Here is a 72089-nt window from a genome sequence, read left to right on the forward strand (position 1 = left end):
ACTTGCCTTGAAGGTTTTTTGTGTGAAGAACGGATTGGAAGGAAAAAAGATATATGGACACTAGTTAGGACCTAATCGCAACACACAGGCAAGTTCAGTATTAGGGTGTTGAGGGAGAGCTGACAGATTCCAAAGAAATTCAGGAGATGAACTGAAGCGGGCTTAATGGGGTATGAGATGGAGGAAAGGAAGGTCTTAGGGAATTAAAGGGTTTACTGCACACATGAGCAAAGTCTCAAAATTAATCATTTGAACGTACAGAGGTAGATCTCTCAAATGACTCCGGTTAGGAAGCAACGGTACGCCCTTTAGAATTCCTAGAGACAACACAAATCAACTGTTTCGATGGAAAATTCGGCGGGACCGGTGCGTTTTTTCACTCCAACTTAGCTCCAGTTCCTATTACTCACATCTTCTGTGCCAAAACAACACAGCTGGAGGAACTGAAGGGGATTCCGTTTTGGTAATTAAGGAGTGTCCCCAACACTGACAGTCCCATCTTAAAAAGCACTCCCTCTGCATTTTACCCGAGGAGCAATGGCCAGAGCCTCCCTTTGAAAACGATGGGCAGAAATGAGAACATCACACACAGTCCCTTTCAGCTACTGTGAACTGAGCCGCGAGACGACCAATACCCCCTGGCACAGCGCGGACGGGCCAGCGCGCGGGGGCAACAGGGACAGGAGACAGCACAAGAGACGAAGCCCAGGCCCAGGGGCCAAGGCCTATTACCTTTCCGGCATGTGCAAAACATAAAACAGAAGCAATATTGTAACAAATTCATTAAAGACTTAAGAAAAAAACAAAAATCAGATGCTAAAGTGCCTACTCTAACCACTATACTATACTATATTGCTTCTATAAAACAAGCACTAAACCTCAGATACAGAAAAAAACCCTTTTCGTGTCCTCACACCTAGGTCAAAATTACAAAGCGTTAATTCAGGAGACAGAAAGGGAAGGAATAAATCTGAATGAATCTGAGTCAGAACACAGTGCTATAACCTTAGGCAAATTCCACAATACCCATGCCTCAACATGGCAAATTCCACAACACCCATGCCTCAACCTCCCTATCTATAAAGGAGTTAACCACACCAGCGCTAACCATTACTTGCCTCCTGGTAGCTTGTGAGTGTTAATTAATATTTGTAATAAATACACAGATCATCAGTTGAAAGAAACAAGGAAAACTACAGCGTTATTATTATTGCCTTGTTGCTAGAGCTAAACACCACAAATCAACATAAATAACTTATGTACACCAAGAATGTAGGGTTTGAATATGTACTTTGAAAGGCAATCGTATAATTAGTTGTTTCACCTCTAATTGCTTTTCCTTTTTTTTTTTTTTTTTAATTTAAAAAAGCAATACAGGGACTTCCCTGGTGGTTCAGTGGTAAAGAATCCGTCCTGCAATGCAGGGGACGCGGGTTCGATTCCCGGTCGGGGAACTAAGATCCCACATGCCGCGGGGCAACTAAGCCCTCGCACCAAACTACTGAGCTCGCACACCTCAATGAGGTAGCCCACGTGCAGCAAACTACAGAGCCCACGCGCTCTGGAGCCTGCACGCCACAACTACAGAGCCCACGTGCCACAACTAGAGAGAGAAAACCCGCACGCCACAACTAGAGAGAAGCTCTCATGCTGCAACGAAGAGCCCGTGCGCCGCAACGACAATAAAGATCCCACATGCCTTAACGAAGGTCCCACATGCCGCAACTAAGACCCAATACAGCCAATCAACCAATCAATCAATCAAGTGGGGCGGGGGGAGCAATACAGGAATTTCCCTGGCAGTCCAGCGGTTAAGACTCCAAGCTCCCAATGCAGGGGGCACGGGCTCGATCCCTGATTGGGGAACCAAGATCCCACATGTGGCACAGCGTAGCCGAAAAAAAAACAAAAAAAGCAACACATACCCTACGGCATTTATCCCAGAGAACGCATGTTCGCACAAAAAAAGGTACACAAATGTCCACAGCATCTCTATCAGTAATAGTCAGGAAATGGGAAAAAAACTCAGATGTTCTTCAATGGGCAAGTGATTAAACAAACTGAAGTACAGCCAAACCATGGAATACTACTCAGCAATTAAAAAGAAAGCGGCACTGGGACCTCTCTGGTGTTCCAGCGGTTAAGACTCTGCACTCTCAATGCAGGGGGCCCAGGTTCCATCCCTGGTCAGGGAACTAGATCCCGCATGCTGCAACTAAAGACCCGCACAGCCAAATAAATAAATAAATATTTTTTTAAAAAAAAAAGGAGCACTGTTGATTCATGCAATTTGGATGACTCTCCAGGGAATTACACTGATTGAAAAAGGCCGATCCAAAAGGTTGCATACTGGGAATTCCCTGGCGGTCCAGTGTTTAGCACTCAGCACTTTCACTACCTGGGCTGGGTTCAATCCTTGGTCGGGGAACTAAGATCGCACAACCGGCAGCGCAGCCAAAAAAAAATTTTTTTTACTTAAAAAAAAAAAAAAGGTTACACACTATATGATTTTATTCACATAACATTCTTTTTTTTTAATTAATTAGTTAATTTATTTTATTTTTGGCTGCGTTGGGTCTTCGTTGCTGCGTGTGGGCTTTCTCTAGTTGCGGCGAGCGGGGGCTACTCTTTGTTGCAGTGTGCGGGCTTCTCGCTGCGGTGGCTTCTCTTGTTGCAGAGCACGGGCTCTAGGCACGCGGGCTTCAGTAGTTGTGGCACGTGGGCTCAGTAGTTGTGGCTCCCGGGCTCTAAAGCGCAGGCTCAGTCGTTGTGGCGCATGGGCTTAGTTGCTCCGCGGCATGTGGGATCTTCCCGGACAAGGGATCAAACCCATGTCCCCTGCAATGGCAGGCAGATTCTTAACCGCTGCGCCACCAGGGAAGTCCCACATAACATTCTTGAAATGACAGGTTGCCAGGGACAGATAGGGCCGGGGGAGTGGGAGACGGGCCATCTTCCCCAGGGGGTATTTTCCCTTGATCATCTGCACAAAAACTTTATTGCAACTTTATCCACTGCACTATCAGATCATTATGATTTGGTGGGGAGTGGGGGAGCAGCAGTGGCTATAAAATGGCATCAGGAGAGATCCTGTGGGATGGAAATGTTCTCTATCTTGACTGTGTCAATGGCAATACCCAGGTTGTGACAGTATACTATGATTCTGTAAGATGTTACCATTGGGGAAAACTGGGTAAAGGACACACAGGAGCTATCGCACTATTATTTCTTACAATTGCATGTAAACCTACAATAATCTGTAAACAAAAAGTTTAATCAGAAATGAAGGCAACACATGCCTCTTGTAACAAGTAAAACAATAGTCTGTGGTCAGTCTCTTTCTCTACCCGTCCCATTCCCTCCCTCTTGAGATAACCATGCAAACTCACTGCTCATACAAACAGGCATGCATTTAATACTTTCTGTTTACTGTATCAAAATGGGATCATACATACTACATATTACCCTGCAGCCTACCTTCTTCACCCATCATCCCTATATCATAGAGAGCTTAAAAAAAAAAAATTTTTTTTTAAGTGCCAAGCAGGATGGCAGGTATAGAAAATTTTCTGACTAGGGCAAATCTGACAAATGTTTACCGTGCTAATGTGCCATAGCTCAGCCAGGTGCATTCAGTGAGAGCACAATATGCAAGTAGCATTCTAAAGAGATCTGCAAAAAATGCAAGGTCTTCAGCAGCTCTTCGAGGATCCCATCCCCCTCTCTGCCTCCTCCATGGAACCATCCCATGGAGGTTTAACAGTTTAACTCCATTTGCCCCCTCCTGCTGTTTGTGCTTTTGTTGTATACTTCTGTTCTACATCTCCACAAGACATTATTATTGTCATTTATTTACAAAATAACGTATAAATATAAAGGTGTATGTACCTGGGTATATGTACATGTATATATTAGACACACACACACACTTTAAGTGCTCTTTGTTCTTTCCTGCAGTTGTGTTCTTTTTTTTGGGGGGGGGGGCAAGTTTTTATATTGGTAAAGTTCTGTACTACTAGAAATATAAGATTTGAAAAGAAAAGTGAGACTTGAGGATTATCTGTGGAGCTTATCCTCATTCTCCTGCTGACGCATTATGTGTTTATAATTTGAGAACTGCAGATAAATACAAACTGGTCTTCTCCATACTTGCTCACTAAGGAATTCCTCATTTCTAGGAAACGTCTATTTCAAGGAAAGGAAACAAACAAAAACACCTAGTGCACTAGATGATTAAAAGGTACACGTTTTATAGCCTGAGTTCGAGAAAAAAATTACCCAAGAAACGGCCTTTTTCCCTAGGAGCCAGCTTCTACTAGGGGAGTCTAGGGTTCTCTAGGCAAAGAAAAAAAACTTGCCAGTTTAAACAGAGTAACAGAAACGTTCAGCCAATCAAATATACAGAACTCATCACTTGCAGTGAGGAATGAAAGGCCTGTATCAACAGAAAAAATAAATGGCACCGGCAACGTCTGCAACAGAAAACAAACAGGAAATCCTTTAAAAAGCCAAAATTGCAAAGACAGATGAACAGGGTATGAAATTACACGCCGGGCAATGCACCTGTTAAAGGAAAAGAGGCGCACACCAAGTCTGAAGTCTTAAGAATTCGGTGTTCAACACTACTTCTGCATGCTGCCCAGCAGAAAACTCGGGTCCTGGCTTAATCCACAACGCACACTTCATTTAAGGAGGTGAACTGCTTGGTCTGACTCAGTTTCTTATTCTGTAAAATGAATGCAACACAGCTGTCGTGAGTCCCCAAAGAATTCTGCACAAACGCTTTGTAACTCCAAAGTGCTGTGCAAATCAGAGCAGCCCTTCTCTCCTTCACATTCGTTGGACTTAGAATTTCAGAAGTTTAGCTGAAAATATAGACGACTCGGAAGCAAGGGACTGAGAGTGGCCCACACAGGTGGAAAGAAATGCAGAAACTGGAGCACCTCATACAAACCGCAAGAGACCACGTTCACGTGCACACGTTATCAGTAACAGAAAACGCCACCGGTAGCAACTGTAAACCACTGAGAGGACCAGCAACGACATGTGTCCAAATCCAGCCGGCAGCACAGCCTCGTCGGCGGCAATGCCTTAAACACAGCTCCCCGCACTCCGCGGCCTAACGAGATCCACTTTTTCCAAAAAGTTTAGCAACTTGCCAAGTACACTGGCGTAGTTCACCTTTTTTAATTGCTAAACAAACATGCAGGGGAGTTGAGACAATCAAGGGAATGTTCAGCCTTCCTCAAAAATAAGATCCAGGAAATTCACGTTTTGCTTGAACAGTTTCATGTCTAAAACTGATCACAAACCTCTGTTTGATGTTGTTTTCTCGCTGCTGGCCAATGAGCCCGGGAAAGAGAACCAATTCTTTCAAACAGGGAGGGCTCTCTGCACTCTTCAGCTAAACCAGCGAGGCTTTACCACCGTCACGTTTAAAATAATGAGGAAGATGCCTCCATAGAGTTTACCGGGCTGCGCTAATCACGAGGGGCCTCGGGCGCCCAGGGCGGATCCCAGCGCCGGTGGCCGCGGGACCGGACGCCCTCCCCGGGACCCCCCCAGGACCCCCTCCCCGGGACGCGGCCGCGGGACAGGACGCCCCCCAGAACCCCTGCCCGGGACGCAGCTGCGGGACAGGACGCCCCCCAGACCCCTGCCCGGGACGCAGCTGCGGGACAGGACGCCCCCCAGAACCCCTGCCCGGGACGCGGCCGCGGGACACGAAGCTCCCCCCTCCCCAGGAACCCCTCCCCAGAGCGCGGGCCTCGCCGCCGTCTCGCAGCACCCGCCGCGCTCACCGCGGGCCGGGAGCCCCCTCAGGCCGACTGGCCCCCGCCCGCCGCCCGGCCTCCCTCCGGCCCGCGCCGCCCGCCGCGCTCACCGCGTTTTTCTTCTGCACCATCTTGTCCATCTTCTTGGCAATGCGGACCACCTCGTCCTCCATGGCCCTGGCAGGCCTGCCCCGCGCCGGGCCGCGGGGGACGGGAAACGAGAGGAGCTGGCCGGGCGGCAGGTAAGCCCAGGCGTCGGCGAGGGCCCTCACCAGGCGTGACCGAGGCGCTTCTTCACTCACGACGACTGCGACGGCGGGGGCGGCGGCGGCGGCGGCGCTCCTCCCACGCAGGCAGCGCCAATCGAGCTCCCAGCTCGCGGCGGCGACGGCGGCGGCGCTCCTCCCACGCAGGCAGCGCCAATCGAGCTCCCAGCTCGCGGCGGCGACGGCGGCGGCGCTCCTCCCACGCAGGCAGCGCCAATCGAGCTCCCAGCTCGCGGCGGCGACGGCGGCGGCGCTCCTCCCCCGCAGGCAGCGCCAATCGAGCTCCCAGCTCGCGGCGGCGGCGGCGGCGGCGCTCCTCCCCCGCAGGCAGCGCCAATCGAGCTCCCAGCTCGCGGCGGCGGCGGCGGCGGCGCTCCTCCCCCGCAGGCAGCGCCAAACGAGCTCCCAGCTCGCGGCGGCGGCGGCGGCGGCGCTCCTCCCCCGCAGGCAGCGCCAATCCAGCTCGCGGCGGCGGCGGCGCTCCTCCCCCGCAGGCAGTGCCAAGCGAGCTCCCAGCTCGCGGCGGCGACGGCGGCGGCGCTCCTCCCCCGCAGGCAGTGCCAAGCGAGCTCCCAGCTCGCGGCGGCGGCGCCCCTCCCCCGCAGGCAGCGCCAATCGAGCTCCCAGCTCGCGGCGGCGGCGGCGGCGCTCCTCCCCCGCAGGCAGCGCCAATCGAGCTCCCAGCTCGCGGCGGCGGCGGCGCTCCCCCCCCGCAGGCAGCGCCAAACGAGCTCCCAGCTCGCGGCGGCGGCGGCGGCGCTCCTCCCCCGCAGGCAGCGCCAATCCAGCTCGCGGCGGCGGCGGCGGCGCTCCTCCCCCGCAGGCAGTGCCAAGCGAGCTCCCAGCTCGCGGCGGCGACGGCGGCGGCGCTCCTCCCCCGCAGGCAGTGCCAAGCGAGCTCCCAGCTCGCGGCGGCGGCGCCCCTCCCCCGCAGGCAGCGCCAATCGAGCTCCCAGCTCGCGGCGGCGGCGGCGGCGCTCCTCCCCCGCAGGCAGCGCCAATCGAGCTCCCAGCTCGCGGCGGCGGCGGCGCTCCTCCCCCGCAGGCAGCGCCAAACGAGCTCCCAGCTCGCGGCGGCGGCGGCGGCGCTCCTCCCCCGCAGGCAGCGCCAATCGAGCTCCCAGCTCGCGGCGGCGGCGGCGGCGGCGCTCCTACCCCGCAGGCAGCGACAATCGAGCTCCCGGCTCGCGGCGGCGACGGCGGCGCTCCTCCCCCGCAGGGAGCGCCAGTCGAGCTCCCAGCTCGCGGCGGCGGCGGCGGCGCTCCTCCCCCGCAGGGAGCGCCAATCGAGCTCCCAGCTCGCGGCGGCGACGGCGGCGGCGCTCCTCCCCCGCAGGCAGCGACAATCGAGCTCCCAGCTCGCGGCGGCGGCGGCGGCGGCGGCGGCGCTCCTCCCCCGCAGGCAGCGCCAATCGCGCTCCCAGCTCTGTTCTTTTGTTTTTTTTTTTTTTGAATTCTGAGATTTTTCATTTGAAGTACATCTTAAAGCTATTAAATTCACAAATATGCTAATTTAAATACCCAATTCTATTATCTAAAACACACATTGCAAACATACAAATATCTATTCTCTCCACATGTCAGAGCCCATTCATTTCATGGTTTGGAAATGGGGAGAATAGATCCCCTTAAACTGCAAGTCAGCAGGTGTTTCTTTACAGTTAACTTTAGCAAAATTCATACAAAATATTAATGAACAATGAATGATCTTCTTTACTTGTTAACTCACAAGGAAACACCTTCAAAACTGCATTTTGTTAAAGTTTCTGTACTAAAATGTAGAAAAACTGAACTACACAAATATTGAAAAGTTTAAAATTCCTTAATTTTTTATTCCTGGTACCACTACCACAATTTACAGGGCAATATACCTGATGTAATGAAAAGAAAAAGACAAAGCTACAACAGATAAAAGACCTCAGGAATGTACATCTAATTGACCCTCCGTTGCATGAATCAATAGCTGCACTTTTTGCAAACTGTGGCTAGGACAGTCCTGAACAAGAAGGGTTTCCTGTTTAAGCTGCAGTAACTTTTCTGACTATGGATCATCGTTCCTTCTGCGGCAGGTTTTTACAGTTCCTCTAATGCATTTGGGACGACTGTCTCAAAGTAACCTGCAGCTTTCCTGACAACTCCTCGCTCTCTCTCCTGCTAAGAACTGTAGCCCTTTTCTTCTGAGTTTTGAGAACCTTCTGCTACCATATCCACCACTTCCACCACCAGATCCATAACCACCACCATAGGGACTTCCCGAGCTTCTTCCACCAAAACTGCCCCCCTTCATGGGTCCATAATTTGATTGCTGTTGTCCACTATAATTTCCAAAATCATTATAGCTCCCACCACCACCACCGTAGTTACCTCCAAAATTTCCTCCTTCATTGTAAGCATCATATCCTCCACCACCGCCACCATATCCACCATCTTGGTTTCCATATCCTGGTCCACCACCACCATAGCCTCCTCTACTACTGTAACCAGGACCACCACCATCGTTACCACCGTCGCCTCCAAATCCGTTTTATCCACCATCACCTCCTCCATAACTACCTCTGCTGCCACCACCTCCACCACCATAGCCTCCTCTTCCACCAAAGTTTCCACCACGGCCAAAGTTACCTCCACCACCTCCAAAGTTTCCTCCACGACCCATAAAGTTGCCAGATCCACCTCCACGACCTCTCTGTGATCCAGCAGATTGCATTTCTTGTTTAGAAAGGGCCTTTTTCACTTACAATTATGCCCATTAATAGTGTGGTATTTCTGAACAACAATTTTATCAACTGTATCATGATCATCAAAAGTTACAAAAGCAAATCCTCTCTTTTTTCCACTCTGCCTGTCTTCCATAACTCCTATGGTTTCAATCTTGCCATACTTTTCAAAGTAGTCTCTCGAATTACATTCTTCTGTATCTTCTTTAATACCACCAACAAAAATTTTCTTCACTGTTAGATGGGCACCAGGCTTTACAGAATCCTCTCTAGAAACAGCTCTCTTTGGTTCCACTACACGCCCATCAACCTTGTGTGGTCGAGCACACATTGCTGCATCCACCTCTTCAACCCAAGAGTAAGTCACAAAACCAAAGCCCCTGGAACGGTTTGTCTGGGGGTCTCTCATCACCACACAATCTGTAAGTGTGCCCCATTTCTCAAAATGTTCTCTTAAGCTATCGTCTGTAGTTTCAAAGCTCAGACCGCCAATAAACAGTTTTCTCAACTGTTCTGGTTCCTTTGGATCATGGCCCTCCTCCCCCCGGCGGCGGCGGCGGCCGGAGTCGGGCTGGGGGCGACCGGGCGGCGGTTTTACCTCCGTTTTGAGACCGGACTCGCCTCTTCCAACTCGAGTTCAATATGGGACCGAGAGCCCAGCTCTGTTCTATGTTGGGCCATTTTACTTCAGCCCAAAAAAATTTCTTCTAGTATTCCCTAAGGTCTGCTGGGGATCAGTTTTCTTATTTTTCATTTATCTGTATTTGATTTTTTAAAATTGATTCCAATTTTCTGTTGAGATTCTCCATATTTTAATCTATTAATCCCCATCTTTTACTCTCAATATAGTCATTTTAAAGTTCTGTGCTAACTCCAGAATCTGAATTCCCTCTAAATCAATTTTTCTTGGTTTTTTTTTTTTTTTTTTTTTTTTTGTCTTAAGTTTTAGTCACTTTTTCCTGCTTCAGGAATTTCATAATTTTTGATTGTGTGCTGGACGTGGTGAATAAAAAATTCATAGAGACTGAAGATGCTATTACTTTGCACCAGAGAAGATTTACCCTTTTCTCTGTTAATCAGAGTGGCTGATCATTTCAGTCATTTCAGGAATTTTACTAGGTCAGAACTGGGTTGGAGCTTTAGTTGTCTCATCCTACCTATGATTTTTCCTAATTTGTGGCCTCCCTGGATTTTTGCTGTGAGCCTGACAGGTCTTTGATTCTTCAATAAATACAGTCAGTTATTGACTTCAGTCTTTCAGATGTTTGAATTCAGCTCTTTAGGCTCTCAGTTCTCACAGCTTCAGAGTATGGCAAATGTAAGGAGAGACCAGCTATGTATTTGTTGCCGTTACACTTTCTCAGTGAAAATTTGTCTCATAAACACTGAAACATTGCAGATGATTTCACTTTTTCTGACTCAGCCCCCTTCTTGGGGATGGCACTTCTGGGTTTTTACTGTGAGTCTGGTAGGTCTCTAATTCCTCACTTTGGAAAGTTCTCTCCCTCAGGCATTAGGTATTTAGCTTCCTGCTTTATATAGGTTCAAAAACTGGCAAATGTCTTGAAGAGGAGACCTAATGATTGTCACAGGCCCCTTTATCTAGCGGGATTTGGTTTGTTAGTGCCATGACTGTGCAGGAAATTTCACTCTGCTTTCTTGGCTCAGTCCCCCATCATCCTATACCACCCTGACACTAAGGAAATGTCCTGTGGGGGAAATCGGCTTGACATTCTGCTAGATTTCACTCCATCATGCCAGCAAATGAGTTCATCAAAAGGTATGGTGATTTCTCTTTTCCAGTGGAGTATGTCTCCCTACACCAAACCCCTGCTCCAAATCTCTAAATGTCCCTCTCTAGCATATTAGTTGATATTGTTTCTTGATTGCTTCCTTAGCTCGATGATCTTTTATTCAAGTTTGTTTGCTCGTTGCAGCAGGAGTGATGGCCTGTGCCTACCTAGTGCAGGCATATTATTATGGAGATATGGCTTTGGTCCCAGACACCACAATAAGGAGAATATCATAAGAAAGCAAGTCACACGAGTTGTTTGGTTTCCCAGTGCATGTAAAAGTTATGTTTATGCTATACTGTAGTCTATTAAGTGTGCAATAGCATTATGTCTAAAAAAAGTACATATCTTAATTTGAAAGTAGACTTTAAGAATGCTACCCATAGGGGGCTTCCCTGGTGGCGCAGTGGTTGAGAATCTGCCTGCTGATGCAGGGGACATGGGTTCGAGCCCTGGTCTGGGAGGATCCCACATGCCGCGGAGCAGCTGGGCCTGTGAGCCACAATTACTGAGCCTGCGCGTCTGGAGCCTGTGCTCCGCAACAAGAGAGGCCGCGATAGTGAGAGGCCCGCGCACCGCGATGAAGAGTGGCCCTCACTTGCCACAACTAGAGAAAGCCCTTGCACAGAAACGAAGACCCAACACAGCCATAAAATAAAAATAAATTAATTAAAAAAAAAAAAAAAATTGAAAAAAAAAAAAAAAAAAAGAATGCTACCCATCATCTGAGCCTTCAGCAAGCTGTAATCTTTTTGCAATAGTAACATCAAAGATCACTGATCACAGATCATGTAACAAGTATAATAGTGAAAAAGTTTGAAATATTGTGAGACTTACCAAAACATGACATAGAGACACGAAGTGAGCAAATGCTGTTGGAAAAATGGCACCACCAGTAGAGCTGCTTGACACAGGGTTGCCACAAACCTTCAATTTGTAAAAAAAAAAAAAAAAAAAAAAGCATTATCTGCAAGGTACAATAAAGTGAAGTGCAATAAAGTGAGGTATGCCTATACATCCTGCCTCAAAGCAGAAATCCTATTTAGATCACCTTTAATTTCTCTCTATGATATATCAATAGTTTTCTATTCTAATAGGGTTCTTACATTTTTTATTACACTTATTATTAGGTATATGATGTTTTGATGATAATGTAGATGGCATATTTTTTAGTTTTTAATTTTATAACTTTTCAGACACAGAAAAATGTTAGTGGAATTTTTTAATGTTTGGTCTCTTATCTGGCAACTCTTCTAAAAACTAACTGATATTCTAATAAGTTATCTGTAGATGGTTTTGGATTTTCTGTATCCTTAATTATATCAACTATGGAAAGTGACAGTATGATTTCTTCCTTTCTTAGCCTTATATTTCTGATTTCTTTTTCCTGCCTTACTGCTAATGCCATTTAATACTTTTACTAATAGGTTGAATAGAAAAGGTAAGAGTTGGCATTCTTATTTTGTTCCTAATCTTACAGTGGACATTCTCCACATTTCACTATAAACAGGATGGTGGCTCTAAAGTTTTTTGTAGTTTCCCTTTGCTATGAGTTTTTAATCATACATAATTATTGAATTTTATCAAATGCTTTATCTGACTATACTGATATGATCATATACATTTTCTCCTTTATTTTATGGATGTGGTGCATGACATCTATTGATATTTGAATGTTAACTCACCTTGCATTTCTGGAGTAAAACAACTTGGTAGGAATTCACACACACACACACACACACACACACATTCACTCACTCACACACTCTACATTTGATTGTCTAACATTTTGTGTATGATTTTTGCTTCTGTATACATAAGGGAGATGGGCCTATTTTCTTTTCTCATAATTGTCCTTTTAATTAGTGAATAGTATATAGAGGGTAGAGATTTAAAAGACCTTTTAAAAGGTCTTCTTCTTCTGTGATATAATACAATACAGTATTACTCCATTTTTTAAAAATGACCTTTTTCATTTTCAAATAATTTCAAATCTGCAGAAAAGATACAAACAGAGTTCCCTTTACCTCTCTCCCAGTTTTTCCTATTGCTAACATCTTATACTACCATAGTATATTTTTCAAAATTAAAAAGCCAACATTTATACATTACTATTAACTAAACTTAAGACTTTTTTTGGATTTCACCAGTTTTCCTGTTAATGACCTTTTTCTGTTCTAGGACCCAATCCAGTATATCACATTCCACTTAGTTAGTTGTCATGTCTCCTTAGTCTTCTCTGGTCTATGACAGTTCCTCATTCCTTCCTTGTTTTTCATGATTTTGACAGTCTTGAGGAATATTTGTCTGATATTTTGTAGAATTGTTCTCAGTCTGGGTTTGGCTGATGTTTTTCTCATGATTCGACTGGAGTTATAGGTTTTGACAAAGAATACCGCAGAAGCGAAGTAACCGTCTCATCACATCATAACAGAGAGTATGTAGTGTCTCCGTGACATCACTGGTGATGTGAAACATCATCACTTGCATAACATGGTGTTTGCTTGGTTTCTCCACTGTAAAGTTACTTTTTCTCCCATTTTATACTGTCTTTGGAATTCAATCATTAAGGCCAGCCCAGGACTGGACTTAAGGGGAAGATTAAGCTTCACCTCCACCTCCTTGGGGAGGAGATGGATGCCGGGGAGGGGGGGGGGGCGGGGGGGGCGGGGGGGAGGTTACCTACATATGGAATTCTTCTGTTGGCAAGATTTGTCTTCTCCCTCCCTCCTATTATTTATTTATTTATACACTCATTTATTTACTCCATTATGTTTTAATATGGATTCTTTATAATCTATATACATAATTACAACCTTAAAAACCTCTGGTTCCCCCACTGACATATAAACTTTTTGAGGAAAGGCTCTGTTTCTTTTTTATTTTTGTACACTCTATGCGTTTAGCATAGTCCCCTAATTTATAGTGGACTTCCAGTAATTATTTTTTAATGGATATCTTTCCACTTCAACTGAAAAGTACCCTTTCCTTATATAATAGCATTCTAAATCCAAAATAAAAGTAGATTTTAAAATAAGTAAAAGTAAACTCATGCATGATCACCCTGTAATAAGTATGTAAAAAAGCAAAGGGTACTGCAGAAATAACTTAACCATTTGAGTTGGATGTGTCTCCAAAAAATATTGAAGCCACATTTGGAAAGAAATTACAGTATTTGATAAGCCAAGGATATGACCTGCTGTGTGCTTTCTCTTTTTTGTTCAGATCACCAAAGGAGATTAAGACCCCGTTTTCTCCCTTCTCTGGAAAATTATCATCTGATGCAGTCACTCAGATAACAACAGAGAGTCCAGGAAAAACCATGTTTTCATCTGAGATTTTTGTTAATGCTGAAGATCGTGGACATGATATTCCAGACCTCAGGTACACAGAAGTTGGGCAAAGTTCCTGTCAAGTTTGCTTCATCATCTTCAGTCCAACAGATTACTGTTCTTCATGGCACAGATGGTAAGAGAATTTTAGGTCACATTACCAACTTTTGTGTGTCATTAACTAAGAAATTTCTTGATTGGGTCTTTCTAGTTAGAAAACCTAATTTTAATTTTAAGCATTAGGTTGTACATGATTAAAACATCTTTTATTTACATAGCTATGAAGAGAATATAATTTATTATGTTTTTACTTCAATTTCTAGTGAAGTTAACAACCTATGTGAAACTCATGCTACTTGTGGCTGACGTATTTTCAACTCATAATACTTGTCATAAGAATGCAAGTAGTTCATGAAAACATAAAAACTATAGAGGTTCAATTTTAGGGAGGTAGATAACTATTTGGCATTGTTTCTTTTACTATTGTTTTGCATGATACAGTGAACAGATAGCAAACACAATACCAGTCTATTTCTTGCTCAAGAAACGTTGAGCAGGGACCCAGGTTGACTGTGACTCTGCTTTCTTTAAAACATGGAACCCTGGATTCATCATCATAGTCAACTGGAAGGGACGAAAAGCATGGAGGAGCACATGTTGGGAGGCTTTTATGGGCTAGGCCTAGGTGTGGCCCACATCACTTTCCACTGACTAGGAATAGTTTAGCTGTGCTTTCCAGGATGAAGAAGAAAAGAGTTTTGGTGAACAGCTAGCAATTTCTACCATAAGGTCTACATTTAGAGTGTTCCTATGCTATCATGACAGTGATATTTTTATAGTGCTTATACTATATAACATTCAAAATTATAGCAAGTTATTTTCTTTTTCAGACCAGTAACTGGAAAGTTAAGTTCCCATTCTGCCTCCAAATGAGGGTGGGAACTTTCAATTACTAATTTTAAAGTATTCAACAGTTTGTACAAATCTATTCAAAATATATTTTAAGTTTTCCTACTTGTGCAAAAAGTTTATCTGTCTGTAGGTATAAATGGAATATGCCTAAATGTATAAAGAAAATTGCTTAGTTCCACATGTAAATTGCACTGAATTTAATTTGAATAAATACATTTATATGTTGAAATGGTTATATTTCTTTTCTTTTTTTTTTTTTTTTTTTACTTTTATTTATTTTATTTTTGGCTGTGTTGGGTCTTCATCGCTGCGTGCAGCCTTTCTCTAGTTGCGGCGAGCGGGGGCTACTCTTCGTTGCGGTGCACGGGCTTCTCATTGCGGTGGCTTCTCTTGTGGTGGAGCACGGGCTCTAGGCGCGTGGGCTTCGGTGCATGGGCTCAGTAGTTGTGGCTCGCGGGCTCTAGAGCGCAGGCTCAGTAGTTGTGGCACATGGGCTTAGTTGCTCCGCGGCATGGGGGATCTTCCCGGACCAGGGCTGGCACCCGTGTCCCCTGCATTGGCAGGCGGATTCTTAACCACTGCGCTATCAGGGAAACCCGAGATGGTTATATTTCTTATACATTTTTATTGTGATATAAAATTATGCCCCCCAAATGTATAGTCTAATCAATATCACACAGAACACCTTTAATGTGTCAGTTACCTATTGCCACCGTGATACTGTATAAGAACCTCGAAAATCTCAGTGCTTTATAACAACAGACATTTGCTTTCCTCACTCATGGGCTTATGAGTCAGTTGGAGTTTGGCATCAGGATGCAAAAACGGTTTGGGTCTGTTCCACATGCCTTGTACTGAAACCCAGGCTACTCTGGGTATGCTGTTTTCATGTTGGTGGCAGAGCACAGGAGAGGAAATCCAACTGTGAAAGTGTATTTTATACCTCTTCTGACATCAAATGGATCGGTCTACATAGAGCCCACAGTTCACGGTCTTACCTTTACATACAGGTACTTGGTAGAAAGGACTCCTTTAAAAGAGAAATATTATTTGGTTTAATAATAAAAGATTTTTAACTCTGTGGATTCAGAAGTAAAATTTTAAAAATATTTTAAAAGTATACAGAATAGCATGTTGAATTTATGACTATGTGTCCACTGCTCTGAATTAACAAATTAAGAGTAATATGCTATATGTTTATATTTAGTTCCATTTGCAAGTTTTTTGAAGGAATAAAGTTTATGGTTGGACTTTCTTCTTTACCCTTCTGCAGTCCTTTCTTTCTCTCCCAGGAACAACCATTATTTGCTGAATAGTCGCTTCTTCCCCCAGAGATAGGCAGTCCAGAGTAACTTTAAGACTTCTGCATCCAAACAGAAAGTTGTTGAGAATTTCAAAAAGCCACTTATCTTGCCTCTGAATTCTCCATCTCCACATGGTAGCCATTCTTGCTCTGGGTCCATTGTAATTCTGCCCAATTGTTGTTGTCCATTTTCTGCAAACTTTGAACTAAATGGTAAATTTAACCATCACCACCAAGCTTTATATACACTGGTGGAGGAAGAAAACTACTAAGTCAATATTCTAACAATAATGACTACAGCAACGTCCAAAGAGAAGTAGAGGCTACAGCCTATTTTTCCTGTTATTTAAATTCTTCCAGCCTCTATACATTTCTTCATTCTCCTTGAATTCAGCCAGGTTCTCATTGGCTGGGGCTTTGCCTGATAGGTTGGTACAAGTATTCCTAAGTAGTCTAAGGCTTTGCTAGCCCTGCATAGGTTTAAGGTCATTTTTTGTTAATTTCTATGACCAGGCTTGGTAAAGTGGTCCCCTAGGTGTAAGCCATACTCCTACTGACTTTCTTCTTTTAAGGTAACCTTATTTCTCCCTGATAGTTAAGGTCAATTGTAGTTTTAGTCAACACTATGGCATCCTATTCCCTGTATTGTTTCAGTGACATAAAGAATGTAAAATGACTAGATGGCTCCTGTCTCCCGGTAGAAGTGCCCCTCCCTTATTTCTAAGATCTTCCATCAAACAAAGCAGAGTCACAGAGATAGAAAGCAAAAGATTTTAAAGGCTTCTGCCTTTGTTCCTAAATATATGCATTCTGTCTGTAGGATAGGCAAGTGCCATATGTGGTTCTGAGCACATGCCGTATTTGGCAAGCTAGCATTCCAGCCTCAGAAAGTGATGCCTCCCAGCTTGTGCCATGACAGTTATCAGTAAATTGTTCACTCGCTTTTTTGTTTTTGAGTTTACCATAGCTGTGGGTGATCAGGCTTGTGAGGAGAACAGTGACTCCCTTTAGGCATCAGCCTGTTGTCTCATTTCCTTCACTATGAAGTCAGTTCCTTGGTTGGAAGCAGGGTACTAGTAATATGGATTCCATGTCAAATCATCAGAATGATGGAGTGGTCAAGGATGGTAACACAATTCTAAGTAATATAAAAGTTGTTATTGCGTCCAGAATGAAGGAGATCTCATTCTACTCTGGGACTATCAGACTCTGTCTAGAGTATTTTGATTTTTATAAACTAGACATGGGCAACTAGGAGTCCATCTAGAGGTGATTACAGGATGCAAGAGAAGACCATGGTCCATAAGGATAAACTGAAGAAGCTGTTGTGTTTAATCAGGAGAAGTGGTAGCTATCTACAAAATTCTATTTGAATGAGCAGTACAACCCCATGAATACTGAGGAGTAACCTAAACAAGAATTTTATAGGACTCATGTGATGGCAATACTAATCCTTTGTGTAGGCATAGAAAAGGAGAGTAGACTAAAAGGAGGGATGGGATATTTCTGAATGGGAAAATTGAATATTTAAAGATGTCATTTATTCCCAAATGAATTTAAACTCTAATGTAATTCTACTCAAAATTCTAATGGAATTGTTCTTTTGAACTTGTTTAATTGATCTTAAGTTTTTTCCGGAAGACTAATAAAGAAAATACTGGAAAAGAAGAGTAATGGGGAGGATAAATTTTAGCAGCAGCCAGTGGAGTGTTTTAATGGGATGCCTGGAAGTTGCAGACATTATTCTCACCCTTGACCTATGGGCCCAGACTTAGTCATATGTCCATACATGTCTGCAAGGGAGATTGGGAAATACAGTGTACAGATGAGCAGTATGTACCCAGCTAAATATCAAAATGCTGTTACAGAGAGAGAGAGAGAGTTTCTACCACATCATGAAAGAAAAACAAGTGTATAGAAAAAGATTTCAGGGACTTCCCTGGTGGCGCAGTGGTTAAGAATCCACCTGCCAGTGCAGGGGACACGGGTTCGAGCCCTGGTCCGGGAAGATCCCACATGCCGCAGAGCAACTAAGCCCGTGTGCCACAACTACTGAGCCTGTGCTCTAGAGCCTGCGAGCCACAACTACTGAGCCCATGCTCCACAACTACTGAAGCCTGCGTGCCTAGAGCCTGTGCTCCACAACAAGAGAAGCCACTGCAGTGAGAAGAGTGAGAAGCTCGCGCACCACAACGAACAGTAGCCCCCCCACACCGCAACTAGAGAAAGCCCGCGTGCAGCAATGAAGACCCAATGAAGTAAAAAAATAAGAAGAAGAAGAAAAAGATTTCATCTTCTATAATAATCAAATTACTACCATGTCACAGACATTTTAGAAAGAATTTTAGCAGTTAGTATTTAAAAAAAAGAAACTTTATAAATGACATAATTTTTCACTCTGAAATCAGAAAACTTATGTGAAATGGGGCAGCAGGGGAGAATGGGTATGCTATAAACAGGAAGTCTTTATTACAGAATTCTTTATTATTGAAAATTTAATCCAGCCTAAATTTTTAACATTATGAGAAGGGTTAAATACACTTAATGTGTAGTAGAATGATAAAAAATGTGAAGATAGGAAATAAAATGAATATTTTATTATCAATGTAAAGTAGAAAAACTGAATTCCACATTATACATACTATACACAACTATGTAAACAAATAAGAAATACAGAGGAAAGACCTGTAGAAATACATTAAAATATTAATAATAGTTATCTTTGAGTGGTAAGACTTTGTCTTTTTTATTTCTGTGTATTTTTTTAATATTGAGAAGTTATACTTTTTTAATGGGAAACTTATTTTGAAAATCTGCCACATAGAAGAGAATTAGATTTACTTTCTATGACTCTGGAGGGAGAACCTTCAAAGATCAGTAGTAGGGGTTAACAACGACCAGGTTTGGGTTCAATATAAGATAAAGTGTTTCTTAGTTAGAGCCATCTAAATATGGAATAGATTGCTAAGAAGTCGTCTTCTCAATGAATCCTACCCTTACCACTCTATTTAAACTGCATCCTGCTGCAATTTCCCAAATACTTCTAATCTTCCTCAGCATTTTCTAATTTTTGGGGGGGGAGTGGCTGTTTTGGGTCTTTGTTGCTGCACACGGGCTTTCCCTAGCTGTGGTGAGTAGGGGCTACTCTTCGTTGTGGTGCATGGGTTTCTTATTGTGGTGGCTTCTCCTGTTGCAGAGCGTGGGCTCTAGGCGCACAGGTTTCAGTAGTTGCAGCACGAGGGCTCAGTACTCGCAGCACAAGGGCCCTAGAGCACGTGGGCTTCAGTAGTTGCGGCACATGGGCTCAGTAGTTGTGGCGCTCGGGCTCTAGGGCGGGCGGGCTTTGGTAGTTGTGGCACGCAGGCTCAGTAGTTGTGGTGCACAGGCTTAGTTGCTCCACAGCATGTGAGATCTTCCCAGACCAGGTATCGAACCCCTGTCCCCTGCATTGGCAGGCAGATTCTTAACCCACTGCACCACCAGGGAAGTCCCAGTATTTTCTAATTTTTTATGTCACTAATAATTTATAAAAATACTAGATGATTTACTTATTTAGTATGCTAATTGTTTACTGTCTATCTCCCTCTTCTAGAATGCTAGTTTACTGATACATTCCAAGAATCTTGACCACTGCTTGGCACATTAAAGGTGCTTAATATTTGTTCAGTTAATTAATAAATGTTTTCTTATTAATTATTCTGATCTTTATGTCCTTAGGCCAGCCTTTACTGTTGCCATATAAGCCTTCTGGTAGTACAAAGATGTACTATGTTCCCCAATTAAGACAAATTCCTTCATCTCTGGATTCCAAGTCAGACACCACCATTGAGAGCTCACACTCAGGTATTATGCAGAAATTATTCAAAATTTTATTTTTTGAAATTTTATTTGTGGATTGGCTGTTTAATTCTGGATGACATATGAAAGCTCAGTGCTCTTTAATCTTTAAGTGAAACATGGAGATTTTCATGACACAGGCTCTGGTTCAGATAGGTGAGTTATTTGGTCAGATGTATTGTGTACACTCAAACATTTGATAAATATTTGAAGAAAATTGTATGAACAGTTACTTGTTTGGGTTAGTGGACTCCATCTAGGACAAAGGTTTCCAAGTTTTCTCTGTTCACAGTCACCTTAGTGTTTGGGTGATTTCTTTTCTCATCATCGTGGGGATATAAATCATCAGCAGCATATAAATACATGAAGTATTTTTTCAGACACTAAGCTATTATGTTATTAGGGTATAAAAATACTTAGCGTTTTGATCTTACAGCTTAATAAGCAAAAATATTTTTCGTTTTGTGTTTGAAAGAAAACATTTTACTTTGTTCAGAAATATGCATAATTACTTGCTAACGAGATATGTGTGGCTATTAGGGCACAGTTTCTCAAACCTTGAGATGAGATTGGACACAACCACCCTCATTTATTGCTTTTGTTACAGAAACCGTCAAAAATCCAACTCTGCAGAGATACAGACAGCAGCATTGAAAGGAATGTAGCAGTATCTAATGTTGAAACTTTAAACTATCTTTAGCGATTAGTTTTTGTCCTGTACACCAGATATTACATATCACTCTTTCTCTAGAATTTTAAAATATCCCACAACATCCCTGTGAGATCACCACAATAGAACTGCAGATTTAGAAAATGAATAGCATCCTGTGGAGGAACTGAATAAATATTTTCTGTGGAAAATTATAAGGATACGGAGTTGGTATGGTGCGGGGTTTTGATTGTTGGGATAACATATTGATTGGTCCACAGGAGTTGACTTGGTTCAGTTTAGATATAAATTGTTCATGATTTGTCAATAGACATCTTTATAGGTGTAGAAATTAAAAAGAAAGTAGTTGTCCCTGGTCTTACGCAGATTTTCTGTTAATTTTAAGAGGACCCAACTAGTATCTAATGGTAACTGAGTTAAAGCCCCGATATAATTGCTCCTGATTTCCCACTGTGATGCCACTGAAAAAAAGAACCACAAAATGCTCATATGTTAGGATTGATTATGAAGCCTATAACCAGGAACTGGAAGAAATTTTCACTACCTGCATGGCTATGATTTTAAAAACTCACTTAGTGGCTACGAGACATAAAACAAGCTTACTTAATTGATTGTAGGTAGGAAAATCTTTTATCTCAGTCTCACTTTCAGCCCCCTAGTTCAGAAGACAGAATGTACCAATAGAAGTCTAATCAGGTGTTCCAGTATTTTTTGAGGCCTCCTGTGTACTTCTATTCATTTACATCCTAACTCTTCCCTTTGGAGACATTAACTTTGAGAAAAATTGGACAGTAGTGGGAAGAGGAAATGACTCAGGGATGGTACACTGTATCCTGAGAAATACTGTCCGTATAAATAAAGTACTGAATGCATCAGTTAGACAAGAAGAGATCTGTTGGCTATATATACTTGAGGTTGTCATTTATCATGTTCTGCATCTATTCTGAGAGTGAGGGAGTTGACAGTAGAAAATAATAGTTTCTTAGACCAGTAGAGCTGATCTAGATGAAAGCCTAGGAATTGTTCTGATAGATAGTGTCTATTAGTATGTTGTGATTCTATAGATACTAGAAAGATCCAACTAGAGTTTGGGGCCAAGGGCAAGTCATAAACCATTGCAGATATTTGGACCAAATAATTTCTCCTCAGTTGAGAATGAGTAAACAATTGAACTCATAAAATTCTTTTAGAGACAAAAACAAAGGGACTTCCCTGGTGGCGCAGTGGTTAAGAATCCGCCTGCCAATACAGAGGACACGGGTTCCAGCCCTGGTCCGGGAAGATCCCACATGCCACAGAGCAACTAAGCCTGTGCGCCACAACTACTGAGCCTGCGCTTTAGAGCCTGCGAGCCACGACTACTGAAGCCCGCATGCCTAGAGCCCGTGCTCCACAACAAGAGAAGCCACTGCAATGAGAAGCCCGCGCACTGCAACGAAATGTAGCCCCCGCTCGCCGCAACTAGAGGAAGCCCGTGCACAGCACCGAAGACCCTACACAGCCAAAAATAAAAATAAATAAATTAAAAACAAAACAAAAACAAAAAAACAAGGCAAAGGTAACCTCGCAAAGAAAGAGATAGATGTTAGAGATTTACTCATTAGGTCAAGTAACACTCTGAAGTAGTAACAGGATTTCATTTATATCTGACAGTAAGTTCTGTGAAGATAGGTACTATGTCTTTTTTTTTGTAAGCCATTTTATACCTCATACCAATATATAATATAGATGTTATTTTTATATTCATTTAAAGACATTTAAATATTTTGTGTACTAGTACTGTCAATAGGAGCAAAAAGCCATGGGGAGAGAACTGGTTGGGATTTTTAAAACAAAGTGAGGAGTTAATAGCAGAAAAAAATGGTGGAGTAAAGACCTCCAACATTTTGCCCTGTGATAAAAGCAACAGAATTTTGGCAAAACTTTATGGAAAACTTTTCCAAAACTCGAAATTAACCAAAGGCTTGTAGCTTTTGTAGTAAGCATTTATTCAAGAAAAATGGCTGAACCTTGATAAGAATAGTAAGCTTGTGGCATTTTACCTTGCCCTATTCTCATTGCCACACTCAGCTCAGTGATAACCTTGAAAAATATCAGCCTGCATTCCCAGGACTGGAGGGAGCAGAACAGAGCTGGACCTCTTTCACAATTTCATTCCCAAAGAATTGTCAGTATTTGATCTGTCTGATGGCTCTCTGGAAGACTCCACTCAAAAGGCTTATCTTTATTTGACCTTACTCAGAGCTATCCAGTGCGTATGAGCCTCTGTGTCTATGTGTGAGGTGTTTGTCAAAAAACACTTACAGGCAAGTGTTTTATTTTAGTTTCTTAAATATTTATTTATTTTATTTATTTATTTTGGCTGCGCCGGGTCTTAGTTGCACCACTCAGGATCTTCGTTGCGGCATGCGGACTCCTTAGTTGCAGGACCTAGTTCCCTGACCAGGGATCGATCCCGGGGCCCCTGCATTGGGAGCCCGGAGTCTTACCCCCTAGACCACCAGGGAAGTCCCCAGGCAACTGTTTTAATGTCACAATGCAGGAGGCAGTGGATAACACTTTAGACAAACAATAGACTAACCAAAAGCTTTAACGGAAAAACTGAGGATGAGATGTCCATAGATATTTTGAAAAGCATTGATATATTCCTAGGACTCTAGAAGACCACAAGTGTGCACAGGCCTGAGTGCATGCTCAGGAAAGATCTGAGAGGGGCCTACCCTTTACCTTTGGCTGCCCTTGAGGCTCTGGGCAAGAAGAAAGGGAAGGCTAAGGCAGAATTGATAACTCCCTGCCCTCAGCGTTGATGGCTATGTGCACGTAGTCCCTCGGCAAAGACTGGGAGATTTATTGTTTCTAGATGTTTAAGGATACCTCCATCTAGGCATTAGCTGACCACTAAGCTAGTTGAGTGGCAGCTTCAGTAGACTTCATAGAATTTGTTCAGAAAAGTTACTTAAAAAAAAAACAGCGTAAAGCAACAGCAGGAAACTGTAGGGAGGTAGTAGACTCTGATTTCCAGGGTTGTCACATTATATTTTTTAAGATGTCGAGTTTTCAACAAAAAGTTACAAGATATGGAAATTCAAAGTAAAAACAAAATATATGGACCATACAAAAGTTTAGAAACTGTCTGTGAGGAATCTCAGACATTGGACTTACTAAATGAAGCTGTTAAAATAGCTATTTAAAATATGTTCAAAGAACTAAATGAAACCATGTCTAAAGAAGTATAGGGAGAGGGGCAAGACGGCGGAAGAGTAAGACGAGGAGATCACCTTCCTTCCCACAGATACAGTAGAAATACATCTACACGTGGAACTGCTCCTACAGAACACCCACTGAACGCTGGCAGAAGACGTCAGAACTCCCAAAAGGCAAGAGACTCCCCACGTACTTGGGTAGGGCAAAAGAAAAAAGAAAAAACAGAGACAAAAGAATAGGGACAGGACCTGCACCAGTGGGAGGGAGCTGTGAAGGAGGAAAGGTTTCCACACACTAGGAAGCCCCTTCACGGGCAGAGACTGTGGGTGGCAGAGGGGGGAAGCTTCGGAGCCACGGAGGAGAGCGCAGCCACAGGGGTGCGGAGGGCAAAGCGGAGAGATTCCCGCACGGAGGAGCGGTGCTGAGTGGCACTCACCAGCCCGAGAGGCTTGTCTGCTCAGCCGCTGGGGCGGGTGGGGGCTGGGAGCTGAGGCTCGGGCTTCGGTGCTAGCCGAGAGGGAGTCCGGGAAAAAGTCTGCAGCTGCCAAAGAGGCAAGAGACTTTTTCTTGCCTCTTTGTTTCGTGGCGCGCAAGGAGAGGGGATTCAGAGCGCCGCCTAAACGAGCTCCAGAGACGGGCGCGAGCCGCGGCTATAAGCGCGGACCCCAGAGGCGGGCGCGAGCCGCGGCTAACAGCGCGGACCCCAGAGACGGGCGTGAGCCGCGGTTATCAGCGTGGACCCCAGAGACGGGCGGGAGACGCTAAGGCTGCTGCTGCCGCCACCAAGAAGCCTGTGTGCAAGCACAGGTCACTCTACACACCGCCCCTCCCGGGAGCCTGTGCAGCTCGCCACTGCCAGGGTCCCGTGATCCAGGGACAACTTCGCCGGGAGAACGCACGGCGCGCCTCAGGCTGCTGCAACGTCACGCCGGCCTCTGCTGCCGCAGGCTTGCCCCGCCTCCTCCATACCGCTCCCTCCCCCCGGCCTGAGTGAGCCAGAGCTCCCGAAGCAGCTGCTTCTTTAACCCCGTCCTGTCTGGGCGGGGAACAGACGCCCTCAGGCGACCTACACGCAGAGGCGGGTCCAAATCCAAAGCTGAACTCCGGGAGCTGTACGAACAAAGAAGAGAAAGGGAAGTCTCTCCCAGCAGCCTCAGAAGCAGTGGGTTAAAGCTCCACAAACAACTTGATGTGCCTGCATCTGTTGAATACCTGAATAGACAACGAATCATCCCAAATTCAAGAGGTGGACTTTGGGAGCAGAATATATTAATTTTTCCCCTTTTCCTTTTTTTGTGAGTGTATATGTGTATGCTTCTGGGTGAGATTTTGTCTGTATAGCTTTGCTTTCACCATTAGTCCTAGGGTTAGGTCCGTCCATGTTTTTTTTCTTTGTTTGTTTTTTTGTTCACTCAAAAAAATTTTTTTTCCTAATAAATGTTTTCTTAATAATTTTTCCCTTATTTTCTATTTTTAGAAATTAAAAAAATTTTTTAATAAGTTTTTTCATATTTTTTATTTTAAAAAATTAAACATTTTTTCTTAATAAATTTTTTTCTTAATAATTTTTTTCTTATTTTTTACTACAAAAAATTAATAAATCTATTTTTAAAAATTAAAAAAAAATTTTTTCTGAATACATTTATTCTTAATTTTTTTTCTTATTTTTTATTATAATAGCTTTATTTTATTTTATTTTATCCTCTTTCTTTCTTTCTTTCTATTTTTTTCTCCTTTTTATTCTGAGCCATGTGGACGAAAGGCTCTTGGTGCTCCAGCCAGGCATCAGGGCTGTGCCTCTGAGGTGGGAGAGCCAACTTCAGGACACTGGTCCACAAGAGACCTCCCTTCTCCACGTAACATCAAACGGTGAAAATCTCTCAGAGACCTCCATCTCAACATCAAGACCCAGCTTAACTCAATGACCAGCAAGCTACAGTGCTGGACACCCTATGCCAAACAACTAGCAAGACGGGAATACAGCCCCATCCATTAGCAGAGAGGCTGCCTAAAATCATAATAAGGCCACAGACACCCCAAAACACACCACCAGACGTGGACGTGCCCACCAGAAAGACAAAATCCAACCTCATCCACCAGAACACAGGCACTAGTCCCCTCCACCAGGAAGCCTACACAACCCACTGAACCAACCTTAGCCACTGGGGACAGATACCAAAAGCAACGGGAACTACGAACCTGCAGCCTGTGAAAAGGAGACCCCAAACACAGTAAGATAAGCAAAATGAGAAGACAAAAAACCACACAGCAGGTGAAGGAGCAGGGTCAAAACACACCAGACCTAACAGATGAAGAGGAAATAGGCAGTCTACCTGACAAAGAATTCAGAATAATGATAGTAAAGATGATCCAAAATCTTGGAAATAGAATAGACAAAATGCAAGAAACATTTAACAAGGATGTAGAAGAACTAGAGAGGAACCAAGCAACGATGAAAAACACAATAAATGAAATTAAAAATACTCTAGACGGGATCAATAGCAGAATAACTGAGGCAGAAGAACGGATAAGTGACCTGGAAGATAAAATAGTGGAAATAACTACTGCAGAGCAGAATAAAGAAAAAAGAATGAAAAGAACTGAGGACAGTCTCAGAGACCTCTGGGACAACATTAAACGCACCAACATTCGAATTATAGGGGTCCCAGAAGAAGAAGAGAAAAAGAAAGGGACTGAGAAAATATTTGAAGAGATTATAGTTGAAAACTTCCCTAATATGGGAAAGGAAATAGTTAATCAAGTCCTGGAAGCACAGAGAGTCCCATACAGGATAAATCCAAGGAGAAACATGCCAAGACACATATTAATCAAACTATCAAAAATTAAATATAAAGAAAGCATATTAAGAGCAGCAAGGGAAAAACAACAAATAACACACAAGGGAATCCCCATAAGGTTAACATCTGATCTTTCAGCAGAAACTCTGCAAGCCAGAAGGGAGTGGCAGGATATACTTAAAGTCATGAAGGAGAAAAACCTACAACCAAGGTTACTCTACCCAGCAAGGATCTCATTCAGATTCGATGGAGAAATGAAAACCTTTACAGACAAGCAAAAGCTGAGAGAGTTCAGCACCACCAAACCAGCTTTACAACAAATGCTAAAGGAACTTCTCTAGGCAAGAAACACAAGAGAAGGAAAACACCTACAATAACAAACATAAACTATTTAAGAAAATGGGAATAGGAACATACATATCAATAATTACCTTAAATATAAATGGATTAAATGCTCCCACCAAAAGACACAGACTGGCTGAATGGATACAAAAGCAAGACCCATATATATGCTGTCTACAAGAGACCCACTTCAGACCTAGAGACACATACAGACTGAAAGTGAGGGGATGGAAAAAGATATTCCATGCAAATGGAAATCAAAAGAAAGCTGGAGTAGCAATTCTCATATCAGACAAAATAGACTTTAAAATAAAGACTATTACAAGAGACAAAGAAGGACACTATATAATGATCAAGGGATCGATCCAAGAAGAAGATATAACAATTGTAAACATTTATGCACCCAACATAGGAGCACCTCAGTACATAAGGCAAATACTAACAGCCATAAAAGGGGAAATCGACAGCAACACAATCATAGTAGGGGACTTTAACACCCCACTTTCACCAATGGACAGATCATCCAAAATGAAAATAAATAAGGAAACACAAGCTTTAAATGATACATTAAACAAGATGGACTTAATTGATATTTATAGGACATTCCACCCAAAAACAACAGAATACACATTTTTCTCAAGTGCTCATGGAACATTCTCCAGGATAGATCATATCTTGGGTCACAAATCAAGCCTTGGTAAATTTAAGAAAATTGAAATCGTATCAAGTATCTTTTCTGACCACAACGCTATGAGACTAGATATCAATTACAGGAAAAGGTCTGTAAAAAATACAAACACATGGAGGCTACACAATACACTACTTATTAACGAAGTGATCACTGAAGAAATCAAAGGGGAAATCAAAAAATACCTAGAAACAAATGACAATGGAGACACGACGACCCAAAACCTATGGGACGCAGCAAAACCAGTGCTAAGAGGGAAGTTTATAGCAATAGAAGCCTACATCAAGAAACAGGAAACATCTCGAATAAACAACCTAACCTTGCACCTAAAGCAATTAGAGAAAGAAGAACAAAAAAACCCCAAAGCTAGCAGAAGGAAAGAAATCATAAAGATCAGATCAGAAATAAATGAAAAAGAAATGAAGGAAACAATAGCAAAAATCAATGAAACTAAAAGCTGGTTCTTCGAGAAGATAAACAAAATTGATAAACCATTAGCCAGACTCATCAAGAGAAAAAGGGAGAAGACTCAAATCAATAGAATTAGAAATGAAAAAGGAGAAGTAACCACTGACACTGCAGAAATACAAACGATCATGAGAGATTACTACAAGCAACTCTATGCCAATAAAATGGACAACCTGGAAGAAATGGACAGATGCTTAGAAATGCACAACCCACCGAGACTGAACCAGGAAGAAATAGAAAATATGAACAGACCGATCACAAGCACTGAAATTGAAACTGTGATTAAAAATCTTCCAACAAACAAAAGCCCAGGACCAGATGGCTTCACAGGCGAATTCTATCAAACGTTTAGAGAAGAGCTAACACCTATCCTTCTCAAACTCTTCCAAAATATTGCAGAGGGAGGAACACTCCCCAACTCATTCTACGAGGCCACCATCACCCTGATACCAAAACCAGACAAAGATGTCACAAAGAAAGAAAACTACAGGCCAATATCACTGATGAACACAGATGCAAAAATCCTCAACAAAATACTAGCAAACAGAATCCAACAGCACATTAAAAGGATCATACACCATGATCAAGTGGGGTTTATTCCAGGAATGCAAGGATTCTTCAATATACGCAAATCAATCAACGTGAATACATCATATTAACAAATTGAAGGAGAAAAACCATATGATCATCTCAATAGATGCAGAGAAAGCTTTCGACAAAATTCAACACCCATTTATGATAAAAGCCCTGCAGAAAGTAGGCATAGAGGGAACTTTCCTCAACATAATAAAGGCCATATATGACAAACCCACAGCCAACATTGTCCTCAATGGTGAAAAACTGAAACCATTTCCACTAAGATCAGGAACAAGACAAGGTTGCCCACTCTCACCACTATTATTCAACATAGTTTTGGAAGTTTTAGCCACAGCAATCAGAGAAGAAAAAGAAATAAAAGTAATCCAAATCGGAAAAGAAGAAGTAAAGCTGTCACTGTTTGCAGATGACATGATACTATACATAGAGAATCCTAAAACTGGCACCAGAAAACTACTAGAGCTAATCAATGAATTTGGTAAAGTAGCAGGATACAAAATTAATGCACAGAAATCTCTTGCCTTCCTATATACTAATGATGAAAAATCTGAAAGTGAAATTAAGAGAACACTCCCGTTTACCATTGCAACAAAAAGAATAAAATATCTAGGAATAAACCTACCTAAGGAGACAAAAGACCTGTATGCCGAAAATTATAAGACACTGATGAAAGAAATTAAAGATGATACAAATAGATGGAGAGATATACCATGTTCTTGGATTGGAAGAATCAACATTGTGAAAATGACTCTACTACCCAAAGAAATCTACAGATTCAATGCAATCCCTATCAAACTACCACTGGCATTTTTCACAGAACTAGAACCAAAAATTTCACAATTTCTATGGAGACACAAAAGACCCCGAATAGCCAAAGCAATCTTGAGAACGAAAAATGGAGCTGGAGGAATCAGGCTCCCTGACTTCAGACTATATTACAAAGCTACAGTAATCAAGACAGTTTGGTACTGGCACAAAAACAGAAATATAGATCAATGGAACAGGATAGAAAGCCCAGAGATAAACCCACGCACATATGGTCACCTTATCTTTGATAAAGGAGGCAAGCATATACAGTGGAGAAAAGACAGCCTCTTTAATAAGTGGTGCTGGGAAAATTGGACAGGTACATGTAAAAGTATGAAATTAGAACACTCCCTGACACCATACACAAAAATAAACTCAAAATGGATTAAAGACCTAAGTGTAAGGCCAGACACTATCAAACTCTTAGAGGAAAACATAGGCAGAACACTCTATGACATAAATCACAGCAAGATCCTTTTTGACCCAGATCCTAGAGAAATGGAAACAAGAACACAAATAAACAAATGGGACCTAATGAAACTTAAAAGCTTTTGCACAGCAAAGGAAACCATAAACAAGACCAAAAGACAACCCTCAGAATGGGAGAAAATATTTGCAAATGAAGCAACTGACAAAGGATTAATCTCCGAGATTTACAAGCAGCTCATGCAGCTCAATAACAAAAAAACAAACAACCCAATCCAAAAATGGGCAGAAGACCTAAATAGACATTTCTCCAAAGAAGATATACAGATGGCCAACAGACACATGAAAGCATGCTCAACATCATTAATCATTAGAGAAATGCAAATCAAAACTACAATGAGGTATCATCTCACACCGGTCAGAATGGCCATCATCAAAAAATCTAGAAACAATAAATGCTGGAGAGGGTGTGGAGAAAAGGGAGCACTCTTGCACTGTTGGTGGGAATGTAAATTGATACAGCCACTATGGAGGACAGTATGGAGGTTCCTTAAAAAACTACAAATAGAACTACCATACGACCCAGCAATCCCACTTCTGGGCATATACCCTGAGAAAACCATAATTCAAAAAGAGTCATGTACCAAAATGTTCATTGCAGCTCTATTTACAATAGCCAGGACATGGAAGCAACCTAAGTGTCCATCATCGGATGAATGGATAAAGAAGATGTGGCACATATATACAGTGGAATATTACTCAGCCATAAAAAGAAATGAAATGGAGGTATTTGTAATGAGGTGGATGGAGTTAGAGTCTGTCATACAGAGTGAAGTAAGTCAGAAAGAGAAAAAAAAATACAGTATGCTAACACATATATATGGAATCTAAGGGGAAAAAAAAGGGCCATGAAGAACCTAGTGGCAAGATGGGAATAAAGACACAGACCTACTAAAGAATGGACTTGAGGATATGGGGAGGGGGAGGGGTGAGATGTGACAGGATGAGAGAGTGTCATGGACATATATACACTACCAAATGTAAAATAGATAGCTAGTGGGAAGCAGCCGCATAGCACAGGGAGATCAGCACGGTGCTTTGTGACCACCTTGGGGGGGGGGTGGGATGGGGAGGGTGGGAGGGAGGGAGATGCGGAAGGGAGGAGATATGGAAACGTGTGTATATCTGTAGCTGATTCACTTTGTTATAAAGCAGAAACTAACACACAATTGTGAAGCAATTATACTTCAATAAAGATGTTTAAAAAAAAAAAAGAAGTATAAGAACAGTGTCTTACCAAATAGAGAATATCAATAAAGAGAAATTACAAAAAAGAACCAAATAGAAGATCTGTAGTTGAAAAGTACAATAACTAAAATAAAAAATTGACTGGAGAAAGCTCAGTATCAGATTTGAACAGGCAGAAGTATGAGTCAGTGAACTTGAAGATAGGCCAATTGAGATTATCCAGTGTGAGAAACAGAAAGAAAAAAGAATGAAGAGAAATTAACAGAATCTCAGAGTCCTATGGGACACCTTCAAGCATCCTATTATACACATAATGGGAGTTCCAGATGAAGAGACAGAAAAAGAGACTGAAGGAGTATTTGGAGAAATAATGGCCTAAAATTTCACAAATTTGATGACTGCTGTTAATCTGCACATCCCAAAAGCTCAAGGAAGTCCAAGCATGATACAGTCAAAGAGAGCCACATCTACATACATCATAAACCATCAAATGACAAAGACAGTGTTAAAGCAGCAAGAGCGGAGTTATCATGTACAAAGAATCTTCAATAAAACTAATTGCTGATTTTTCATCAGAAACCATAGAGGCCAGAAGGCATTGCAATGACATATGCAAAGAGCTGAGGAAAAGAACCTGCCTACCAAGTATTCTGTACCTAGCAAAACTACCCTTCAGAAATGAAGGAGAGATGAAGACATTCTCAGATAAACAACAGTTGAAAGACTCCACTGCTAGCAAACTGACCCACAGAAAATACTAAAGAGATTTTTTTCAAGATGGAATGGTGAACACCAGACAGTAACTTAAATCCACATGAAAAAAGTACTAAAGGTAACTACATAAGTAAATACAAAAGACAGTATAAATGTATTTTTGTTTGTAAGTCAGTTTTTCTCCTATATGACTTAAAAGACAAATGCAGTATAAGCAAGTCCCAAATACATAAAGAAAAACTAACAGAATTAAAATGAAAAAACCTGACACTATTTTTTTAAATAAATAAATAAATTTATTTATTTATTTATTTGTATTTTTATTTTTGGCTGCGCTGGGTCTTCGTTGCCGCGCGCGAGTTTTCTCTAGCTGTGGCGAGCAGGGGCTACTCTTTGTTGTGGTGTGCGGGCTTCTCATTGTGCTGGCTTCTCTTGTTGAGGAGCACGGGCTCTAAGTGCATGGGCTTCAGTAGTTGTGGCTCTTGGGCTCTAGAGCGCAGGCTCAGTAGTTTTGGCGCGCGGGCTTAGTTGCTCCGCGGCATGTGAGATCTTCCCAGACCAGGGCTCGAGCCCGTGTCCCCTGCATTGGCAGGCGGATTCTTAACCACTGTACCACCAGGGAAGTCCGAAAAACTGACACTATTAAACGGAGAAATATTTCAAGCCAATAGCAAACGGTCATATATTGTATAATTCCATGTATATGAAATGTCCAGAATGAGCAAATCCATATAGACAGAAAGTAGATTAGTGGATGCCAGGGGATGTTGGGGAGGGGAAAATAGGGAGTAACAGCTAACATATACAAGATTTCTTTGTGGGGGCGTGACAAAAATGTTCTGGAATTAGATAGCAATATTGGTTGTGAAAATACTAAGAACTAGTGAATTGTACACTTACTTTAATCGGTGAATTTTTTTTTTTGAATCTTGTAGAAGTTTTTATTTCAGTGATGAAAAGAACGCAGTAAATGGAAACTATGCTGGTTTACGTTAGGCATGCACCTCTACCTGAAACTGCTGTTAGTTTTTGACTGGCCTAAATCTTTATAACTTATTTTTTCATTTAGGCACATCTTTAAATTTTTTTGGACCCTGACATACAGGGTAAGTTAACGTCTTCCTTGTGGCAGTTTAGTATGAGAATTATGTTCGCTGGCTAGATTCCTTTAACTAAAGTCCTCTAGACTCTCAGGCTACCTGTACTAGCTCAAGACTGTACTTTATATATAGAAATTTAAGTGAATCACAGTATAAGGGAGGGAGATAATCTAGAAAAGTGAAATGTACTGTATGAATACTCCATACATTTTTTTTCCAGCACTGATAATCAAACACTAGATAAGGAGGCCTACAGTCAAGTACCAAATTACTCTTTCCCCCACTGCTGCCCTTTCTGAGAGACACAAAGATGTATATCGATCTCTCCAGAAATCTGAAAGGAATCCACACAAATAACAGATTATTACCTATGTGGTCCCACATATCAAATTATAGAGCAGTTCCACTATTAAAATTATAGGAAGCAGTTAATGGGACTATGAGGAAAGCATCGTCCCACATACAGTAACATACACCTAGTAGAGTTTTCCATTCATCTGTCAATTGTTTTCCCAAGATTAGCATTAAAAAACACAACCCCAAACACATTTGACCCTCAAACCACCCCCACACACAAAAATCGGTCTTTATTCATTCTCAGATGACAGGATGTCCCAAGAGTGACAAAGGTGGGAGCCGATCCCCCCACAGCCTTTTCTTCAACCATCCCATCAACTGCTCTTCATTTCTTGAACTACCTTCCTTTTCCAGAGAGGTAATACTCAGGTCAGTCAGAAAGGCTTTCTGAGAAGAATGGCTTGGATTTCTGGGTCTGTTCCAGTCGATTCTAGATGAATTGGCTTGTATCAATGAAGCGCTCAACGCAGTTCACAAAACAAGCCTCAGCCCGACTGTCCAACTTTGGCCCAGGCTTGTCCATGCACATTTCCCAACAAAGTTCCATCATCTGGTGCACCAGCTGCTGGAAGCGCTGCTTCTGAGTCTCTACCTCCGTGCAATGCTGCAGCTGCGGGTCGACCGAGCCCAAACCCGCTGCGGAGGAAGACGAGGAGGACGCCATCCCAGCGCGGCCACGCGTGCCGAGACAAACTCCGCACCAAGTCACCGACCTTCACGTGTCTCCGCGGCAGAACCCTTAAATGGTGAATTTCATGTTTTGTCTCAATTTAGAAAAAAAGTGTGTGTGTGTGGGGGGGGGGTGGGCAGGAATGAACATATGAAGGAAAAGACTGCCTAAAACTGTAAAGATTTGGTAACAGATTTAAAATACATTTTGCAGGCAAGAAAGGGTGGAATTAACATGAAGGAAGTTAAATTAGTGATGAGGACAAATCTGAGAGTCTGCAAAATTACAGAGGAAAAAGGAGAAGAAAATGAAAATGCTGTGAAAGATGATGAGAGACATAAGAAACATAGCTAAGTAAACCAAACCAAGAATTATATCTGCAGCTGAGGAAGAAAGTAATATTCAAACACTTAATTGAATAAAACATCCTCCTCCTGAAAAGGGGAACACTGTATGCAGATTGAAAGTTGCCATAAAAATCCAGGGAAAAATCAGAGACTGAGACACATATCAGAAAAAGATTTTTGAGTCAAAATAAATAGAAGAAAATCCCATAAATAAACAATTTAAAAAAAAAAGTTAAGAGAAGAAAATTTAGTCTGATATCAGGCTTATTTAAAATACTAAATGTAAAAATAATGGAACCAAATCTGTATTTATTGGGGAAATTATATAATTCAAGGATTTATGGACCCAGTGCATTTTCATTAAGCACTATGACAATGAAAAGACATTTTCACAAGTACACAGCAGCTAGAAAGTATATTCAACCTCTGTACCTTCTTGAAAAATTCACTTGAAGACTCACCCAGCTGAAGAGATGAATCAAAATGAAGAATTCATTACAGAGAAATGAAGCAATGCTGAAAGTGATCAGTGGTGAACTTTGAAGTCAGTTTGACACAACACTCATCTAAATAGCAAATTTAGTTACAAGGTGGAAAAAAAAATGCCAAAAGTTAATTTTGGAATGAAAGGCATGAAAAGAAAAAACAATTGTATTTTTTTGTCTTTTTGACTAAAGAGCTGTCATTTTATTCATGACTTGGTGATCAGATAGGTTAAAGAAGTTTTCATAAAAAATAAATTTGACTTGATTAAAATTTAAAACTTGTGTGCACCAAAAAAAAAAAAAAAAAAAACAAAACACCATCAACATAGTAAAAAGGTTGCACACAGAATTGGGAAAAACATTTGCAATTCATATATCTGATGAGAGATGACTATCCATAATATATGAAGAACTCTTACAGTTCAACAACAGCAAAAAGCAATCTAATTTTTAAATGAGTACAGAATCTGAAGAGACATTTCTCCAGGAAAGATACAGATGGCCAAAAAGAACGTGAAAAGATGTTTTACTTCATTAGTCATGAAGGAAATGTAAATAAAAACTACAAAGAGATACCACTTCATACCCATTAGGATGGCTTTTATGAAATAAAAAAGAGCAAGGGTTGGCAGGGATATGGTGAAATTGGAACTCTTGTGTATTGCTGATGGGAATGTAAAATGGTATAGCCACCGTGGAAAACAGTGTAGTGGTTCCTCAAAAAATGAAACATAGAATTACTATATGATCTAGCAATTCTTCTTCTAAGTATATACCCAAAAGAATCGAAAGCAGGGATTTGAACAGATTTTGAACACCCAGGTTCATAGCAGCATTATTAACAATAGCCAAAGGGTGAGAACAATCCAGATGTCTACCACCTGATGAATGGATCAATACAATGTGATACATACATACAATAGAATATTATTCAGCCTTAAAAAGGAGTGAATTTCTGACACATGCTACACTGTGGATGGACTTTGAAGGCATTGTGCTAAGTAATACAAGCCAATCACAAAAGGGTTGGAGGAGGAGGAAAAGGGAGTTATTGTTTAATAGGTACAGAGTTTCCATTTGGGAAAATGAGTTAATTCTGGAGATGGATGGTGTGATGGTTGCCCAACAATGTGAATATACTTAATGCCTTAACTTGTATACTTAAAAATGTTTGAAATGGTAAATTTTATGTATATTTTACCACAATGGAAAAAAGCTACCAAAAAATGAAACTCGAAAAGAATTTTAAAACTAGATATCTGTCTTCCAAATTATTGTTGAGTATATAAAATAAGCAAAATAACATAGAACAAGAACAGGAAACAAGAGGGGCTTCTGTGGTGGCGCAGTGGTTAAGAATCTGCCTGCCGTCGCAGGGGACACGGGTTCAAGCCCTGGTCCAGGAAGACCCCACATGCCGTGGAGCAGCTAAGTCCATGCACCACAACTACTGAGCCCGCATGCCACGACTACTGAAGCCCGCGAGCCTAGAGCCCATGCTCCGCAACAAGAGAAGCCACCGCAATGAGAAGCCCGCGCACCACAATGAAGAGTAGCCCCGCTCGCCGCAACTACAGAAAGCCCGCGCGCAGCAATGAGCACCCAATGCAACCAAATAAATAAACAAATAAATACATTTATTAAAGAAAAAGAATGAAAACTAAACTTTTTAAGCCTAGTCTTTCAGAACAGTAGAATGGGCTCCCAAAGAACCTTTCAAATGCTAATTTTTCTCTTTTCCTTACAAATTCTATAATCTAATAAATTATATACTTGCACTGTTTCTTAGATGTTCAATTGCTTTCCTGATTCCATTTTTTTCATATGTATTCACCTTTGCCCAAAATGCTTTTCTCTTTCCATCTCAGTTTTTTTGGTTTTGTTTTAAACATCTTTATTGGAGTATAATTGCTTGACAATGGTGTGTTAGTTTCTGCTTTATAACAAAGTGAATCAGCTATACATATACATATATCCCCATATCTCCTCCCTCTTGCATCTCCCTCCCACCCTCCCGATCCCACCCCTCTAGCTGGTCACACCACACTGAGCTGATCTCCCTGTGCTATGCGGCTGCTTCCCACTAACTATCTATTTTACATTTGGTAGTATATGAGTCCGTGCCACTCTCTCACTTCGTCCCAGCTTCCCCTTCCCCCTCCCCGTGTCCTCACGTCTGTTCTCTACGTCTGCGTCTTTATTCCTGTCCTGCATCCATCTCACTGTTTATCCAGTGTAACTCTCTTCTCACACTAGTAGATGCTTGAGAGGTATTTTAAAATAATTTTTGTCAGCTTCCTGTCTGAATCGTGATTTCCCTCTCTTAGGTTCCAGGGCTGCTGCTGCTTCAGAGCAGTCAGCTCAACTACAAGACACGAAGATTGATAATCTAGCAGACACTAAAGCCATTAAACAGAAAGGGGAGATCCACAGTAAGAGGACCGTTCCTAAGGAAGCCTGGCCCGAAGAGAAGAAATCCTTGCAAATAGATATTGCAGGTAATGGGGAGTGGGGTAGGGGGTGTGAGAGAGAGAGAGCATGCACACGCAAACGCCTGTGTCTACGTGTTTCCACTTAATTCTGATGAGACTATAGTCTCACAATTTAAACAGAGTTCCATCTTTTTATTTTTTGCTTTCTTATGCATATCACTTCAGTGCTTCTTTGTCTGTGTGGATGTATGTATTTATTTGTAAGATAATTGTTACTTCTGGGAAAAGACACTGGCAATTTAGAAACAAAATTACAATTAAATACCCAAGGCTGATAGTATTAGAAGTGAAGTATCATGTCTCAACACTGAAACAGGGGAGGGAAAGCTTAAGGCATTCCAGATGACTGTGACAAAGACAGAAAGAATCTCAATACAAACTTTTAAAAAATTACAATAAAAAAGACCCAAGATCAAATCTATTTATGTTCACCCATGGCCCCCTTTTTCTAATAACATAAAAGAAAAGTGTATAGGACACAAGCCATTACTACCTAGCTGTCAAAGGAAAACTGGATATCCACATGCAGAAGAATTAATTTGGACCATTACCTTTTACCATATACAAAATTAACCCAAAATGGATCAAAGATCCAAACAGAAGAGCTAAAATTATAAAACTCTTAGAAGAAAACATGGGGGGAAAGCTTCATGACATTGGATTTGGCAATGATTTCGTGGATATGACACCAACAGTATAGGCAACAAAAGCAAAAATAAATAAATTATACTATATCAGAATTTAAAACTCTGCTTCAAAGGACACAATCAACAGAGTTAAAAGACAACCTGTGGAATAGGAGAAAATATTTGCAAATCATGATAAGTGACCAATATCCAGATTATATATGGAACTTCTAAAAGTCAACAACAAAGAAACCCAATTTAAAAATGGGTAAAGGACTCGAATAGACACTTCTCCAGGGAGTATATATGAATGGCCAACAAGTATATGAAAAGATGCTTAATATCACTAATCATCAAAGAAATGCAAATCAAAACCACAATGAGATACTACTGCACACCTATTAGGATGGGTAGTATCAAAAGAACAGAAAATAACAATCGTTGTCAAGGATGCAGAGAAATTGGATCCCTTGTGCACTGCTGGTGGAAATATAAAATGGCACAGCCATTATGGAAAACAGTGTGGAGGTTCCTAAAAAATTAAAAATAGAATGACGATATGATACAGCAATCCCACTTCTGGGTGTATATCCAAAGGAATTCAAAGCAGGATCTCACAGATATCTGCACACCCATGTTCATTGCAGCATTACTCACGATAATCAAGATACGTCCATCAGCAGATGAATGGATAAATATAATGTGATATCTATACAATAGAATGTTATGCAGCCTTAAAAGAAGAAAATCCTGTCACATGCTATAACATAGGTGAATCTCAAGGACCTTGTGCTGAGTGAAATAAGCCAGTCACAAAAAGATAAACACTGTATATTCCGCCTACGTGAAGTATCTGAAATAGTGAAAATCATAGAAACAAAGTAGAAAAGTGGCTGCCAACGGCTGGGGAGAGAAAGGAGGGGGAATTCATGTTTATTGGGTATAGAGTTTCAGTGTTGCAAGATGAAGATGTTCTAGAGATCTGTTGTGCAACAGTGTGAACATACTTAACACTGCTGAACTGTATGCTTAAAAATTGGTTAAGATGGTAAATTTAATCTTCTGTGTTTATCACACACAAAAAAGAATGTGTAAGATGAAAAAACAACATTGCAATTCTGCAGTGGGTAGTCTAGGAGACATAGCTTGGAAAAGAAAGATGGAAATATAACCTGCAGAAGCATACTCTAGCCCAGGCCGCACAGAGGAGGTGAGCGGCGGGCGGGCGAGCGAGAGAAACTTCATCTGCAGCTCCCTATCGCTCCCCATTCCTCACGTTACCGCCTGAACCATCCCCCCACCCCCCAACCCCGTCTGTGGAAAAATTGTCTTCCATGACACCGGTCCCTGGTGGCAAAAAGGTTGGGGACCGCTGCCCTAGAGGACCCTCAAGGAGAAATGGATAATACAGAACACTAGAGAGCTTGAACACACATACTTAGCCCATGACAGACCATAGAAATGAAATTAAAAAAAAAAAAAAGCAGAGTTAGAGAAACATCTGGAAATATTGAGGTTGATGTGTATAAATGTTTGTATGCTTTTAAAACACAACCTTTCAAATGCTCATAGAACATTTTTTTTTCAAACAGCTTTTTTAATATGTAATGCACATATATAATTCTCCCACTTAAAGTGTACCATTTAATGATTTTTACCCTATTCACAGATATGTGCAACCATCCACACAGTTGACTTTAGAACATTTTTATCACCTCAGAAAGAAACCCTATACCCCTTAGCTATCACCCCTCTATTTCCTCATCACCCACCTCCCCCCAAGCCCTAAGTCAACCACTGATCTACTTTGTCTCTATTATAAATTTTCCTATTCTAGACCTTAATACAAATGGAATCATTTAATGTGTGGACTTTTGTGACTGGCTTCTTGTAACTCAGCATGATGTTTTTGGGTTCATCCAAGTTAGGGCTTGTATCATTATTTTATTCCTTCTAATGGCTCAATAATATTTCATCGTATGTATGTATCACAGTTTGTTTATCTGTTTGTTGATGGACATTTGGTTGTTTCCACCTTTTGGCTACTATGAATAATGCTTTTATAAAATAATGATTTTATATTTATAAAATATAAATGCTTTTCTATTCATGTACAGGTTTTTATATGGACAATATGTTTTCATTTGTCTTGGGTACGTACCCAGGAATGGAATTCCTAGATCATGTGATAACTTTATATTTCATCATCTGAGGAGTTGTCAGACTGTTTGCCAAAGTGGCTGCACCATTTTACATTCCCAGTAGCAATGTATGAGGATTTCAATTTCTCTACTAACTCACCAACACTTATTATCTGACTTTTTCATTGGATCTATTCTAGTGGATGTGAAGTTGTATCTCATTTTGCTTTTGATTTGCATTTGCCTCCTGATTATGATGTTGAACATCTTTCTGTGTGCTTATTGGCCAGTTGTGTGTTATCCTTGGAGAAATGTGTATTCAGATCCTGGCCTGGTTTTTATTTGGGCTATTTCTCTTTTTTATTGAGTTTTAAGAGTTCTATGTATTCTAGATACACATTCTTATCAAAATTTTGATTTTGATATATTCTCCCATTCTGTGAGTTAAAATTGGGAAGTATGAGTCCTCCAACATGACCTTATTTTTCATGATTGTCTTGGCTCTTCTGGGTCCTTGACAATTCCATATGCTTGCAAAATTTCTACTAAGAAATCAGCTAGGATTCTGATAGGGATTGTGTTGAATCTGTGATCACTTTGGTGAGAATTGCTTTCTTAACAGTAAGTCCGTGGACTTGGGATGTTTGATTTAGATAGATATTTATTGATTTAGATATTTATTTAGATATTCTTTAATTTCTTGCAGTCATTTTTTGTAACTTTCAGAGTAGAAGTTTTTCTCTTCTTATGTTAAATTTACATTAATATTTTAATTTTTTTGAGGCTGTTGTGAACAGAATGGTTTCCTTTTGCTTTTCTTTTTGTTTTTGGCTGTGCTGCTTGACTTGAGGGATCTTAGTTCCCCAACCAGGGATCTAACTTATGCCCTCTTGCAGTGGAATTGCAGAGTCCTAACCACTGGACTGCCAGAGAATTCCCCCAGAATGGTTTTCTTAATTTCATTTTCAGTTTGTTAATTGCAAGTATATCATAATACAATTGATTTTTTTAATATTTAACTTTTATCCTGCAACGATGCTGACTCGTTTATTAGTTCTAAATGGTGAATGGGATTGTTTGCTTAATTGGTCTTTCTTAGCTTTCGTTGTTAGTATGTAGAAATGCAGCAGATTTCTGTGTATTAATTTCATATCCTGAAACTTTAGCGAATTCACTGATGAGCTCTAGTAGTTTTCTGGTAGCAGCTTTAGGATTTTATAGTATCATGTCATCTGTAAAAACTGACAGTTTTACTTCTTTTCCAATTTGGATTCGTTTTATTTCTTTTTCTTCTCTGCTTGCCGCGACTAGGACCTTCAAAACTATGTTGAAAAAAAGTGGCGAGAGTGGACATCCTTGTCTTGTTCCTGATCTTAGGGGAAATGCTTTCAGCTTTTCACCATTGAGTATAATGTTAGCTGTGGGTTTGTCATATATGGCCTTTATTGTGTTGAGGTATGTTCTCTCTGTGCCCACTTTCTAGAGAGTTTTTATCATAAATGTGTGTTGAAATTTGTCAAAAGCTTTTTCTGCATCTATTGAGATGATCATATGTTTTTTTTTAATAAATTTATTTTATTTATTTATTTTTGGCTGTGTTGGGTCTTCATTACTGTGTGCGGGCTTTCTCTAGTTGCAACGAGCGGGGGCTACTCTTTGTTGCGGTGTGCGGGCTTCTCATTGCGGTGGCTTCTCTTTGTTGCGGAGCACAGGCTCTAGGCGCACAGGCTTCAGTAGTTGTAGCACGCGGGCTCAGTAGTTGTGGCTCACAGGCTCTAGAGCACAGGCTCAGCAGTTGTGGCACACGGGCTTAGTTGCTTCACGGCATGTGGGATCTTCCGGGACCAGGGCTCGAATCCGTGTCCCCTGCAGTGGCAGGTGGATTCTTAACCACGGTGCCACCAGGGAAGCCCGATCATATGGTTTTTATTCTTCAGTTTGTTAATGCGGTGTATCACACTGATTGATTTGCAGATATTGAAAAATCCTTGCATCCCTGGGATGAATCCCACGTGATCATGGTGTATGAGCCTTTTAATTTATTAGTGGATTCGGTTTGCTAGTATTTTGTAGAGGATTTTTGCATCTATGTTCATCAGTGGTATTGGTCTGTAGTTTTCTTTTGTGTAATATCTTTATCTGGTTTTGGTATCAGGGTGATGGTGGCCTCCTAGAATGAGTTCAGAAGTTTTCTTTCCTCTGCAAACTTTTGGAAGGGTTTCAGAAGGATGGGTGTTAACTCTTCTCAATGTTTGGTAGAATTCACCTGTGAAGCCATTTGGTCCTGGACTTTTCTTTGTTGGGAATTTTTAAATTGCTGATTCAATTTCAGTTCTGGTAATTGGTCTGTTCATATTTTCTGTGTCTTCCTGATTCAGTCTTGGGAGGTTGTACCTTTCTAAGAATTCATCAGTTCCTTCTAGGTTGTCCGTTATATTGGCATGTAGTTGCTCATAGTAGTCTCTTATGATCCTTTGTATTTCTGTGGTGTCGGTTGTAACTTCTCCTTTTTCATTTCTGATTTTATTGATTGGGGCCCTCTCCCTTTTTTTCTTGATGAGTCTTCCTAAAGGTTTATCAATTTTGTTTATATTTTCAAAGAGCCAGCTTTTAGTTTCATTGATCTTTCCTATTGTTTTTTTTAGTCTCTATTTCATTTATTTCTGCTCTGATATTTATGATTTCTTTCCTTCTACTAACTTTGGTTTTTATTTATTCTTCTTTCTCTACTTGCTTTAGATGTAAGTTTAGGTTGTTAATTTGAGATTTTTCTTGTTTCCTGAGGTAAGCCTGTATTACTATAAACTTCCCTCTTAGAACTGCTTTGTCTGCGTCCCATAAGTCTTGGATCATCGTGCTTTCGTTTTCATTTGTCTCTAGGTAGTTTTTGATTTCCTCTTTGATTTCTTCAGTGATCCATCGGTTGTTTAGTAGCATATTGTTTAGCCTCCACGTGTTTGTGGTTTTTGCAGGTTTTTTTTCTTGTAGGTGATTTCTAGTTCCATAGAGTTGTGGTTGGAAAAGAAGCTTGATATGATTTCAGTTTTCTTAAATTTACCAAGGCTTGTTTTGTGGCCTAACATGTGATCTATCCTGGAGAATGTTACATGTGCACTTGAAAAGAATGTGCATTCTGCTGCTTTTGGGTGGAATGCTCTATAAATATCAGTTAAGTCCCTTTGGTCTAATGTGTTATTTAAGGCCTGTGTTTCCCTGTTGATTTTCTCTCTGGATGATCTGTCCATTGATGTAAGTCAGGTGTTAAAGTCCTTACTATTATTGTGCTGCTGTTGATTTCTCCTTTTATGTCTATTAATATTTTGCCTTCTGTATTCAGGTGCTCCTATGTTGGGTGCATATATATTTACAGTTGTTATATCTTCTTCTTGGATTGATCCCTTGATCATTCTGTAGTGTCCTTCTTTGTCTCCTGTGACAGTTTTTATTTTAAAGTTGATTTCATCTAATATAAATATTGGTACTCTGGCTTTCTTTCGATTTTCATTTGTGTGGACTACCTTTTCCATCCCCTCACTTTTAGTCTGTATGTGTCTCTAGATCTGTAGTGAGTCTCTTGTAGGCAGCAAATACACGGGTCTTGTTTTTGTATCCATTCAGCCAGTTTGTGTCTTTTGGTTGGAGCATTCAGTCTGTTTACGTTTAAGGTAATTATCGATATGTATGTTCGTACTGTCATTTTGTTAATTGTTTTGGATTTGTTTCTGTAGGTCTTTTTTTCCCCCTTCTTTTGTTCTCTTCTCTTGTGATTTGATGACTATCTTCAGTGTTATGTTTAGATTCCTTTTTTGTGTATGTGTGTATCTGTTACAGATTTTTGGCTTGTGGTTACCTTGAGGTTATTGTATAGCAGTCTCTGTATACATATGGTGATTCTTCTAAATTGCTGATGTCTTAATTTCAAATGCATTTGCAATTACCCTCCATGTGTACTCTCCTCCCCTCATGATTACTGTTTTTTATGTCATGTTTTACATCAAATTGTTTTGTGTATCCCTTAACTGCTTATCGTGGATACAGATGATTTTACTACTTCCGTCTTTTAATCTTCCTGCTAGCTTTGTTTGCGAATGATTTCCTACCTTTACTGTATGTTTACTGGTGAGCTTTTTTGTTCCATAGTTTTCTTATATCTAGTTGTGGCCCTTTCTTTTGCACCTGGAGAAGTTCCTTTAACATTTGTTGTAAAGCTGGTTTAGTGGTGCTGAATTCTTTTAGCCTTTGCTTGTCTGTACAGCTTTTGATTTCTCTGTCAAATCTGAACAAGAGCCTTGCTGAGTAGAGTATTCTTGGATGTAGGTTCTTCCCTTTCATCACTTGAAATATATCATGCCAGTCCCTTCCGACCTGCAGAGTGCCTGCTGAAAAGTCAACTGATAGTCTTATGGGAGTTCCTTTGTATGTTATTTGCTGCTTTCCCCTTGCTGCTTTTAGTATTCTCTGTATCTTTAATTCTTGACATTTTGATTACAGCGTGTCTTGGTGTGTTCCTCTTTGGGTTATCCTGTATGGGATTTTCTGCGCTTCTTGGACTTGGATGACTATTTCCTTTCCCAGGTTAGGGAGGTTTTCAGCTATTATCTCTTCAAATATTTTCCTGAGCTCTTTCTTTCAAATATGTTCCCGGGCTCTTTCTCTCTTCTTCTGGGACCCCTGTGGTGCGAATATTAGTGCTCTTGATGTTGTCTCAGAGATCTTTTAAACCGTTCTCATTTCTTTTCTTTTTTAAATCTTTTTTCTGTTCAGTGGCAGTGATTTCCACTACTCTGTCTTCCAGCTCACTGATCCATTCTTCTGAATCCTTTAGTCTACTTTGATTCCTTGCACTGTATTTTTCATTTCAGTTATTGTATTCTTCATCTCTGGTTGTTCTTTATATTTTCTAACTCTTTTCTTAAAACTTATAACTTCTCGTTCTGTGCATCCATTCTCCTCCTGAGTTCTTTGATCATCTGTATGATCATTACTCTGAACTATTTCTTGGGTAGATTGCCTATTTCCACTTCACTTAGTTCTTCTTCTGGGATTTTATCTTGTTCCTTCATCTGAAACATATTGCTCTGCCATCTCATTTTGTCAATAAGTTGCTATTTGTATTTTTATGTATGTAGTAGGTAAGTTACATCTGTCAACCTTGGAGAAGTGGCCCTCTGTAGGAGGCGTCCTGTGCATTTCAGCAGCACACTCCCCTCTCGTTACCCAAGCTGTGTGCTCTAGGGGTTCACCCTAAGAGGGCTACTTGGGCCTTCTGTTGTGGTGGGCTAACTATGTGGGTAGTCTGGTAGGCCCCTAGTCTGGTTGGTTGCCAGGTCCTGCCTTGTGTGGATGCTGCTGGCTGCTGTTTAGCAGGGCCTGGTCACAACGTGGCTGGTTGCAGAATGCTAGGGGCCCCGGGGCTAATGCTGGCTCACTGGTGGGTGGAGTCAGGGTCCTGAAGACCCTAGGGTTGTTGCCTACCCACTGGTAGTTGAAGCCAGATCATGGGGTTAGTGCTGGTCTACTGGCAGGCAGAGCTGGTCCCTGGAGTCCAGCTGCAGGGTCCTGGGATCCCAGAGCTCATTTCAGATTGTTGAGGGGGTGGTGTCGGTTCCTGACACAGTTGGGTACAGGGTCTGGAGTGTCCTGAAGGTTTCCTTGGCCTGCTAGTGGGCCAGTCCAAGGCCCAGCTGGTCCCAGGGTAGGCTCTGGCCTGCATTGAGGAATCATAGTTTTCTTGCTTTTGGTGCCTGCATCCTGGTGAATGAGACTGGTCTAGAAGCTTGGCCTGGCTTCCTGGTGGGAGAGTCCTGTGCCTGTCTACTGGTGGGTGGTGCTGGGTCTTGGCCCTCTGGTGGGCTGGGCCATGTCTAGGGGCTAGTCCAAAGGCAGCTGTGAGCTTTTTTGTCTTTAGGCAGCCTGTCTGCTAATGGGTGGAGCTGTGTCCTGACCCAGTTAGTTCTTTGGCCTGAGGCGTCCCAGCACTGTTGCCTGCAGGCTGTTGGGTGGGGCCAGGTTTTGGAGCTAATGAGCCAATATGTCATCCACCAACAGTGTTCCCCAATATGTCTGCCACCAGTGTCTATGTCCCCAGGGTGAGCCGCAGCCACCCTCCCCCAACCCCTGCCGCTCCAGGAGACTCTCCAAGACGAGCAGGTAGGTCTGGCCCAGGCTCCTATCAAATTACTTCTTTGGCCCTGTGTCCCAGGGTATATGAGATTTCATGTGCACCCTTTAAGGGTGATATCTCTATTTTCCCCAGTCCTGTGGGGCTCCTGCAATTAAGCCTTTCTGGCCTTCAAAGCCAAATGCTCTGTGGGCTCATCTCAACAATGCCAGACCCCCAACCTGGGAGAACCTCTGGAATATATTTACTCTCCAGTTTTCGTTGCCTACATAGGGGTTATGGAATTTGATTATATTGTGAGTCTCCCCCTATTACCGGTTTTGTTGCCATTCCTTCTTTATGTCTTTTGGTGTAGGAGATCTTTTCTGGTGGGTTCCAGTGTTTTGTGTGTGTGCGTTTTTTTTTATTGGTTGCTCTGCGGATAGTTGTGATTTTGGTGTGCTTGTGAGAGGAGGTGAGCTCAAGGTCTTTTTACTCTGCCATCTTGCCCACTTTCCTCTATACCACATTTTCTTTTTTTTTGTTTTGTTTTAATTTTTATTGGAGTATAGTTGCTTTACAGTGTTGTGTTAGTTTCTACTGTACAGCAAAGTGAACCAGCTATACGTATATATATATATAGATATCTATCTATCTATCTATATATATATATAGATAGATAGATAGATATCTATATATATATATATATATATATATATATATATCTCCCCTCTTTTTTGGATTTCCTTCCCATTTAGGTCACCACAGAGCATTGAGTAGAATTCCCTGTGCTATATACAGTAGGTTCTCATCAGTTATCTATTTTATACATAGTATCAATAGTGTATATATGTCAGTCCCAATCTCCCAATTCCTCCCACCCCCCCCCATACCACACTTTCCTTATCTATTCATCCATCAGTGGACACTTAGGTGGTTTCCATGTCTTGGCTATTTTAAATAATGCTGCAGTGAGCACAGATCTACGAATATCTCTCCAAGACCAAGCTTTCAATTGTTTTGTGTGTAGACCCAGAAGCAGAACTGCTGGATCGTATGGTAGTTGCATTTTAACTCTTTGGGTAACCTCCATACTGATTTCCATAGTGGCAACACCAATTACATTCTCACTAACAGTGCACAGAAAAAGGAACCTTTAGCTCCATAACCTCACTAATGCTTGTTATTTCTTGTCTTTTTGATGATAGCCATTCTAACAGGTGTGAGGTGATATCTCATTGTGGTTTTGGTTTACATTTCCCTGATGATTATTGGTGCTGAGCATCTTTTCCTGTATTTGTTAGCCATTCGTATGTCTTCTTCACAAAAATGTCTATTAAGATCCTGTGCCCTCATTTTTTAATTGGGTTGTTTGTTTGTTTGTTTTTATTTGAGTTGAATTCTTTGTCTATTTTGGATGTTAACCCCTTGTCAGATATGTCATTTGCAAATATCTTCTTCCATTCAGTAGTCTGATGGTTTCTTTTGCTGTGCAGAAGCCTTTCAGTTGGATGTACTCCTACTATTTACTTTCGCTTTTGTTGTCTTTGCTTTGGGCGTCAAATTCAAAAAATTATTGCTAACACCAGTGTCAAAGCTCTTACTGCCTATGTTTTCTTCTAGGAATTTTATGGTTTCAGACCTTACATTTAAATCTTCAATCCATTTAGAATTGATTTTTGTGTATGGTGTAAGATAACGCTTCAGTTTCATTCTTTTGCATGTGGCTATCGAGTTTTCCCAGTACCATTTATTGAAGAGACTATCCTTTCCCCATTGTATATTCTTGGCTGCTTTGTCATAAGGTAATTGACCTTATATGTGTGAGTTTATTTCTGGTCTCTCTATTCTTTTCCATTGATCTACATGTCTGTTTTTATGTCAGTACTATACCATTTTGATTACTGTAGCTTTGTAATATAGTTTGAAATCAGGAAGTGTGATGCCTACAGTTTTCTTCTACTTTTTAAAGATTGCTTTGGCTATTTGGAGTCTTTTGTGGTTACATACAAATTTTAGGATTGTTCAATTTTTGTGAAAAATGCCATTGGAATTTTGATAGGGATTGCATTGAATCTGTAGATTGTTTTGAGTAGTATGGACATTTTAACAATATTAATTCTTCCAATCTGTGAACACAGAATATTTTCCCATTTGTTCATGTCTTTTTCAGCTTTTTTCATCAATGTTTTCAGTATACAGGTCTTTCACCTCCTTGGTTAAATTTATTCCTAGGTATTTTATTCTTTTGATGCAATTATGAACAGGATTGTTTTAATTTGTTTTTCTGGCAGTTTATTATTAATGTATAGAAATGCAACAGATCTTTGTCTGTTAAATAATTTTGTATACTGCAACTTTACTGAATGTTTTAGTTGTAACAGTTTTTTTGGTGGCGTCTTTAGGGTTTTCTATATCTAAAACCATGTCATTTTCACATAGTGACAATTTTGCTTCTCTTCTGATTTGGGTGCCTTTTGTTTCTTTTTCTTGCCTAATTGCTCTGGCTAGAACTTCCAATACTGTGTTCAATAAACGTGATGCCGGTGGATATCCTTGTCTTGTTCCTGATCTTAGAGGAAATGCTTTCCATTTTTCACCATTGAGTATGTTAGCTATGGTCTTGTCAGAAATGGTCGTGAGCTATGTTTCCTGTATACCTACTTTGTTGAGAGTTTTTATCATGAATGGATTTTGAGTTTTCTCAAATGCTTTTTCTACATCTATTGACTATATGATTTTTGTCCTTTATTTGGTTAGTGTCATGTACCACATTGATTGATTTGTAAGATGTTGAATCATCCTTGCATTCCTGGAATAAATCCCACTTGATCATAGTGTATAATCCTTTTAATATATTATTGAATTTGGTGTGCTAATGTTTTGTTTGGTTTCTTTTTGCATCTATGTTCATCAGGGATATTGGCTTGTAATTTTTTTGTAGTGTATCTACACTGGGTATCTAGGTAACGTCTGGATAACAGGGTAATGTGGGCCTTATAAAATAAGTTTGGAAGTGTTCTCTCCTGTTCTGCTTATTGGAAGAGTTTGAGAATCTTTCATATTAATCCTTCCTTAAGTGTTCGGTAGAATTCAGCAGTGAAGCCACCTGGTCCTGGACTTTTGTTCATTGGGAGGTTTGAGAGTCTTTTTATCCTTTAGATATAAAAGCAGACTCCATGTATCCCACTATATTTTCGGGAAATTGTCTTAGGGATTCCCAGAGTATTTTGTGAAAATTCTGATTACCAATAATCTATAGAGAAGGTAAAATGGATCCCATAGTTACAAGTGATACTGTGTTTCATATGTATGTCTGTTTCTTCCATGACTTCGAACTCTAAAAATGTGTATGGAAACTGAATTAACGTTTGCAATTATGGTTTATAGTTGTTAAGATGTTCTACATCTTAAAATGCCTATTTTGATATAGAATGACTGTCAAAATGTGAAGATGGAAGATGGTAAATTATAGTAGGTGTATTTTACCACAATAAAAAAAATGGAGGGGGTGTGAAGATGGTTCAGAAAAAAGAATTTTTCAAGGCTCTAAAACATACAAAGAGTTGGAGTTTTAAAAATTCCATCCATTTAATTACTGATGATAAAAATAAAGTCTCAGGTTTCTTAGCTGAAAATGAGATTAATAATACCTCTCTCTCAGTTTGATAAGAGGGGAAAAAACAGATATAGAGCATATATCATAATAGCCCACACATAGCAAGCAGTAATACATAGCAGCTGCTGTTACAATCCCAAGAACCTAAATGCCCTCCTCAAGGTCATACAGCCAGTCTGTGGCAGAATCCAGCCCAGAATCTGGGTCTTTTGATCCTGAGTCTCTTAAACTATTACCATGCCAATCTAGCCACTAGGCACAAGGCATGAATCCTTTGTCCAGGCAGTGAATTTTCTGAATCTTTATATAGACCATTCTTTCCTTCAGTCTTTGTTTTGTATCTAAAGAATTAAATGTGAATACTATTTCTAAAGGGAATGCAAATATTTTGAAAGTCCTTCAAAATCTTTTTTTTTTTTTTTTTTTTTCACCTTTTCAGAGTCCAGATGTCATTCAGAATTTGAAAATACCACCCATTCTGTCTTCAGGTCAGCTAAGTTTTACTTTCATCATCCAGTGCACCTACCAAGTGATCAAGATTTTTGCCATGAATCCTTAGGAAGAAGAGTTTTCATGAGGCATTCTTGGAAAGATTCCTTTCAGCATCATCCAGACAAACAAAGAGAACACACTTGTCTTCCTTCCTCTTATCAAAATGTGGCAAAGACAAAGTCAGATTATACCAGAATAGAGAGCCTCAGTATCAATGTAAGCTTGGAAAACAAAGAAGTACAGCATACTACTAAAAGTCAGGCTAGAGATTTTCCAAAATATGACAAACAAGTTAATGACCTAAAAAGGGATCATAAGGCCACCCCAGAGTTAACAACTCAGCACACTGTGAGTTTAAATGAACTCTGGAACAGGTATCAGGAGCGACAGAGGCAACAGAAACCTCCTGAGTTCAGTGCCAAGAAGGAACTTTCCTTGGTGGAGCGACTTGATCGTTTGGCTAAACTTCTTCAGCGTCCCATCACACATTCTCTCCAGCCCTCAGAAAGTACACAGGATGATAGCAAGGGGGAACAAGATGTTAAGGAATGGAGTGGTAGACAGCAACAGCAGAACAACAAGCTTCAGAAAAACAAACGGTATAAAAGCCTGGAGAAATGCCGTAAAAACACAGGCGATCTTAAAAAAAAAACAAGGTTCTTTCTACTCATCAAGCTGGGAGGGCCAATCAGATTACAATTGAACAGATTAAATTTGATAAATATATTCTGAGAAAACAGCCAGGTTTTCATTATAGAAATAACACTTCTTCAGATTCTAGACACTCAGAGGAGAGTGAGCTGCTCACAGATACTGCCGCCAACATCCTTTCCACCACCACTTCTGTGGAATCAGATATATTGACCCAAACAGATAAGGAAGTGACTCTGCATGAGAGGGGCAGCTCTATTTCCACCATTGATACTGCCCGACTGACTGAGCCATGCTTTTGGCCATGAAAGAGTTTGTTTGTCACCCAGGCGAATTAAACTAGACAGCAGCATCACCGACCATCAGAGGAGATACCTTGAGAAGCGGAGCGAGAAAAACAAGAAACCATTGAATACAGGTTACCCCCAAATTACTTCAGAGCACACCAGAAGGAAACACATCCAGGTACATGGCTACAAATTCCATCTGGCAATGTGACTGCATTTTTCATGGACTTTTTAGTTAAGCTTTGCACACAGGTGAAAAATAGCCAATTGCCCTTTCCTCACTATAACATTTCTTACCAGCTGGAAAAGAGTGAGAAAGTGTAGTACAGTGCTGTTTGAGTCGTCATGCTTTTCATCAACACTCATTTACGAATTACCCTTTGGATGAAAGGCTTTGCTGCTAAATGCTTCAAAATCTGCAAAGTCTATACCTTTGGTACAGGGGAGCTTCAAGTTTAGAATGACCTCCATTCTGAACAATATTGCCTGGTTTTTTTTGCCTGTTGGTTTTTGTTTATTCATTCCTTCCTGTCTTTTAAGAAATTTTGAGGTGCTTTTAAGCGCGCGCACACACACACACACAGACACATACATATATAAGTAATATGATATGATTGTTTTTTAAGTAAATGAAGAATTGGAATGATGGAAAATTAGACTGAAGCCAGGGAGGGGTGAGCTACAACATGATTTGAAAAATAAATACATGAAGAATTAAGAGTGACGGGAAGGCAAGTTGATACCTTGTGGATGTGGTTGCTAAAAATGAGCCACAAATTTTGCTTTATGTTTTCTAGCAATTAGTGTTGCTAGAATTTTGTGATCACTTACATAACTCGAATATAAAAGCAAGCGAAATTTTCAAAAGCATTACAGATATTTCTGGTACTGAGACTTCTTAAATTTCTCTCGTCTGTCCTCATAAAGAAGGCGTTGTGGTGTAACAAAATCCTCAACGGCGTCCTTACAGTACATTCTCAGTAACAACAATCATGTAAGGCTAATAGGGCCTTAGTTTAGGGAATTCCATAAAGGCAGATTTCAAGGGGTCAGTAAATGCAGACCATTACTTTAACCCAAGATAAAATTGATTTGGAGAGGTGCTCTCCAAATAGGGATACTTGCAAAATGGTTCATTGGAGTATGAACCTTTTAAAATTTATATTTTTGTATATGTTTTACAGGGCATGAGTACAGCAATAATATATAATTTATAAATAAGTATCTACTTTAGTAGTTTGTACTCAAAAATATTTTATCAGTGGGACCCCATGATCAAAACAATTTGGAGACCACTAGTTTAGCTGAAAGAAGGCACAAAACATTCAGACATTTAACCATAAATATTATTTCTCAATTGAGTTTTTGGTAGGTATTAAATGACAGTAATTACACATATAAATAGTACAATAAGACTCTTTTTTAAAGTAAGCCAAAAATTGGGACAGACACAGATTGAGGCTTTTTGTTCCATAGAGGAGGTAGGGGGAAAAGATGCAGATAGAGGGGTTTTTGGTGTGTGTACTAAAATACATATACGTAACAAAGTTTACAGTTTTATCATTTTAAAGTATGCAGTTCAGTGGCGCTGAGTATATTCACAGTGTCTTACAACTATCACCACTATCTAGTTCCAGAGCTTTTTCATCACCCTAGTGGAAACCTCATACCCATTAAGCAGTTACTCTCTATTCCCCCTTCCTACCAGCCCCTGTCAATCACTAATCTACTTTTTGCCTCTGTGACCTTGCCTATTCTGGTTATTTCATTTAATTGGAATCATATCATATGTGGCCTTTGTGTCAGTCTTCTTTGACTCTAGAATAATCTTTCTGAGATTTATCCATGTCCCAGCATCTGTCAGTACTTCATTGCTTTTTATGGCTGAATAATATTTCATTATATGTTTAGACACATTTTGTCTATGTGTTCATCCATTCATGAACATTTAGGTTGTTTCTACCTTTTGGCTATTGTGAATAGACCTGATATGAACATTTGTGTACAAGTTTTTATTTGAACAGCTACATACAGTTCTTTTGGGTATACATGTAAGAGTTGAAAATGCTGGGTCATTTGGTAGTTTTATTTTAAGCTTATTTAGGAACCATCAAACTGTTTTTCACAGTGGCCACACCATTTTACATTCCCAGCAGCAATTTCTAAGGGTTCCAATTTCTCCACATTCACCAACACTCTTTGTTTACTTTTTTTTTTTTTTTTTTGCCATCCCAGTAGGTACAAAGTGGTATCTCACACTCATTGTCATTTTGATTGTGGTTTGTTTTGCCTTTCCCTTTGCATAATGACTAATGATGTTAAGTATCTTTTTATGTGCTTGTTGGCCATTTTAAAAATTTAATTAATTAATTAATTAATTAATTTTTGGCTGCATTTGGTCTTCGTTGCTGTGCATAGGCTTTCTCTAGTTGTGGCGAGCGGGGGCTACTCTTCGTTGTGGCGTGTGGGCTTCTCATTGCGGTGGCGTCTCTCGTTGCAAAGCACGGGCCCTAGGTGCGTGGGCTTCAGTAGTTGTGGCTTGCTGGCTCAGTACTTGTGGCTCGTGGGCTCTAGAGTGCAGGCTCAGTAGTGTGGCGCCTGGGCTTAGTTGCTCCGTGGCATGTGGGATCTTCCTGGACCAGGGCATGAACCCTGCGTTGTCAGGTGGATTCTTAACCACTGAGCCACCAGGGAAGTCCCTGCCCACTTTTTAATTAAGTTGTTTGGCCTTTTTGTTTTTGAGTTGTAAGAGTTCTTTATATATTCTGGATTGTGGAATCTTATCAGATGTGTAATTTGCAAATATTTGCTTCCACTCTCTGGGTTGTGTTTTCACTCACTTACTACTGTTTTGTGAAGCACAGCAGTTTACTTTCAGTGAAGCCCCAGTGTACCTATTTTTTCTTTTGTTGCCTGTGCTTTTGGTGTCATATTTAAGAAACCATTGCCAAATCCAAAGTCATGAAGATTTGTCCGTATATTTTCTTTCAAGAATTTTATACTTTTAGTTCTTTCATTTGCATCTTGGATGTATATTGAGTTAATTTATTTATATGGTATGAGGTAGGGGTCAAACATTCTTTCCACATGGAATTGTCCCAAAATCAGCTGTTGAGACTGTTCTTTCTCCATTGAATGGTCTTGGCACCCTTGTCAAAAATCAGTTGACCATAGATGTGAGGGTTTATTTCTAGGCTCTCAGTTCTGTTCCATTGATCTATATGCCGATCTGTATGCCATTACTGCACTGATCTGGTTACTGGAGCTTTGTTGTAAGTTTTAAAATTGAGAAGTATGAGTCTTCCAACTTTGTTCTTTTTAAAGACTGTTTTGGCCAATCAGGGCCCTTGTGTCTCCATATGAATTTTAGGATCAGCTTTTTTTCATTTCTGCTGAAAAGGTTGTTGGGAATCTTATGTTAATTGCATTTAATATGTAGCTTGCTTTGGGGTTTATTGCCATCTTAACAACATTGTCTTCCAGCCGATGAACACAGGATGTTTTTCAATTTATTTAGGTCTTTAATTTCTTCCAGTAAGGTCTTGTAGTTGCCAATGTACAAGTGTTATACCTTCTTGTCTAAATTCATTCCTAAGTATTTGATTCTCGTGTTTTCTTTCTTTTTCTTTATTATTTTTAATTGTGGTAATATATGCATAACAAAATTTATCATCTTAACCATTTTTTCTTTGTAATTCTAGTTTATTTATTTTTCTTCCAGTTTTATCGATTTAATTGACATACAGCACTGTTTGTTTGAGTACAGCATAATGATTTGACTTACATACATCATGAAATGATTATCACAGTAAGTTTAGTGAACATCTATCATCTCATACAGATACCAAATTAAAGACATAGAAAAAAAAATTTTCCTTGTGATGAGAACTCTTAGGATTTACTCTCTTAACCACTTTCATCTATAATATACAGCAGTGTTAGTTTTATTTATCATGTTGTACATTACATCCTTAAGAGTTGTTTACCTTATAACTGGAAGTTTGACTGCCCTCAACCAATTCCCACTCCCTCCCCCCACCCGTTGCCTCTGTTAACCACAAATCTGATCTCTTTCTATGAGTTTGTTATCTTGTTTCTGAAGTATAATTAATCTACAACATTCTGTTAGTTCCTGTGCACAAAATAGTGATTTGATATTTCTATACATTTCAAACACCACGGTAAGTCTAGTTACGATATGCCACTATGCAAAGATATTACATAGTTATTGACTGTATTCCCCACACTGTACACTTAATACCCGAGACTCATTTATTTTACAAATGGAAGTTTGGACTTCTTAATCTCCCTCACTTATTTCTTTCCTCCCTTCACCACCTCCCCTCTGACAACCACCTGTTTGTTTTCTATCTATAACTCTGTTTCTGTTTTGTTATGTTTGTTTGTTTTGGTTTTTAGATTTCACTTAGCATAATACCCTCTAGGTCCATCCATGTTGTTGCAAATGGCAAGATTTCATTCTTTTTATGGCTGAGCAATATTCCATTTCATAAATATATACACCACATTTTCTTTATCCATGGGCATTTAGGTTGCTTCCATATCTTGGCTATTGTAAATAATGCTGCAGTGACCATAGGGGTGTATATACCTTTTCGAATGAGTGTTTTTGTTTTCTTCAGAAAAATACCCATATGTTAATTGTTGGATCATGTGATAGTTCTGTTTTTAATTTTGTGAGGAGCCTCCAAACTGTTTTCCATAGTGGCTGCACCAATTTACATTCCCACCAACAGTGCACGAGTGTTCCCTTTTCTCTTCATCCTTGCCAGTACTTGTTGTATTTTGCTAATAGCCATTCTGACAAGTGGGAGGTGATATTTCATTGTGGTTTTGATTTTCATTTCCCTGATGATTAATGATGTTGAGCATCTTTTCATGTGCCTCTTGGCCATCTGTATGTCTTCTTTGCAAAAATGTCTATTCAGATCCTTTGCCCATTTTTAAAAATCAGGTTGTTTGGGTTTTTGATGTTGAGTTGTATGAGTTCTTTGTATATTCTGGGTATTAACCCCTTATCAGATAGATTGCTTGCAGATATCTTCTCCCATTCAGTAGATGATAGTTCCCTTCACTGTGGAAAAGCTCTTTAGTTTGATGTAGTCCCATTTGTTTATTTTTGGTTTTGTTTCCCTTGCCTGAGGAGACATATGCAAAAAAAAATTATTAAGATCAGTGTCAAAGAGCTTAGTGCCTGTGTTTTCTTCAGGAAGTTTTGTCTCTTTTTTTGGTTGTGGTTTCAGTTCTTACATTTAAGTCTTTAATCCATTTTGAATTTGTTTTTGTGCATGGTGTAGTTTAATGGTATTAAATACATTCATATTGTTGTGCAGACATCACCGTCACCCATCTCTAGAACTCTTTTCATCTTGCAAAACTGAATTTCTACATTGACTCAAATAGCAACTCCCCATTCCACCTTATGCTCAAGCCCCTGGCAACCACCATTCTAAGAATTTGACTACTCTAGGTACCTCACGTAATTGGAATACAGTATTTGTCCTTAAGTAACAAGTTTACTTCACTTAGCATAATGTCCTCAAGGATCATCAGTGTTGTACTATCTGACAGGATTGTCTTTTTTTTAAGACTGAATGATACTGCGTTGTATGTATATACCACATTTTGTTTGTTCATTCATTCATCCATCCGTTAATAGATACTTGTGTTGCTTCCACCTTTAGACCATTGTGAATAATGCTGCTATGAACATGAGTGTACAAATATCCATTCAAGATCCTACTTTCAATTTTGGGGGTTACATATCCAGAAGTGGAATGGCTGGATTATATGGTAGTTCTATTTTTAATTATTTGAGGAACCACCCTACTGTTTTCCACAGCAGCTGCCCATTTTACAGTCCCACCAACAGCACACAATGGTTCCACTTTTTCCACATCTTTGTCAACACTTGTTATTTTCTGTTTTTTTTTTTATAGTGGCATCCTAGTGTGTATGAAGTGATATGTTTTTGACTTGCATTTCTTTCATGATTATATTGAGCATCTTTTTATATACTTCTTGGCCATTTGTATATCATCTTTGGAGAAATGTCTATTCAAGTACTTTGCCCATTCTTGAATCGCGTTATTTTTTGGTCATTGAGTTGTAGTAGTTCTTTACATATTCTGAGTATTAACCTCTTATCAGATATATGATTTATAAATTTTTCTCCCAGTCAGTGGGTTGCCTTCTCACCTTTGTTGATTGTGTCCTTTGATGCCCAGAAATTTTTAATATTGATGTAGTCCCAATTGTCGAGTTTTACTTTTGCTGCCTGTGCTTTTGGTGTCATATCTAAGAAGTCATTACCAAGTCCAATGCCATGAAGCTTTTCCCCTGTGTGTTCTTCCAAGAATGTTATGGTTTTAGGTCTTTAATCCATTTTGAGGTAATTTTTGTATACGATGTAAGATAAGGCTCCAACTTCATTCTTTTTTTTTTTTCCCCATTTCATTCTTTTTAAGAGCATGTGCATATCCAGTTTTCCCAGCACCATTTGTTAAGGAGACTGCTCTTTTCCTGTTGAATGGTCTTGGCCCCTTGTCAAGGGTCAGAGATCATTTGACCATGTGGCACAAAGGTTTATTTCTGGGCTCTCTATTCTAGTCCATTGATCTATTTATCTTTATGCCAGTACCACAGTGTTATTGTATTACTGTTTTGAAATCAGGAAGTGTGAATCCTCCAACTTTGTTGTTCTCTTTCAAAGTTGTTTTGGTTCTTCAGGGTTTCTTATCATTTTTAATGATTTCTTATTGTTTTCCTTTTTTTTTATTGCTATATGATTTTCTTTGAGTTGTTTTTTTTTGCTAACTTAGCAGCCATGTAATTAACAAATATGCTTAAGCTACTGTCTCAATGTACCACTCAGATATGAAATAGTATCTATTGACTCCATTATATAAAAAATTAAGAAACTGGTTGCACTTGCCCTACTTCTCCCCACTCTCCACCTACACACACTTCCCCCAACATAACAATATTCGTTAATTTTGTGAATGTTGTCTCAGTTCATTATGGTAGTATTACTACTGTATTGATTAGCTTTATTTTTAAGAAGTATAGCATTTTTCTTCCATGTTATAAGCAAAATCACCATTTTATGTGTTTTTTAAAGGGGGTCAATATCATCAGTCTTTTCAGTGTAACTGTTTGTGAGTTTATTAATTTAAATAATTTTATTATTTAGCTAGATTTTTCAACAGTTGTTCAGGAGTGAGCATCTCTTCAGTTCTTATAAATTTGAGATTATCATTCTGTAACCTTTGTATAGGAATAACAACTTGTTTGGGTATAAAACTTTTGAATAATAATCTTTAATTCAAAACTCAGTCAGATTTGCTCCCCCTTTCTGGGCACATACAATTAATATTTCTGTGCCAGAGGCAACCCTAATATTTTTTCCCTATTGGATCCTGGATTGTTGTTGGGTTTTTAAAATTTAAGTTTTCTTACTTTCCCAGGGTATGTCTCAGCGTTGGTCAATCTCTATTGATTTTTTAAAAATAAAATTTACATACCTTACAATTCATTCTTGTAAAGTATACAATTCAGTGGTTTTTAATATATTCAGAGGAGGTTATACAACTGTCACCACTAATTCCAGAACTTTTTGTCATACCAAAAAGAAACCCTGTGCCCCTTCACAGTCATTTCCTAGCCTTCAACCATTAATCTACTTTCTGTATCTATGGATTTGCCCATTGGGCACATTTTCTATAAGCAAATCATGCAATATGTGGCCTTTTGTGTCTGGCTTCTTTTACTTAATATTTTCAAGGTTCATCCATTTTGTAGCAGGAATCAGTACTTGTTGTTTGTTATGAACAGTAACAAACAGTATTTCAAATACATATACAACATGTTTATTCATGAGTTGTTGGACATGTGGATTGTTTCTGCTTTTTTGGCCATTATGAAAAATGCTGCTGTAAACATTAATGCACAGGTTTTTGTGTGGACATGTTCCTTCAATTTTCTTACGTATATACCTAGGCGTAGAATTGCTGGATCATATGGTAACTCTGTTTAAGCTTCTGAGTAACTGCCAAAGTGTTTTCCAAAGTGGCTGCACCATTTTATATTCCCACCTGGATCATATTTCAGTTTGTCTACATCCTCATCAACACTTGTTGTCTGTCTTTTGATAATAACTATCTTAATGGGTGTGAAGAGGTATCTCACTTTTTAATGATTTTAATTTGCATTTCGCTAATGACTAAGATGTTGAGCATCTTTTCATATGCTTATTGGCCATTTGTTTACCTTTAGAGAAATGTCTATTCCAATCCTTTGCCCATTTTAAAATTGGCTTATTTGTCATTTTATTACTGAGTTCTGTTTCTTTGTCTATTCTGAATACAAGTCCCTTATTAGGATATGTTTTGCAAACATGTTCTTTCATTCTGTGCCATCCTTTTCACTTTCTTGATGACTTTACTTGTGGTACAAAAGTTTTAATTTTGACAAAGTACAATTTGTCTGTTTCTTCTTTTGTCACTTGTGCTTTTCATGTCATATCTAAAACTATTGTCTAACCCAAGGTTACAAAATATTTACTCTTTATTTTCTTCTAAAAGTTTTATAATTGTAGTTCTTACTTTTAGTTCTATGATCATTTTTTAGTTAACTTTTGTATGTGGCATTGAGGTAGTACAGTTTTATTCTTTTGCCTGTGGATAGCCAGTGTCGTAGTACCATTTGTTGCAAAGACTATTCTTTCTTCCATTGAATTGTCTGGGCACCCTTGGCAAAAATCAATTGATCATAAGAAAAAAAAAAATCAGAAAAATAAAAATAAACTTAAAAAATGAAAAAAAAAAGCGATTGATTATAAATGTAAGGGTTTATTCTAGACTATAAACCCTATTTTATTGATCTATATGTCACTCTTTATGCCACTACCACACTGTCTAATTAGTGTGACTCCTCCAACTTTGTTTTTTCTTTTTCAAGATTGTTTTATCTATTCTTAGGTCATAGGAATATTCAGATCAGCTTGTCAATAATTTCTGCCAAAAAGAAAAAAAAAAAGACAACTTGAATCTTGGGTAGGGATTGCATTGAAACTGTAGAAAAATTTAGGGAGTACTGCTGTCATAACGATATTAAATCTTCTAATCCATGAACTGGGGTGTTTTTCCATTTATTTAGGTCATCTTTAATTTCTTCAACGATGTTCGTGGGTTCCACTTCTTTGTAGTTTGGCACTTCTGTTGTTAAAAGTATCCCTGAGGGGGGAGAAGAGAAGATGGCGGAAGAGTAAGACGCGGAGATCACCTTCCTTCCCACAGATACAGTAGAAATACATCTACACGTGGAACTGCTCCTACAGAACACCCACTGAATGCTGGCAGAAAACGTCAGACCTACCAAAAGGCAAGAAACTCCCCCCGTACTTGGGTAGGGCAAAAGAAAAAAGAAATAACAGAGACAAAAGAATAGGGACGGCACCTGCACCAGTGGGAGGGAGCTGTGAAGGAGGAAAGATTTCCACGCACTAGGAAGCCCCTTCGCGGGCAGAGACTGCGGGTGGCAGAGGGGGGAAGCTTCGGAGCCACGGAGGAGAGCGCAGCCACAGGGGTGCAGAGGGCAAAGCGGAGAGATTCCCGCACGGAGGATCAGTGCCGACCAGCACTCAGCAGCCCGAGAGGCTTGTCGGCTCACCCGCCGGGGCGGGCGGGGCTGGGAGTTGAGGCTCGGGCTTCGGTCGGATCGCAGGGAGAGGACTGGGGTTGGCGGCGTGAACACAGCCTGAAGGGGTTAGCGCACCACAGCTGGCTGGGAGGGAGACCGGGAAAAAGTCTGCAGCTGCCAAAGAGGCAAGAGACTTTTTCTTGCCTCTTTGTTTCGCGGCGCGCAAGGAGAGGGAATTCAGAGCGCCGCCTAAACGAACTCCAGAGACGGGCGCGAGCCGCGGCTATCAGCGCGGACCCCAGAGACGGGCGTGAGACGCTGGGGCTGCTGCTGCCGCCTCCAAAAATCCTGTGTGCGAGCACAGGTCACTCTCCACACCGCCCCTCCCAGGAGCCTGTGCAGCCCACCACTGCCAGGGTCCCGTGATCCAGGGACAACTTCCCCGGGAGAACGCACGGCGCGCCTCAGGCTGGTGCCACGTCACGCCGGCCTCTGCCGCCGCAGGCTCGCCCCGCCTCCTCTGTACCCCTCCCTCCCCGCGGCCTGGGTGAGCCAGAGCCCCCGAAGCAGCTGCTCCTTTAACCCCGTCCTGTCTGGGCGGGGAACAGACGCCCTCAGGCGACCTACACGCAGAGGCGGGTCCAAATCCAAAGCTGATCCCCAGGAGCTGTGCGAACAGAGAAGAGAAGGGGAAATCTCTCCCAGCAGCCTCAGAAGCAGCGGATTAAAACTCCACAAACAACTTGATGTGCCTGCATCTGTTGAATACCTGAATAGACAACGAATCATCCCAAATTCAGGAGGTGGACTTAGGGAGCAGGATATATTAATTTTTCCCCTTTTCCTTTTTTTGTGAGTGTATATGTATATGCTTCTGGGTGAGATTTTGTCTGTATAGCTTTGCTTTATAATAGCTTTCTTTTACTTCACTATATTATAGCCTCTTTCTTTCTTTCTTTCTATTTTTTCTCCCTTTTACTCTGAGCCGTGTGGACGAAAGGCTCTTGGTGCTCCAGCCAGGCATCAGGGCTGTACCTCTGAGGTGGGAGAGCCAACTTCAGGACACTGGTCCACAAGAGACCTCCCAGCTCCACGTAATACCAAACGGCAAAAATCTCTCAGAGATCTCCATCTCAACATCAAGACCCAGCATCACTCAATGACCAGCAAGCTACAGTGCTGAACACCCTATGCCAAACAACTAGCAAGACAGGAACACAGCCCCATCCATTAGCAGAGAGGCTGCCTAAAATCATAATAAGGCCTCAGACACCCCAAAATACACCACCAGACGTGGACGTGCCCACCAGAAAGACAAGATCCAGCCTCATCCACCAGAACTCAGGCACTAGTCCCCCCCACCAGGAAGCCTACACAACCCACTGAACCAACCTTAGCCACTGGGGACAGATACCAAAAGCAACGGGAACTACGAACCTGCAGCCTGTGAAAAGAAGACCCCAAACACAGTAAGATAAGCAAAATGAGACGACAGAAAAACACACAGCAGATGAAGGAGCAGGGTCAAAACACACCAGACTTAACAAATGAAGAGGAAATAGGTAGTCTACCTGAAAAAGAATTCAGAATAATGATAGTAAGGATGATCCAAAATCTGGGAAATAGTATAGACAAAATGCAAGAAACATTTAACAAGGACGTAGAAGAACTAAAGAGGAACCAAGCAATGATGAAAAACACAATAAATGAAATTAAAAATACTCTAGATGGGATCAATAGCAGAATAACTGAGGCAGAAGAAAGGATAAGTGACCTGGAAGATAAAATGGTGGAAATAACTACTGCAGAGCAGGATAAAGAAAAAAGAATGAAAAGAACTGAGGAAAGTCTCAGAGACCTCTGGGACAACATTAAACGCACCAACATTCGAATTATAGGGGTCCCAGAAGAAGAAGAGAAAAAGAAAGGGACTGAGAAAATATTTGAAGAGATTATAGTTGAAAACTTCCCTAATATGGGAAAGGAAATAGTTAACCAAGTCCTGGAAGCACAGAGAGTCCCATACAGGATAAACCCAAGGAGAAACACGCCAAGACACATATTAATCAAACTGTCAAAAATTAAATATAAGGAAAACATATTAAAAGCAGCAAGGGAAAAACAACAAATAACACACAAGGGAATCCCCATAAGGTTAACATCTGATCTTTCAGCAGAAACTCTGCAAGCCAGAAGGGAGTGGCAGGATATACTTAAAGTGATGAAGGAGAAAAACCTACAACCAAGATTACTCTACCCAGCAGGGATCTCATTCAGATGTGATGGAGAAATGAAAACCTTTACAGACAAGCAAAAGCTGAGAGAGTTCAGCACCACCAAACCAGCTTTACAACAAATGCTAAAGGAACTTCTCTAGGCAAGAAACACAAGAGAAGGAAAACACCTACAATAACAAACCCAAAACAGTTACGAAAATGGGACTAGGAACATACATATCGATAATTACCTTGAATGTAAATGGATTAAATGCTCCCACCAAAAGACACAGGCTGGCTGAATGGATACAAAAACAAGACCCATATATATGCTGTCTACAAGAGACCCACTTCAGACCTAGAGACACATACAGACTGAAAGTGAGGGGATGGAAAAAGATATTCCATGCAAATGGAAATCAAAAGAAAGCTGGAGTAGCAATTCTCATATCAGACAAAATAGACTTTAAAATAAAGACTATTACAAGAGACAAAGAAGGACACTATATAATGATCAAGGGATCGATCCAAGAGGAAGGTATAACAATTGTAAATATTTATGCACCCAACATAGGAGCACCTCAATACAGAAGGCAAATACTAACAGCCATAAAAGGGGAAATCGACAGCAACACAATCATAGTAGGGGACTTTAACACCCCACTTTCACCAATGGACAGATCATCCAAAATGAAAATAAATAAGGAAACACAAGCTTTAAATGATACATTAAACAAGATGGACTTAATTGATATTTATAGGACATTCCACCCAAAAACAACAGAATACACATTTTTCTCAAGTGCTCATGGAACATTCTCCAGGATAGATCATATCTTGGGTCACAAATCAAGCCTTGGTAAATTTAAGAAAATTGAAATCGTATCAAGTATCTTTTCCGACCACAACGCTATGAGACTAGATATCAATTACAGGAAAAGATCTGTAAATAATACAAACACATGGAGGCTACACAATACACTACTTAATAACGAAGTGATCACTGAAGAAATCAAAGGGGAAATCAAAAAATACCTAGAAACAAATGACAATGGAGATACGACGACCCAAAACCTATGGGACGCAGCAAAAGCAGTGCTAAGAGGGAAGTTTATAGCAATACAAGCCTACCTCAAGAAACAGGAAACATCTCGAATAAACAACCTAACCTTGCACCTAAAGCAATTAGAGAAAGAAGAACAAAAAAACCCCAAAGCCAGCAGAAGGAAAGAAATCATAAAGATTAGGTCAGAAATAAATGAAAAAGAAATGAAGGAAACAATAGCAAAAATCAATGAAACTAAAAGCTGGTTCTTTGAGAAGATAAACAAAATTGATAAACCATTAGCCAGACTCATCAAGAGAAAAAGGGAGAAGACTCAAATCAATAGAATTAGAAATGAAAAAGGAGAAGTAACCACTGACACTGCAGAGATACAAACGATCATGAGAGATTACTACAAGCAACTCTATGCCAATAAAATGGACAACCTGGAAGAAATGGACAGATTCTTAGAAATGCACAAACTGCCGAGACTGAACCAGGAAGAAATAGAAAATATGAACAGACCAATCACAAGCACTGAAATTGAAACTGTGATTAAAAACCTTCCAACAAACAAAAACCCAGGACCAGATGGCTTCACAGGCGAATTCTATCAAACATTTAGAGAAGAGCTAACACCTATCCTTCTCAAACTCTTCCAAAATATTGCAGAGGGAGGAACACTCCCCAACTCATTCTACGAGGCCACCATCACCCTGATACCAAAACCAGACAAAGATGTCACAAAGAAAGAAAACTACAGGCCAATATCACTGATGAACATAGATGCAAAAATCCTCAACAAAATACTAGCAAACAGAATCCAACAGCACATTAAAAGGATCATACACCATGATCAAGTGGGGTTTATCCCAGGAATGCAAGGATTCTTCAACATACGCAAATCAATCAATGTGATACACCATATTAACAAACTGAAGGAGAAAAACCATATGATCATCTCAATAGATGCAGAGAAAGCTTTCGACAAAATTCAACACCCATTTATGATAAAAGCCCTGCAGAAAGTAGGCATAGAGGGAACCTTCCTCAACATAATAAAGGCCATATATGACAAACCCACAGCCAACATTGTCCTCAATGGTGAAAAACTGAAACCATTTCCACTAAGATCAGGAACAAGACAAGGTTGCCCACTCTCACCACTATTATTCAACATAGTTTTGGAAGTGTTAGCCACAGCAATCAGAGAAGACAAAGAAATAAAAGGAATCCAAATCAGAAAAGAAGAAGTAAAGCTGTCACTATTTGCAGATGACATGATACTATACATAGAGAATCCTAAAGATGCTACCAGAAAACTCCTAGAGCTAATCAATGAATTTGGTAAAGTAGCAGGATACAAAATTAATGCACAGAAATCTCTTGCATTTCTATACACTAATGACGAAAAATCTGAAAGTGAAATTAAGAAAACACTCCCGTTTACCATTGCAGCAAAAAGAATAAAATATCTAGGAATAAACCTACCTAAGGAGACAAAAGACCTGTATGCCGAAAATTATAAGACACTGATGAAAGAAATTAAAGATGATACAAATAGATGGAGAGATATACCATGTTCCTGGATTGGAAGAATCAACATTGTGAAAATGACTCTACTACCCAAAGAAATCTACAGATTCAATGCAATCCCTATCAAACTACCACTGGCATTTTTCACAGAACTAGAACCAAAAATTTCACAATTTCTATGGAGACACAAAAGACCCCGAATAGCCAAAGCAATCTTGAGAACGAAAAATGGAGCTGGAGGAATCGGGCTCCCTGACTTCAGACTATATTACAAAGCTACAGTAATCAAGACAGTTTGGTACTGGCACAAAAACAGAAATATAGATCAATGGAACAGGATAGAAAGCCCAGAGATAAACCCACACACATATGGTCACCTTATCTTTGATAAAGGAGGCAAGCATATACAGTGGAGAAAAGACAGCCTCTTCAATAAGTGGTGCTGGGAAAATTGGACAGGTACATGTAAAAGTATGAAATTAGAACACTCCCTGACACCATGCACAAAAATAAACTCAAAATGGATTAAAGACCTAAGTGTAAGGGCAGACACTATCAAACTCTTAGAGGAAAACATAGGCAGAACACTCTATGACATACATCACAGCAAGATTCTTTTTGACCCAGCTCCCAGAGAAATGGAAATAAGAACACAAATAAACAAATGGGACCTAATGAAACTTAAAAGCTTTTGCACAGCAAAGGAAACCATAAACAAGACCAAAAGACAACCCTCAGAATGGGAGAAAATATTTGCAAATGAAGCAACTGACAAAGGATTAATCTCCAAGATTTATAAGCAGCTCATGCAGCTCAATAACAAAAAAACAAACAACCCAATCCAAAAATGGGCAGAAGACCTAAATAGACATTTCTCCAAAGAAGATATACAGATGGCCTACAGACACATGAAAGAATGCTCAACATCATTAATCATTAGAGAAATGCAAATCAAAACTACAATGAGATATCATCTCACACCGGTCAGAATGGCCATCATCAAAAAATCTAGAAACAATAAATGCTGGAGAGGGTGTGGAGGAAAGGGAACACTCTTGCACTGTTGGTGGGAATGTAAATTGATACAGCCACTACGGAGAACAGTATGGAGGTTCCTTAAAAAACTACAAATAGAACTACCATACGACCCAGCAATCCCACTCCTGGGCATATACCCTGAGAAAACCATAGGTCAAAAAGAGTCATGTACCAAAATGTTCATTGCAGCTCTATTTACAATAGCCAGGACATGGAAGCAACCTAAATGTCCATCGACAGATGAATGGATAAAGAAGATGTGGCACATATATACAATGGAATATTACTCAGCCATAAAAAGAAATGAAATGGAGATATTTGTAATGAGGTGGATGGAGTTAGAGTCTGTCATACAGAGTGAAGTAAGTCAGAAAGAGAAAAACAAATACAGTATGCTAACACATATATACGGAATCTAAGGAAAAAAAAAAAAAAGGCCATGAAGAACCTAGTGGCAAGACGGGAATAAAGACACAGACCTACTAGAGAATGGACTTGAGGATATGGGGAGGGGGTGGGGTGAGATGTGACAGGGTAAGAGAGTGTCATGGACATATATACACTACCAAATGTAAAATAGATAACTAGTGGGAAGCAGCCGCATAGCACAGGGAGATCAGCTCGGTGCTTTGTGACCACCTAGAGGGGTGGGATGGGGAGGGTGGGAGGGAGGGAGATGCAAGAGGGAAGAGAAATGGGAACATATTGTATATGTATAACTGATTCACTTTGTTATAAAGCAGAAGCTAACACACCATTGTAAGGCAATTATACTTCAATAAAGATGTTTAAAAAAAAAAAAGTATCCCTGAGTATTTCATTCTTTTTGATAGCAGTGTAACTAGTATTGGTTTCTTAAGTTCATTTTGGGAATTTTCCTTGTGGTACAGGAATATTACTGGTTTTTGTATGTATTTTGGTTCCTGCAACTTTGCTGAACTTGCTTATAAGTTTGAGTAATTTGTGTTTGTGTGTTCCTTAGTGTTTTCTATATAAAATATTGTGTCATTTGCAAAGAGAGATAGTTTTCCTTCTTCTTTCTGATATCATGTCATTTATCTCTTTTTCTTGCCTAGTTGCCCTTGCTAGAACCTCCAGTACTGTGTTGAATAGAAGTGTTAAGAATGAGTATCCTTGTCTTGTTCCTGATTTTAAGGAGAAATCTTTCTGGTCATTAAGCATGATGTTAGCTGTGAGTTTTTTTTATAAATGCCGTTTATCAGGTTGAGGAACTTCTATTCCTGTTTTGTTGAGTGTTTTTATTATGGAAGGGTTTTGGGTTTTGCCATATGCTTTTTCTATGTATAATGAAATGATCCTATGTTTTCTTTATGAAGATGGTGTGTTACGTTGATTGATAATCATATATTGAACCAACTTTGCCTTCCTGGGATAAATTCCTCTTGGTTTTAATGTATAATCCCTCTTCTGTGTTGCTGGATTCAGTTTGCTAGTATTTTGTTGAGGATTTTCCTTCTATATTCATAAGGGGTATTGGTCTGTAGTTTTACTGTATCTTTGCCTTTTTTATCAGGGTAATAATCTCCTTATAGAAAGAATTGGGAAGTAATCCTTCTTCTCATTTTGTTTTGATGATGATGTTGTTTTTTGAGTTTGTGAATGGTTGTTGTTAATTCTACTTTAAATGTTTTTTAGAATTCACCAGTTTGGGCCTGGGCTTTTCTTTGGGGGGTGTTTTCTGATTACTGACTCAGCCTCTGTCCTTATTATAGGTTTGTTCAGATTTTCTATTTTTGCTTGAGTCAGTTTTGCTAGGTTGTTTTTCTAGGAATTTGTCTATTTCATCTGGGTTACCTAATTTGTTGACATGTGATTGTTCATAATATTCCCTTATGATCCTTTTTAATTTCTGTGTGATTGGTAGTAACATCCCCTGGTTCATTCTTAATGTAAATGATTTGAGTTTTCCCCTTTTTGCTTTTGGTGAATTCTAGCTAAAGATTTGTCCATTTTTGTTGACCTTTTCCAAGAACCAACTTTTGATTTCTTTGATTTTTCTCTTTTTTTGATTCTCTGATTCATTTATTTTCATTCTAATCTATATAATTTCCTTCATTTTGCCTGCTTTGGGTTTTATTTGGTCTTCTTTTTCTGGTTTCTTAAGGTTGAAGGTGAGGTTATAGTTTCGAAATCTTTCTTCTTTTAATATGGACATTTACAGATACAAATATCTGTAAGCTCTGCCTTCACTGCATCCCAAAGGTTTTGGGATGTTTTGCTTTCGTTTTCATTCATCTCAAAGTATTTTCTAATTGCCCTTGTGATTTCTTCTTTGAACATTGGTAGTTAAGAGTGTGTCATTTAATTTCTCTATATTTTTGAATTTCCCAAATTTCCTTATTGATTTCTAGTTTCATTCCATTGTGGTCAGAAAACATACTTTGTATAGTTTGTAAATATATTGTGACTTGTTTTATGGCCTAGCACATGGTCTCTCCTGGAGAACATTATTATGTTCCCTCAGAAGAATGTGTATTCTGCTTCTGTTGGTTGGAGTATTATGTATATGTCTTTAGGTCTAGTTGGATTATAGTGTTGTTCAAGCCTTCTATTTCCTTATTGGTCTGTCGAGTTTTTCTATCCATTTTGAAAGTGTACTATTGCAGTCTCCAGCTATTACTATTGAATTGTCTATGTCTCCCTTCATTTCTGTCAGTTTTTTTCCTTTGGTACCTGTCCTTGGTTTTCCAACACATGGCAGACATTCATTCATTTTTGGATGAAGTGTGTTAATTTGTCAACTACCTTTTAGTCTCCCTGTATTGTCCTAGCTTATCTTGGATCCATTTCATTAAGTCCATGTTCTTTTTAAATTTTCTCTAGAGTGAGAGTACAAATTCTTTATTGACTAAAATGGGTAAACCTTCTGGCAAAATAAATTCTTTCTCTTTCCCTTCTTTTTTTCCTTCCTTTCTTCCACTTGTTTCTTTATAAATTTATTTATTTTATTTATTTATTTTTGGCTGCATTGGGCCTTCATTGCTGCGCCCAGGCTCTCTAGTTGTGGTGAGCGAGGGCTACTCTTCATTGTGGTGCGGGAGCTTCTCATTGCCGTGGCTCCTCTTGTTGTGGCGCACGGGCTCTAGGCACACAGGCTTCAGTAGCTGTGGCGCGTGAGCTCAGTAGTTGTGGCTCGCAGGCTCTAGAGCACAGGCTCAGTAATTCTGGCACCCTGGCTTTCTTGCTCCGCGGCATATGGGACCTTCCCAGACCAGGGCTCGAACCCGTGTCCCCTGCATTGGTAGGCGGATTCTTAACCACTGCGCCACCAGAGAAGCCCCCTTTCTTCCACTTTAATGCTATAGAATATTTTCATAAATCCTTCTCTTTTGTTTTCAGATGACCTTTGTCTCAAAACAGTTCTGTGGAAGCCATTTATTTGATCACAACCATTTATTTGATCACATTTGATGACCTTATTACCTATTTACAAGATACTGCTTGAGTCCCCTTCCTAGGACATGAACTTGAAGGCTCATTGTGTATGGCTTGTATTTCTTTTGCCCCTCAGAGTTTGGGAAAGGCAGAAAGATAGTAATTGATTCTAGGACTCTGGACAGCTACAGTAGGTGACATTTTTCTCTGCCATTGTTTTGAAACTCATAAATTGATGGCCACCTTATCAAGTGTGGAGGTGAGGAAAGTATCTTGTTCTATAGGACATGCCCTTGGGGTTTTGCTATTACACTACTGTAAAGTCACCTGGCAGCTGCTTTCATAGCATTGTCGTGTGGGCAGTGATATGGCTGAGGCCTTATTTTTTTCTAGCAAATCTTAGTAATAAAACTAAGACATTTAGACTTAAAAGGTTATTTCCCATCCCTTTTTCTGACTTCTTCCTGGCCAGAGTAGGCATACAGTAAACCATTCTGGCAAGGACATAAGGAGCTATTTTTTCACAGGGAACGTGTCTCCAATTGGGACATTTATCTTTCTCCTGGGCCACTTATTACCTCAGTCCCTTTTCTGAGATACCAGTGGGATATTTTGAATTGTTGACTCACCTTTTACCCTTCTGCTGTATGGTCCTTTGTGTAGGAAGAGCTTTGTGGTGGCTCCTTATATTTATTCCCAGTTGTTTCTTTAGACATTATTTCTGGGATTTTGTGGTGTGAGTTGAGTCTGTTCCCTAGATTCTGAATATTTTTTTACTTTTTTAATAAATTTGTTTATTTATGTAGTTAGTTATTTTGGCTGCGTTTGGGGCTTTGTGCACGGGCTTTCTCTGGTTGTGGCGAGTGGGGGTTACTCTTCGTTGTGGTGCGCAGGCTTCTCATTGTGGTGGCTTCTCTTGTTGTGGAGCACGGACTCTAGGCATGTGGGCTTCAGTAGTTGTGGCACATGGGCTCAGTAGCTGTGGCACACGGGCTTAGTTGCTCCACGGCATGTGGGATCTTCCCTGACCAGGGCTCGAACCCATGTCCCCTGCCTTGGCAGGCGGATTCTCAACCGCTGTGCCACCAGAGAAGCCCTATTTTTTTACTTTTTGATGTTTTTTGTTTGTGTCTTTCAGTTATGAAAGAAAAGGTTCATTAAGGTCTCTGTGCTGTCATATTTTCTAAAATCCATTATCTGTTTTCTCAGTTTTGTTTTCGCTCTCTCTTTTATATTCCATTTCTTCCTTTTCTGTAGGCTCCTTCCTCTCAGCTAGAACCATGCTTATGTCTCTCCTTATCATAGACTGGGGAGTGGAGGGCTTGCCTGTGGTTGATGCTTCTACCACTTTACATCTCTCTCTTCTCTTTATTACTAAATACTTTGGTCAAAAAAGATATTTTATTACTTTTGAGTATAAAAGTAAAAAGGTAACTAAATATAAAGAGTTTAGATAATATATAAAATATAAAGACCTTGGAAATCACCCATAATTCTCACCATCCTGAAATAGTCGTGATTAACATTACAGATAAGCTTCCAGGTTTATATTTTATGATTCACATACCTACTGCCTATCTTGGATCTATTTTATTAGGTCTGCAATCTAATGAAGCTAAATATCAAATGAAGAATTCCACGAGAGCATAAAATGAGAGCTTTATTAATGTTTAATTAAATGTTTACCAGTGTTTCTTACACTTTTATAAAACAGGCCGATTTCATACCAGTCTTCAAAATCATGTTCATATATGGAGAGAAACAACAGTCCAAAAAAATGAAATCATACTATGTATATTGTTTTGAAGCTCTGCACTTAGTATATCATAGACATCTTTCTATGCAGTAAATAAAGATTTATGTAGTCATTGTTAATAGCTTTATGGGTTCCATTGTATAAATATAATATTTAGTTAGTTCCTAATGACAGATATT

At 40.2% G+C, this 72089-nt stretch overlaps 2 pseudogenes; both read right to left on the minus strand.

Moving 5' to 3' along the window:
• Positions 1-7967: 7967 nt before the first annotated feature.
• Positions 7968-9367, minus strand: LOC132376669 (heterogeneous nuclear ribonucleoprotein A3-like; annotated as a pseudogene).
• Positions 9368-33412: 24045 nt separating this feature from the next.
• LOC132376917 (mitochondrial import inner membrane translocase subunit Tim8 A-like) lies at positions 33413-34047 on the minus strand (annotated as a pseudogene).
• Positions 34048-72089: the final 38042 nt, after the last annotated feature.

This window comes from Balaenoptera ricei, chromosome 13 (assembly GCF_028023285.1).
Source record: "Balaenoptera ricei isolate mBalRic1 chromosome 13, mBalRic1.hap2, whole genome shotgun sequence".
Taxonomy (NCBI): domain Eukaryota; kingdom Metazoa; phylum Chordata; class Mammalia; order Artiodactyla; family Balaenopteridae; genus Balaenoptera; species Balaenoptera ricei.